This window comes from Oryctolagus cuniculus, chromosome 5 (genome assembly GCF_051225735.1).
Source record: "Oryctolagus cuniculus isolate XC-2025 breed Fujian yellow rabbit chromosome 5, ASM5122573v1, whole genome shotgun sequence".
NCBI classification, from domain to species: Eukaryota; Metazoa; Chordata; class Mammalia; order Lagomorpha; family Leporidae; genus Oryctolagus; species Oryctolagus cuniculus.
Genome location: NC_142871.1, coordinates 36,140,431 through 36,208,053, shown reverse-complemented (window position 1 = coordinate 36,208,053; position 67,623 = coordinate 36,140,431). Strand labels below are relative to the sequence as shown.

At 41.2% G+C, this 67,623-nt stretch overlaps 2 protein-coding genes and 1 pseudogene across 6 annotated transcripts; 1 reads left to right on the top strand and 2 right to left on the bottom strand.

The window, feature by feature from the left end:
• Positions 1–3,218: 3,218 nt before the first annotated feature.
• On the bottom strand, positions 3,219–12,484 carry LOC100344919 (vascular non-inflammatory molecule 3). The gene is given in 8 exon segments (XM_002714826.6): positions 3,219–3,473; positions 4,378–4,551; positions 5,235–5,361; positions 5,363–5,606; positions 7,853–8,144; positions 9,763–9,955; positions 11,972–12,102; positions 12,217–12,484. Coding segments are annotated over 8 exon segments (1,503 nt in total). The 5' UTR covers positions 12,430–12,484; the 3' UTR covers positions 3,219–3,344.
• A 19,217-nt stretch (positions 12,485–31,701) lies between these two features.
• LOC108177382 (protein lin-28 homolog B pseudogene) lies at positions 31,702–34,158 on the top strand (annotated as a pseudogene). Its single transcript, XR_016234435.1, has one exon. The product of XR_016234435.1 is annotated as a protein lin-28 homolog B pseudogene (transcript).
• Positions 34,159–36,309: 2,151 nt separating this feature from the next.
• LOC100345689 (pantetheine hydrolase VNN2) lies at positions 36,310–57,178 on the bottom strand. 4 transcript variants are annotated; one of them, XM_008263532.5, is made up of 9 exons: positions 57,031–57,163; positions 52,401–52,654; positions 51,352–51,583; positions 51,099–51,229; positions 49,041–49,233; positions 46,528–46,816; positions 44,763–45,136; positions 43,714–43,884; positions 36,310–39,167 (listed from the first exon to the last, which is right to left on the bottom strand). In XM_008263532.5, the coding sequence occupies exons 3-9, from the start codon at positions 51,562–51,564 to the stop codon at positions 38,976–38,978; spliced, it is 1,563 nt and encodes a 520-aa protein (XP_008261754.3). In that variant the 5' UTR covers positions 51,565–51,583; positions 52,401–52,654; positions 57,031–57,163; the 3' UTR covers positions 36,310–38,975. The 4 variants fall into 4 exon arrangements, with proteins under 4 accessions (XP_008261754.3, XP_017200868.3, XP_008261757.3 ...); XM_017345379.4 differs by having other exon boundaries at positions 52,401–52,657; positions 57,031–57,133; XM_008263535.5 differs by lacking the exon at positions 52,401–52,654 and adding an exon at positions 56,308–56,398 and having other exon boundaries at positions 57,031–57,127.
• Positions 57,179–67,623: the final 10,445 nt, after the last annotated feature.

The window sequence follows — 67,623 nt, the reverse complement described above, 5'->3', positions numbered from 1 at the left end:
CAAACTCCTGAAAGGGGATTAATTAGGTAGGTTTTAGGATAGAGTAATTTCAGAAGGAAATAAGATGTGATCTGAAGGAGATGACTCATTTATCTTTGATTTTCATCCTAAGTATCTAATTTCCATAAAAGTAGACCATAGGCAGGCCGGCACCGCTGCTCAATAGGCTAATCCTCCGCCTTGCGGCGCCGGCACACCGGGTTCTAGTCCCGGTCGGGGTGCCGGATTCTGTCCCGGTTGCCCCTCTTCCAGGCCAGCTCTCTGCTGTGGCCCGGGAGTGCAGTGGAGGATGGCCCAAGTGCTTGGGCCCTGCACCCCATGGGAGACCAGGAGAAGCACCTGGCTCCTGCAGCACGCCAGCCATGGCGGCCATTGGAGGGTAAACCAATGGTGAAAGGAAGACCTTTATTTCTGTCTCTCTCTCTCTCTCTCTCACTGTCCACTCTGCCTGTCAAAAAAAAAAAAAATAGACCATAGGCAGAAAATATATAATGATTAAAAGATAATGGGACAATTTTAATTAGCTAAAACTTTGTCCATAATTATGTTAAAAGATGCCGGGGCCTGCATCATGGTGCACTAGGTTAATCCTCCACCTGTGGTGCCGGCATCCCATATGGGAGCCGGGTTAGTCCCAGCTGCTCCTTTTCCAATCCAGCTCTCTGCTGTGGCCTGGGAAAGCAGTAGAAGATGGCCCAAGTCATTGGGCTCCTGCACCCATGTGGGAGACCAAAAAAAATCACCTGGCTCCTGGCTTCAGATTGGCGCAGCTCCAACTGTTGCGGCCATTGGGGAGTGAACCAACGGACGAAAGACCTTTCTCTCTGTTTCTCCCTCTCAGTATCTGTAACTCTACCTCTCAAATAAATAAATAAAATATTTTTAAAAATTTAAAAATGCCCTGTTCTTAATTTTTTAGAAGATTTATTTATTTATTTATTCGAAAGGCAGAGTTACAGAGAGAGGGGGAGAAACAGAAAGAAATATCATTCATCTGCTGATTCACTTCCCAGATGGCCTCAAGAGCCGGGACTGGTTCAGGCCAAAGTTAGGATCCAGGAGGTTTATCTGGGTTTCCTACATGGATGGCAGGGGCCCAAGTACTTGGGTTGGCTTCCACTACTTTACTCAGACCATCAGCAAGGAGCTGGATTGGAAGTGGATCAGCAAAGACAAAGACAGGCACCCACCTGGGGTCAACACTGTGACATATTGGGTAAGGCCCCTGCCTGCAGTGCCAGTGTCCCATATGGGTGCCAGTTCGAGTCCCAGCTGCTCCATTTCCTATCCAACTCTCTGCTATAACCAGGGAAAGCAGTGGAAGATGGCCAAATCCTTGGGCCCCTGCACCTATGTGGGAGACCTGGAGGAAGCTCCTGGCTCCTGGCTTTGGATTGGTGCAGCTCCTCCTGCCATTGAGGCCATCTAGGTAGTGAACTAGTGGATGGAAGACTTTCTCTCTCTCTGCCTTTGCCTCTCTGTAATTCTGCATTTCCAATAAATAGATAAATCTTAAAAAAAAAAAAAAAAAAAAGGAACAGGCACCCTGTTAGGAAACTATCTATCTAACTATCTAACTATCTATGGCTCGGTCTATACCCTGATTTACATCCCAAGCTCTAGCCCCTGCCGCCATTGCTGAAAGTCAGGTAGCCACATGGCCCAAACTACCTGTGCCAAGCTCCACCCCCAAGCTGACGGGATTCACTACTCCTGCTTCCCTGCCCGCCCTCAGGCAAAGTTTTAAAAGGGCCTGTTCCTGAACACTTGCTCTCTTGGCTACTCTCTGCTCTCTTGGCTCTCTCTCTTGGCTCCTCTCTTCCTCTTGTCTCTCTTCTCTCTCCTCTTTGTCTCTCTCTCTTACAGTCTCCTTCTCTCTTTTTCCCTCTTCGCCCCTTCCCTCTGGTCTACTGAGTTTTCCCCAATAAACCCTTTTCCTTACTCCAGGGTTCGGTGTGTTTTGTGATAGCTAACACACCCATCATTTGAGATCAAGTATTGCAGGAAATACATTTACCCAGTACATCACAATGCTGGCTCCCTGTTCTTTAACTCTTTGTGTCTTAATTGACTGTAATCAAGTACCCTCTGCATATTCAAAATTTACCCTGTAAATTTACAAGTAATGGATATTAGGATGACCCAGAAAGAGATAAGATACCTATTTACCCAGATTATGGTGGCTAACATTACCTGTGATCTTCTGTCTGCAAGCTGTAGACCTGGAAACACCAATGATGTAGCTTGAAGGCCTGAGAGCTGAAGAGATAATGGTGATAACTCCAGTCTGGGTCTGAAGGCTTTGGAACCAGCAGTGCTGAGGGCAGGAAAAGATCTACATCCTGGCTCAAGCACTTAGGAAATGAGCAAATTCAATCTTACTCTACCTTTTTGTTCTAGTAAGGCCCTCATGGGACTGGTCAATGCCCCCTCACATCAGGGAAAGCCATCTGCTTTACTCAAACTACTAGTTCTATTGCTAAATATCCTCCAGTAACACCCACACAGACATACTCAGAAATGATGTTTAACCAGTTAGGTGGGCATCCTGGGGCTCAGTCAAGCTGACATATAAAATTGAGCATCACATGATGAAAATAAAATTTGCATCCATCATAGCAATTAACACAGATTTTTCTATTCTATTTAAAGATATGTCCACTCTACATGTACACACATATACTTAAGCACACAACTCCCATGAAAGAGTTTGTGCTATACTGAACGTGCAAAATGAAAAACTTGCACACATACACCCTATTTTGGTCTGTTTTCTATTAATAACATAGTATCACATACTGGATAAATTATAAGGAGATTTGTTTTGGCTCATAGTACTGGTCCAAGGCCAATGGCCTGCATCTGGTGATGGTCGTCTTTCTGGCGGAATCCCAAGGTGATGCAGGGTATCAGTGGATGAGACAAGGAACACATGTGGGTGTATTCTGCTCTCTCCCCATCTTCTGTGAAACCCTCCTTCATGGAAGTTCCACCCTCGTGGTCTACGTCATCCGAGTCACCTCCCAAAGGCCTCATCTCTGATTAAATTTCCATCCTGTTATATGTGACATATTCACCTTAATTGCAAGGCTAATTGCCCACCCCAAATTTTTATCCTCTTAATATTTCCCAATGGAGATTAAATTCCAGAGTGGGTTTCAGAGAGGACAAATCATATACAAAGGCACAAACCACGTTCAAACCATTGCACACTCATGGCTTTTTCAATCTTCAGTTTATTTGTTGTTTCAGAAATTAATGACTTTTTTTCTAAATTGGAACTAAGAGATCTTTTTCCTCCCTCTCTTTTCCAGACTAATCCTGAAAGAACCTGATGAAGGGATTCATCGTAACTTCCCAGGTCCCTGACCTAAGCGTGGAGGGTCCTTCTCAAACACTCTTCCATACAGGGCCATGACTAGGACTGGCAAAGGAACTCCACTTCGGCTCCTCAGACGTCCATCTCTTGAAACCTGACCAAAGAAAGCAACAGAGATTAATTCCAACACAGAGCTTGGTACTCAGACCAGAAGCTTTCTCTGGCAACATCCTAAAGCAGCGCAGAGTAGCAAAAAGCACAGAACTTGGTGTCAAAAGACCAAGATTCATGTTTCAGGTTTAATATTAGCCAGAATTTGGGTAACAGTGGAGCCAATAAATCTGTGGCAAATGTGCTCAAATAAAATAATATATTAAAAAGTATTCTTAAAACTCCCAAAACACTATACAAAGATTAATTTTTTACCATCATTTTAACAACTTCTCATAACACACCTATGAATGAAGTTGTAGATGCATTATTTAATTCACCACATTTAACTTGAAACTTCTACACATGGCAGAGAAAGAGAACATTATTACCAGTGATCAATATTTAACTTCAATTTCTCTATGACTTCACTGTTGCATTATATCTCAGTCATATTTATATAAAAAATTAAGTGTAAATTCTCCATCACAACCTAAAAGCAATCTAAAACCACCACTGTGATTTATATCATAGTTTCCATATGTCTTTAAAGTGCCTCTTGTAGGAGTGGGTGTTTAACCTAGCAGTTAAGGCACTTGCATCCCGTATCAGTCACTGGGTTCAATTCCCAGCTCCAAATTCTGTTTCCAGCTTCCTGCTAATGCAGTCCATGGAAGGCAATGGTAATGACTCAAGTAATTGAGTTCCTGCCATCCACAGGGGAGATCTGAATTGTGTTCCCAACATCTAGCTCTAGCCCCAACTCAGGTCCAACACCAGCCGTTGATGACATTTAAGAGTGAATAATCAGATAGTAACTCTCTGTTTCTGCCTGTTTCAATGATTTCTGTTCTGCTGATTACCCTAGCTGCCTGAAGATCACCTAGAAATCACCTGAAATCTCTTACCTCATAATGTTTTTCTGGGGCAAGCTGAGTGCCACTTAGAACAATCTGTGGGAAAACATAACTCGTTCCGAATGTGCCACTAAGAGAGAATTCTTCAAACTTTGTGAAAGATGACCCCACGGGCTCTCCGCAAGTTCTCAGGTCAGTGGTCTGGCATTTCAGCAATGTGCATACCTACACAGGAAAAGAAAAAGGAAGAAGTAAGAACACTTGCAAATATTTTCTCATCTAAATAACGCATTCTCAAAGAATAGAGGAACTTTCAGTTGCCTCTAAAGCAGCATTTTTCAGATTGCAGGTCACAACTTATTAGTGAACCATAACACTAATTTAGAAGGTCAGGCTTAGCTTTTTTTAGAATATGAAGCCAAATGCAGCTGACAAGAATTTTAAAAGTCATAGTGCATTGCTCATAATCATAGCTAATTCTAATAATTCTTCCATAAGCTATTTTTTCAATTAAGTTTCTTTTAACTTAGTCACATGTCCACTGGGCTGCACCAAGTCATGATGTAAAACATTCTTTTTACTCTGGACTCGATTTGGAAAGTTTGGAAATCACAGCTCTGAAGTTACCTGATGGAAAGAGAATACATGAAAGTGGCAGCTGCTTAAACTTGAACCTGGCCGGCTGAGAACTAATCCGTCTGCTATGTTTTTTTAATTTACAGCCATAAAAATTAATTCTGTTCTTGCTAATACTGAACAAATAAAGAGTTCTGGGAGAAAAACAATTCAGTGATAAATATAGCATTACACCAACTAACTGAATCCAGCACAAGCTTTAAAGAAAGGCAATGATGAGCTAGAAGAGAAACTAATAGTAAGGACAATGCAATGTGTTTCAGAGTTTCTACCTGTAAGTAGTATTGGCCTTCTACTGTGTGCAGCCCATCAAAGGCACCTAGTGCATAGGCCTCATCAATTCTCTTCTCAGACATCTTGTAGGTTAAGTGACAACACAGGTCTTCCTGGCAAACTGTGATTTCCTGTGTCTCTCTTAAGTTCAGTGAAGGTGAACTGGTCGAAGTAAATCATTCCCGGAAAATCTGACTGCTCAGATGAAAATGGTTTGATACTTCTGGCATAAGCAGACCAATCAACAGCCGCGGGGTAGTCAGGCTCACGGTGAGGCCGGGACTTCAGTTCTGCCAGCATCAGTTGGCCGCTCTCGGTTTCCATGTCATAGTGATACACCTTGACTCCTTCTGGGGCATAGATCCCACTCCCTACAGGCAACATAAAGAAATGCCAGTATTGGCTTCAAAATTTTTGTGGTGATAAACTGATAGACTATTCCTATGTAGGAGCCAGTGTTGTGGTGTAGGTGGTTAAGCTGCTGTCTGTGATGCCAGCATCCCGTATAAGCACTAGTTCAAGTTCTAGTTGGTGCACTTCTGATCCAGCCCCCAGCTACTGCACCAGGGAAAGCAGTGGAAGATGGCCCAAGTGCTTGAGTCCCTACCACCCACATGGGATACAGGATGAAGTTCCTGGCTTCTGGCTTAGGCTTGGCCCAGCCTCAGTCTTTGTGGCCATTTGGGGAGTAAACCATCAGATGGAAGATCCCCACACACCTCTCTTTCTGTCATTCCCTCTTTCTGTAATTTTGCTTTTCAAATAAAATAAACATATCTTTCAAAAAAGAATATTTTTACTTAGAATTAATTGTAAAGTTATTAAAAACAAGCATTTTCAGGATAGGGAAATAGCTGTTACATCACCTTGAATTCAGTTTGATTCTACATCATCCATTAAGTATGATTGGCACTGAAATTACCACTTGATGTGTGGGGCTTGTCTTCTTTTTATGTAAGCTGTCCTTTTTAAAGCCAATTTTTTTTATTTTTTTTATTTATTTGACAGAGCTACAGACAGTGAGAGAGAGAGACAGACAGAAAGGTCTTCCTTCCATTGGTTCACTCCCCAGATGGCCGCTGCAGCCAGCACTGTGCCAATCCGAAGCCAGGAGCCAGGTGCTTCTTCCTAGTCTCCGGTGCAGGTGAAGAGGCCCAAGCACCTGGGCCATCCTCCACTGCCTTCCTGGGCCACAGCAGAGAGCTGAACTGGAAGAGGAGCAACCGGGACTAGAACCCGGCGCCCATATGGGATGCTGGCACCACAGGCAGAGGATTAACCAAGTGAGCCACAGCGCCAGCCCCTTTAAAGCCAATTTGACATCAAACTAGAAAATCCCTCAAACATGAAGAATGATTTTAGCTCTCTGGTGATCTAACTAATTTGTGTTTGGAATTCTTCATCCAGATCAATGAGTAACAAAGCAGGCAAGAGGGGAGCTTGCATCACCTTGGATATAGATACTATAAACTCTAAAACCCTGATTAAATTTAAAGTGACTTTATCACTTCAACAAGAAGATATATTTCAATATTACCCAGGGATATTTGCTGGGAAATTCCTTAGATGTGGCTTTGTGCTTTTTACATGACTTGACTTCTAACTACAATTTCCCTTCATATAATTTTCAGAGAATCATATTTGCTTCATTTATTCACAAAGATAGTGTTCCTGGGGCCTGGTGTTGCAGCACAGCAGGTTAACCTGCCACCTGCAACACCAGCATTCCATATAAGCCGCCCCAGTTCATGTCCCAGCTGCTCCACTTCTAATCCAGCTCCCTGTTAATGTGCCTGGGAAAGCCCCTGCCACCCATGCAAGAGAGAGTTGGAGTTCCAGGTTCCTGGCTTCAACCTGATCCAGCCCCAGCCATTACAGCCACTTGGGGACTGAACCAGCCAATGGAAGATCTCTCTCTCTCTCTCTCTCTCTCTCTCCTCTCTCTGCCCCCTTTTCCTCTCTCTTCTTTTCCCTCTCTCTCAACCCTCTCTCTCTGACTATAATTCTGCCTTTCAAATAAAACTTCTTTTTTAGAAAAAAAGATAATATTCCATAAGTAGAAACCCATGCTACTATTAATCTTGAAATATTAGAGTTAATAAGAGAATCAATAAAGAAAAGTATGGGGGCTGGAGTTGTAACGTAGTGAGTTAGTCCACCTCCTGAAACACTGGCATCCCATATTGGCACTGGTTTGAGTCCTGGCTGCTCAATCAGCTTCTGATCCAGTTCTCTGCTAATGCTCCTGGTAAAGCAGTAGAGGATGGCCCGAGTGCTTGGGTTCCTGTACCCACATGAGAGACCTGGAAGAAGCTCCTGGCTCCTGGCTTCAGATTGGCCCAGTTTCAGCTATTGCAGCCATTTGGGAAGTGAGTGGCATTTGGAAGATCCTTCTCTCTGTCTTTCCCTCTCTCTGTAACTCTGCCTTTCAAATAAATAAAAATAAAGCTAGAAAAGGCAAGGCAAGGCAAGGCAAGGGAAGGGAAAGGAAAGGAAAGGAAGGCAAGGGAGAAAAGAAAAAAAAAGAAAGAAAAAAAATAAAAGAAAGAAAAGGCTTTCAAATCCATGATGCCCCAGTACAGGCACTGCCACTTTGCACAGAGCCGGCATGAGTTACCTGTCATGTGCATACTGGTGTTGTGGGTATTTGCTGCAAGCAGGTTGACTCTCATGGCTCTGGCCCAGGCCGAATGGAAAGGAACTGCTGAGAGTAGGGGCAGCGTGTTGTACCACGCAGTAGGGTAGAGAATGCTGTCAACTTGAAACTCATCCACCACCACCACAGCTGGGTCATGAGAAAAAATGTCGAAGCAGGTGAAAATCCCAAACTTCCCAAAGGGAGTGTCAAAAGTCACAAGTTCTGAATCCTTGGGGAAATCAAATTGAATTTCAGGTGCAAAGAGATTGTACTGTTAACAAAAGCAAAGAAGGGAAAAATAAGTAAAAAAAAAAAAAAACACTAAATAAGTGTGATCAATATTCATAGAATCTTTCCTCCTATGAGAGTTGATGCGCATTATTTAAAATTGTTATACATGAATTTGGAGGTCATGCTGTTATGTAATTGCCTGTGAGTTTTCTTTTTTTTAATAGAGTAATCATTTATCTATCTTTATTATGCATAAGAAAATAAATAACAGATGGATGTCATCCTCGCAAGTGGAGGAAACAGCAAGCCTGTGAGTTTTCTTAATGTGACATTAATCAAAAAAACTTCATTTTTCTATAATGAATGAAACCATCTTTATAAATAATATCTAAAATGTAACTCTGTCTTAAGAAGTCACAGATTAAAATCTCAAATCTTACAATTTTCAGTTTATCTTCCATTGTACTCTACATTTCAACAGCACTATCTGAGTGAAATCTAACACACATTAAAATAAAATTTATTATGTCTCCCTATAATGCTAGGTTAGTATTAGCAAAGTAAAATAGATTTAAAATTAATTTAGACAATGCAATAGTTAGGTCTTGTTCATTAGTGAGCCACTATAATTTTATTTTTTTCAGCTTGGTTATTATTCCAGAACTTCATTGAACCTAGGCTCATGAGTCCAGCATCTGCTTTGCTCAGGTTTTATCTGGCCTCATATGTGCATGCGGGTGCTCCGGCATCAGCTGCATCCTGCACCCATCTGCCTCCATCCCCTGCAGTTCACGGAGGATCTCTTGTTCCTCCATTTCCTTCCCCTGTGCTAGCCCAGCCTACCTCCTTCAGTCTTTAGCTCGGGAAGGCATATGACCTGTTTGGAATCCAGGAGTGTTAAGAACTTTATAGGCTTTTAAGAAAAAGAAATGTCTTCTTCCTCTGGATTTTGTTTACTAAGATGTGAACACTGTGTTGCTGTAGCCATGTAGCTCTTATAGAAGTCACCTTGAGGAAAAAACTGAATTAACGGGCTAAGCGAGCTGGAGGATGGAGGGTATCTCCTGAGCCTCATGGGGAGAGGCTGCCCCTGAAAAGACACCTAGTTCTGTGATATCTTTATTTCTCAGGAATATATGTAAGGAAATCCTATTTTTTAAACAGCCAAGCTCACTTGGAGTTTTCTTCCACAGTAATCAAAACAGTCCTGATGGAATAAATGATAACTTCACATGAAATATTAACAACTTGAACTCTAAAACTAATTCTGATACTAAACCATGAGTGAAACAGCATTCCTCATTTCTCAGAGACTATGCAAATCATGAGATTATTGCCGCATCTGTTTTAATACTCTGTCACTTGCCATTTTTGACACGTTCAAACTCAGAATTCTTCTACCAGTATATAAAAAAAGGTATATGGAAAAATAAAATTAAGACAGAAGTTTATTTTGCTGCAAAAAAATTTTAAATCATGTTTAGTTTTTCCATAATAAGCATTTTCCATAAACTTTTAAGAGACTCCCTTTCAAATAGAATGCAATAATTAAAAGAGGCATCCATAACAGTTCTCTCCCCAGCATTCAACAAATAAACTTCTACCCATATCACAGGGAAATAAATCAAATTTAGTTAAGACATAAAAGTAAGTCTCACCTTGTGGTAGCGTGCTACCAGCTTGCCCTCAGAATCGAATACCACATCCGTGTTATACTGGTAACGGCCGTCACGGGGGCACTGAGGGTCACTGGCATTGCATGGCTTCTTATCTCCAATATTTGCCACAACATAGATAGAGTTGTCCCTGGCCAGACAGCTGAGTCTTTCTTGCACTGGTGAGTAGCCAAACCTAATTCAATAGGCATTGCCTCAAAATTATTGTATTTAATGATTTCTGAAATGTCAAAGTGAGACCTGATTTGCCCACTGCACAACAGCTCTAGATGGAGAACCAAGAGAATAGATGTAAAACTCCACATGTGGGACAGACATTTGCCCTAGTGGTTAAAATGCTGACTAGGTCACCCCCATCCTACATGGAAGTACCTGGATTTGATTCTTAGCTCTGATTCCTGACTACAGCTTCCTGCTAATACATGCCCTGGCTGGAGCAGTGGTAGCTCAAATAGTTGGGTACCTTCCATCCATGTGGGAGACCTGGATTGAGTCCTTGGCTACCGGTTTTGGCCTGGCCCAGACCCAGTCATTTTGCACCTTTGGGAAATGAGCCAGTGAATGGGATCAATCTCTCTCTCTCCACTCCCCTTCAAGTAAACATTTTAAAAAATGGGGTTTCTTTAGTGTTTCTTATTAGTTCCTCATTTTTTAAAAAAGCCCAAGGAAACATTCAACATGTTAGCATTCTAAATGGTAATATTTAAAAACCTAAGGATGGTCATGTGGTCTTCATTGTCTTTTTTTGAGGATAAATATTACTAACGAAGAAACTGCGGCTTCTTTTTCTGTTACCATTATATTAAATACTAGTTTTCTCCCTTTGATGATGCAGAACTGAAAACTTCCTGTTTGAATGAATGTCTGCAAGTCCCACAATGGTGAAGTTTCACCAGTCACTTATCTTCCCAACTTTAAACAAGCTATCTAAAGTTAAGTATCAGGTTTACAGAACTCTTTCACTCACAAAGCTCAGTTTTATCAGTCCATTCAAATAGAGTATAGTTTAGGAGAAGCCGGTAAAATTACAGCAAATATTTATTCCTTCTTGTTTTGGAAAGAGACTCATAAGCAAGTAGGCACTGAGTCATAGCTTCATGGTTTCTGTTAACACAGATCATGCAATATTCGAAAAATATTTTTCCATGGGTGAAAATCCCCGGGTGAGGTTTGACTCACATAGAAAAACTGGTATGTTGTAGTGCTGAACTTGACTTTCCAGTTGACTTCAAGCAGTCAAAGTTATTAAAGTTCCTTGTGTGTAATAGATGTGATTCTAAACAGGTGCATGTAAGTGTAAAATTAGCAAATGAAATGGCTCTCCAAGGCATCAATTTCACCATTTGAAGGAATTACACATAAACCATTTTAAAAGCAACTGTATCTATTCTATTTTATAGATATTTCTTATTTATTTTACATATTTTCCTTAAGAAAATTATGTCTTAATTATAACCATTAATAATTGCTAAAATCTTTCAAGGCACAAGAACACAAAGAAATTCAGACTCAGCTCTTTCTTTTACAAATAATAATAATATTAATAGCAACAGCTAACATTGGAGACTAGAGCACTAGAGTGCTTCATGTGTGTTACTTCATTTGACACTCCTGTTCACTCTGTAAGGGAAATAGGAGAGTGAATTTTATATCTGCATTTTATGGATAAAGGAACAGGAGTGTCAAGCAGGTTATACACCTCCCATTCCTCTGCTAACAGGTGGTAACAATGTGGTGACAGAGAAGTGCTTTCTTTCTCAAGCCCCATTGATTGCATTTTAAATGATGATGATAGTAAAACTCTTTGAAAACATCGACTCATTCATACTTTTACATTCTTAGTAGTCCTGATTGAATTATCATGTGTTTGGGAGCACCAGGTCCCAGTTATTACAACCTCCTCACTTTGCTGAAACACAAAGGCATTTATTATAAACATTGTATATACGCATACCATTCTTTAAAGAAAACTGTTGCAAATCACCAACCAAGCATTATTATCTCAAGTCATTTACCAAACAGAAGACATCCCAGATCATACACATTATGAGGGATTAGAACATTTAAGTCCAGTGCTATGGATTGGTTATTCGTCAGCAAAATTACTAGTAAACATCATGAATTTGCTATTGATATTTTATATCACCACCATTTTTTGTTCAAAAATCAAAGGATAATGACATGATGTTACCTCTTTGGGTCTCTACATGGAATCCAGTTTACTTTAGGGTCTGGTATATCCTCCAGATAGGGGTATATACTCTCCCTGGTGAAAATCCAACCATAGATTCCATCTTCTGGGGTCACAATAATATGTGCACCCTGCTCAAAACAAATGAGAACAAAAAAGGTTTCTCATAAATTCCAAATACCCACATTCTTATCAAGTTGCAAGTCTACTTTACAACATCCCAGCCAGTATAAAAAGGACAATACCTGCTTGGCTGCCAACTTAACTACTTTCTCCAAGACATCTATGTTCTTGTTCATCAGGAGCAAAGCTTCTTCTTTTGAAACAGGTGTTTCTGTTCTGTTTGGTAGTATAACAGCATGTTCATACACTGCAGCAGTAAAAGTGTCCAGTGCGCCAACACTCAGAACAAAGAAGGTAAAAATTACAACACATTTTGGAAAATGTGAAGTGATCATAACTAAGATTTAGTTAGGTTATTATGTTTTGCATTGCTGGAAAACTTTTTGTGTTAAATCCCTGCCAGTGACTAGCTACTTATATTTTCCCACAAATGTGTTACGCAACTCCACATTGAGAACGGATGTTGTGTAAGAAAACTGACAGCCAGAAGTACTAAACTGGATTTACTCAAGTGTTCAGTGCTGTCGTTGACATTGTCCAGAAGTTAATCCAACTCTAAATGCAGAATTAATGAGACAACCAGATGAGTCCACCCGAGCCCAAAACACACTGGAAATTGAACTGTTTCTTTTAGAAAACATAATTTCCTGATAAAACAATCTTTCCAATAATATAGCCAATATTAGAATATTCTAGAAGGTAGCCATCTCAGCAACAATTTGTTGAGAATTTTATGCATATGGCCATGAACAACACAAAAGTGCTTTAAAAGGCACAATTTTGGGGCCAGCACTGTGGTGTAGCAGATGGGGCCGCTGCCTGCATTGCTGGCATTCCCTATGGACACTGGTTAGAGACCCGGCTGCTCCACTTCTGATTCAGCTCTCTTCTACAGCCTAGGAAACAGTGGAGGATGGGCCAAATGCCTGGGCCCCTTCACCCATGTGGGAGACCTGAGGAAGACACTCTCTCTCTCTCTCTCTCTCTGTGCCTCTCTGTAACTCTGCCTTTCAAATAAATAAATAAATCTTTTAAAAAAGTAAGAGAGAAAAAAGACCCAATTTTAGCTGACTTCACAAAATGGTAAAGGAGAACAGACATATCCAATAGTTGCTAAAGACTGGTCTCATTCTAAAAGACAAATATACACAAAAGTTGGCATGACTTTTGTATTTTTTAGAGAATATTGGCAGAAACTATGGTTGCTGATTTCTTTTGGAAAATCTGCCTAATAGTCTGAAATAATGGAACTATATAGCTTAACACTTTAACTATAACTTAACACATAGACAGATTAGAACATTGTCAATGATGGCGATGGTGACTGCCAACTGAGTTGAATCTCTGAATTTCCCTTGGATCTGCTGGCACTGCCAGATTCACATGAAGAAAACCAAAGAGTGGAGGCTTTGGATCCACACAATACATTAGCAGGGAGCTGAATCAGCAGTGGGGCATCTATGATTTAAACTGGCATTCCAAGATGGGATGCCGGTGTTCTAGGCAGAGGCTGAACTCACTCTGCCAGAATGGCTGCCCTAGTTGTTTTATTTTACCAGTTACATCTAAAGATAGTACATCCCAGGGGTGAGGCCGGTAGTATATATAAAGTATCCTGTTGACTATTGTACCTCATCGCCCAATATGAGTGAATATTATATACGGTTGAACAAATGAATATTTAATGAAAGAGATCATTACCTGCCAGGCCAGGATATTCTGTGTTTGACCATAGCAAATTTTTGAAAACTCTTTTTTGTTTTGAGAGGAAATTTATTTTAGTATCTTCTACAGTTTAAAACAATAACTCCAGTTTTATTTCCATATGTCAAATTATAAAATGTCTTCTAAAAGTTCACAAAAAATGCATATTATGGAAGAAGTATGATGGATTTCCAATGTTTTGCACCTAAATAAATTTATATTTAATTGCATCTTTTAACATTTACTTATTTATTTGAAATGCTGAGTTACAGACAGAGAGAGGTATTCCATCCACAGGTTCACTCCCCAAATGGCCACAACAACCTGAGCTGGGCCAATGAGAAGGCAGGAGCCAGGAGCTTCTTCTGAGTCTCCCACGTGGATACAGGCGCTCAAGCACTTGGGGCATCTTCCACTGCTTTCCCAGGCCGTCAGCAGAAAGCTGGATCAGCAGAGGAGCAGCTGGGACACTAACCACCACTCATATGGGATGCCAGCACCACAGGCAGAGGTTTAACCTCCTATGCCACAAGTGCCGGCCTCAAACGCATTTTTCAACAAACTTTCTGAAGTCCTCTCATAATAGATTTTCCAAGAGTTCCTAAATTCTTTCTTAATTCTTATATTTTTACATATATCATACTTACAAGTTTCTTAAAGCCATATTACAATGCTCTGATGATCTTATGGAATTTTATACAGTTCATATGTTGTCTGACTGATAAATTTCCTGGCCTAGTTTTGGATTGGATCACCTTGATTGAATGTGAATTGGTTTAAAATGTAAAGAATTTCTATTAAGGTTTAAATATCTGATTCTAAAGCCATTTACTGATTCTCTCTCTTTCACGTTTGCTCTTGCTATCACTCTCTCCACCCACAGTGTGTGTTTGTGTGTGTGTATGTGTGTGTGTTTTGATTTTTCTAATCCTCATTTTTCTAGGATAACTTATAGGTTTGGGGTATTGGAGTCTTTTTTTGTTTGATTTCATTCTATAATTCAAATTATCTCAATTTTAATACACTTTTTGGTCATCTAAATATGCCTTTTCCCTTGCTCCTGCTGTTTTTCCTTGTGTTCCTGTGTCCTGAAATGACATCGATCAGATGTAAATTCACTATAAAAATATGAGAAGGAAGTATTGCAAGATAGGTGGATTGCTTTGTTCTAAGATGAAAGATATTTTCATATTTCAAGTTGAAATTCCAGTTCTCAGCTTGGTCTGCCCAACGTTCTGAATAGAATCCAAAGAAAACACATGGGGATTTCCCTTCACTTCCCAGTCCTCTATTCCAGGAAATGTACCACCTTCATATTATGCTAATCAACAAAACTTGAGTTAAACATTCATGACCAAATGTCATATGTGTATAGGGAATAGAGATTACAGATACAAGATTTATTTGAAACAAGATATTTGTATATAATCTGAATGACAGTTTGGAGCTATTGTGGAGTCAGGAAGTTTAGAGTCTGAAGCCTTATATTAATATAATTCTTTCATTTATTTTTCTCTAAAGTTTTAATATGATTAAACGAAATTTTAATATCAGTGTGAAGGGACTTTTGAAATATGGTACATAATGTAACAAAGAAATTGAAATAAATTTCTACCTTTTTTAAAAAAAGATTTATTTATTTATTTGAAAGTTAGAGTTACACAGAGAGAGAAGGAGAGGCAGAGAGGTCTTTCATCCACTGGTTCTCTCTCCCAACTTGACCACAACGGCCAGAGCTGTGCCAATCTGAAGCCAGGACCTTCTTCCAGGTCTTCCACACGGATGCAGGGGCCCAAGGACTTGGGCCACCTTCCACTGCTTTCCCAGGCCATACTAGAGAGCTGGATGGCAAGTGGAGCAGCCAGGACTCGAACTGGTGCCCACATTGGATGCCAGCACTGCAGGCGGTTGCTTTACCTGCTATGCCACAGGCCTGGCCCCAAATTTCTACCTTTTAATTCAACATAAGCTGAGAAATGATGTTAAGGAGAAAAGAAAAAGTGACTCTTCATTTATCTCAGGCACAAGATTTTTATTGTTGATATTAAGACAAAAAAGTTGAAATGTATTTATAAAATTTTTTTTTATTTACTTGAGAGCCACTCCCCAAATGCCCATAACTGCCAAAACTGAACTTCAGGATGGAGCCAGAAGCCAAGAACTCATTTCAGGTCTCCCATGTGAATAGCAGGAACCCAGTTACTTGAACCATCACCACTGCCTTCTTGGAAACTGGAATCAGAATCTTCAGACAAGAATCAAACCCAAGTATTCCAATGTAGCATGTAGGCTGCTTACTCAGCATCTTAACTGCTAGGTTAAACACTCACTTTTTTAAAGCATCTTCAATGTTGCATTTATCATAATTTTCCCAAAAGAAAAGTTACGGTAGTTGTTAGAAGTAACGTGAAATCAGATAATATTGGCCCTGTAGGCATTGTGTGCAGTTGTTTTTCTCTGGGTGAAGTTGGATACTACTGAAAAATTCTGGGCAGTTTGTAAAAAAAAAAAAATTAGCAGCAAACTCTCTCTCTCTCTCTCTCTCCCTCTCTCCCTCTCTCCCTCTCTCTCTCATATATATATATATACACATAAACATATATGCACACATATATAATACTATATATATATAGTAGAAATCATTAAAACAATAAGAAGTAGAAGAATAAAGCACATTTCCATTGTGTCTTTAAACCTTGTGACAATTGTTCATGGCAATTTTAGAAGAGCCAGTTGCAAGGCTTGTACTAATTTGCTCTCTGGTTTTATTGCATCATGCCAAGAAACTCCTCTAAATAAACAAAGGCTGCTCCTGTGGAATATCTGGTGGTGGTATTCCTTACCCAGTCAATAAAGTGTTTCTGAAAGTGTACTCTCATTAAACTCTGCTTTGGATTGGATTAAAACTTAGAATGGAGCTGAGAAAAAGCACATGAGGAGAGACCTCTGTAAAGCAGGGAGTGTTAATGCCAAACCACTGATGTGGGCCCCAGTGGCTGAAAGAGACAAAAGAGAGGGGAAATTCTTCTTTTAAATATGTAAGGGACAAATTTGGAGGGAAATTATGGTAAGAATTGTGGTCTTGGCTAACAACAAGAAAGATAAGATGGAACTAAATGGAAGATGGCTCTGGTTGTCTATCGTGAGCTGATACTCATATAGCAAGCATCCTAGTGAAAGCAATGGTTAAGGAAACTAAATGGTTAATGGGACTTAAAAACACTTAAAATTTCTTTTTTTTTTAATCTTTTATTTAATGAATATAAATTTCCAAAGTACGACTCATGGGTTACAATGGCTTTCCCCCCCATACCGTCCCTCCCACCCACAACCCTCCCCTTTCCCACTCCCTCTCCCCTTCCATTCACATCAAGATTCATTTTCGATTATCTTAATATACAGAAGATCAGCTTAGTATACCTTAAGTAAGGATTTCAACAGTTAAAACACTTAAAATTTCATTGGTCCTCCCCTAAGTGTTTGTCTCCAATGTTTGTTGCAAAATCTCCTCTCCATTTCCTTTACCATGAACTTGACTCTGTGAGCAAGAATTACACTCTCCTTCCACCTCAGGCTACACTCCTCCCACCTCAACACTGAATCCATGCTATAAACCACTTGTGTTCCCTTAACCATTTCTTTCATTAAGATCCTTCCCATGTGTACATCAACTCAAGATAGACAAGAAGGACCTTCTTTCACTTAGTTCTACCTTACCTTTGTGTACCGGATCCCAAGGATATTGCTTTAGAAGGTCTCTTTTATTACTACCATTAATTTCTCTACTAGATATAAAAAGACAATACAGACATCCTGTTATATTTCCTTCTTTAAAAACAGAAAATATTCTCTGTATCTGACATTCCTTCCCACCCCATGTCTCAGCTTTGTTGTACAGCAAAACTCCTTTACAGGATTGTCTGCTTCAGTTTCCTCCCCTCCCCAGTGGATTTCATCCCTTGACTTCATTGCCTCATCAAGGTCACCATCTATCCCCACATTACTAAATCCAATGTTCAGGTCTCAGTCCCATCTTACTTGATGTTATGGTAGCTTTTGACATGGCTGCCATTGTCCCATTCTGGATGTATTTTCTTCTCCAAAATTTCCTGGTTTCCTCTTTCCTCCTACTTTGCTTTTGTATCTGCTTGCTTTTTTGTGTCTGTGCACTTCTGTTTCCTAGTTGCTTCTCATCATCTCTGACTTCTCAGCATTGGTGTGCCCAGAGGCCCAATTCTTGCAAGTTTCTATGTGCACTCACTCCCCAGGTGATTTCAAACATTTTATGACTTTAAATATCATCTATATATTTATGACTCACAGATTTGCAAGTATATCTCTAGTTCATATTTTTCCCTTGAACTCCAGACTCCTGTGTCCAACAACAGTCTATTCAAAATCTCCACTTGGATGTGTAAAGGAATATCAAGTAACATAAAGAAACCAAATTCCCAAACTTCTGATTCTTTTTCACCTGCAGTCTTCCAGATCTCAGCTAATGACTTTTTTATTTTTATTTTTTATTTATTTTTTTGACAGGCAGAGTTAGTGAGAGAGAGAGACATTATGTTTATGCGATCTTTTCTATATCTTCTATCAATCAATCTTTTCTATATCTTCTATTCTGTTGGTTCACCCCTCAAGTGGCCGCTACAGCTGGTGCGTTGTGGCCGACGCGCTGCGCTGCTCCAAAACCAGGAGCCAAATGCTTCCTCCTGCTCTCCCATGCAGGTGCAGGGCCCAAGGACCTGGGCCATCCTCCACTGCACTCCCGGGCCACAGCAGAGAGCTGGACTGGAAGAAGAGCAACCGGGACAGAATCCGGCACCCCGACTGGAACTAGAACCTGGGGTGCCGGCGCCGCAGGTGGAGGATGAGCCTAGTGAGCCGCAGTGCTGGCCAGCTAATGACTTTTTTAATCTTCCAGTTATTGAAGTCAAAACTTTTGGAGCTATCCTTAGTTCCCTCTTTCTTTCTTACACATCTACCAGGTCACCTTTCAATACTGCAATGCTGAGCTCCGGCAAGATGGCGGAATAGGAAGGGAGTACACTGATAGTCTGGGGAGAGATAGTTTAATAAAAGCGGAGATACTGCAGGTTCAAGGAAGAGTAGGGGAGGAAACAGCAGAAGAAACTCTTCCGGAATGCGTGACTCACAGGGGACCTGCGTGGAGAGCGTGGGAGCCCACAGTTCGGGACATCAGCGGCAGACTCAACACACCAGCGCTGGAACGCGAGGTGAGCCGAACCTCAATAGCCCGAGACACCGGCAGGCAAGCGGAGAGAGGAGACTAGAGGGAACGACCCCCCGGGGGGGGGGGGGAAGTTCACAAGGCTAACTGGAAGAGAGAGAGAGAGAGAAAAAAAAAAAAAAAGGTGACTAGTACGGACACGGGTTTCTCTCTCTCCGCTCACCTCTCAAGGGCGAGCAAGACAAAGAGCAGGCGCCATCTTGGACATACGTCATAAGCAGAGCGACCTCAGGTCTGCACCGGCCCTGAGCCTAGCAGAAAAACCTGACTCTGGGCGGGGCGAATTAACAGGAGATTAGGACCTAGTAAATTTGTGGTGCTACTGAACTGAGACTGTGAAAAAAGAGACGGTGGGGGAGAGAACTCACGGAATTCACGTGAGCACTCTCCAGAGACGCTACAATTCCGTAACTTTGGCAACCCAGTGGGAGGCTGAAGGAGAATTTGAGCCCACTCTGAGGGCCGAACAGATTCTCTGTGGGGTCCTTGGGAAAGAGCTTCCGATCTCTGGCTCCTGTGGGTATATCATTTGCCTGCTAACTACCTCCAACTTCGTTCAGCTGTGTGGAATTACTTCCCTTTTGAATCAAAAAAAAAAAAAGAGAGAGAGAGAGAGATTTACCACGCCTAACCTGGGAGTGTCACCTTTGGCACACCAAACAGAGCTCTCAGGCCACACCCATCTCAAGCCCTAAGGCTCCATCAAAAACAGATAGTCCACTTAATCTAGAGTCATAGTATAACAAGAAAAAGCACCACAGTGAAGAAACCAAATATCTCCAATATGCCAAATAACAAACGCAAAAACCAAGGTAATAAAAACAAGGAAGTCACTATGATGCCCTCAAATGAAAAAGACACCCCAATTCAAGATTATGAAGATGATGACATAGAAGAAATGCAAGAAGCAGATCTCAAAAAATTGATAAGAACATTAAGAAGTTCTCAAAAACAAATTCTGGAACTACACAAATCCTTAATGGACAAGATAGAAAATCTCTCTCGTGAAAATGAAATATTAAGGAGGAATCAAAATGAAACGAAACAACTAGTACAACAGGAAACTGTGATAGTGACTGAAGTGAAGAATTCAATAGATCAAATGAAAAACACAATAGAGAGCCTTACAAACAGAATGGGTGAAGCAGAAGAGAGAATATCAGACTTAGAAGACAGAGAACAGGAAAGGATACAGTCAGACCAAAGAAAAGACGAGGAAATTAGAAATCTAAAACATATTGTCGGGAATCTTCAGGATACTATTAAAAAACCCAACATTCGGGTTCTAGGAGTTCCTGAAGGCATGGAGAGGGAGAAAGGATTAGAAGGCCTTTTTAGTGAGATACTAGCAGAAAATTTCCCAGGTTTGGAGAAGGACAGAGACATCCTAGTACAGGAAGCCCACAGAACCCCTAATAAACACGACCAAAAGAGATCCTCACCACGACACGTTGTAATTAAACTCTCCACAGTGAAACATAAAGAAAAGATCCTAAAATGTGCAAGAGAGAAACGTCAGATTACTCTCAGAGGATCTCCAATCAGACTCACAGCTGACTTCTCATCAGAAACTCTAAAAGCTAGGAGGGAATGGCGAGATATAGCCCAGGTACTAAGAGAGAACAACTGCCAGCCCAGAATATTATATCCTGCCAAGCTATCATTTGTGAATGAAGGTGAAATAAAGACTTTTCATTGCAAACAGAAATTGAAAGAATTTGTTGCCACTCGTCCAGCCCTGCAAAAGATGCTTAAAGATGTGTTACACACAGAAACACAGAAACACGGTCATCAATATGAAAGAAGGTAAAGGAAGGAAATCAAGGAAGGAAACCTCACAGCAAAAGATCACAGGGAATTCAAAGCATATATTAGAACTTATCTTTGGCAAATGGCAGGGCAAAGTTACCACTTATCATTAGTCACTTTGAACGTGAATGGCCTGAATTGTCCAGTTAAAAGACACCGATTGGCTGATTGGGTTAAGGAACAAAACCCATCTATTTGCTGCTTACAAGAAACACATCTTTCCAACAAAGATCCATTCAGACTGAAAGTGAAAGGCTGGAAAAAGATATACCATGCCAACAGAAATGAAAAAAGAGCAGGCGTAGCCATCTTAATATCGGACAACATAAACTTTACCACAAAAACTGTTAAGAGAGACAAAGAGGGACACTATATCATGATTAAGGGATCAATTCAACAGGAAGATATAACAATTATCAATGTATATGCACCTAACTACAGGGCACCAGTTTATCTAAAAGATTTATTAACGGACTTAAAGGGAGACTTAGACCCCAATACAGTAGTACTGGGGGACTTCAATACTCCACTCTCAGAAATAGACAGATCACCTGGTCAGAAGATCAACAAGGATACAGCAGATTTAAACGACACTATAGCCCAAATGGATCTAACAGATATATACAGAACTTTCAATCCTACAGCTAAAGATTTTACATTCTTCTCAGCAGTACATGGAAGCTTCTCTAGGATTGACCACATGCTAGGCCATAAAGCAAGTCTCAGCAAATTCAAAAGAATTAGAATCATACCATGCAGCTTCTCAGACCATAAAGGAATGAAGTTGGAGATTGGCAACTCAGGAATCCCTAGAGCATACGCAAACACATGGAGATTGAACAACATGCTCCTGAATGAACAATGGGTCATAGAAGAAATCAAAAGAGAAATCAAAAACTTTCTGGAAGTAAATGAGGATAACAGCACAACATACCAAAACTTATGGGACGCAGCAAAAGCAGTGTTAAGAGGAAAGTTTTTATCAATAGGTGCCTACATCAAGAAATTGGAAAGACACCAAATAGATGAGCTTTCAATTCACCTCAAGGATCTAGAAAACCTACAGCAAACCAGACCCAAATCTAGTAGGAGAAGAGAAATAATTAAAATCAGAGAAGAAATCAACAGGATTGAATCAAGAAAAACATTACAAAAAATCAGCCAAACGAGGAGCTGGTTTTTTGAAAAAATAAACAAAATTGACACCCCATTGGCCCAACTAACAAAAAAAAGAAGAGAAAAGACCCAAATCAATAAAATCAGAGATGAAAAAGGAAACGTAACAACAGACACCACAGAAATAAAAAGAATCATCAGAAATTACTACAAGGACTTGTATGCCAGCAAACAGGGAAACCTATCAGAAATGGATAGATTCCTGGACACATGCAACCTGCCTAAATTGAACCAGGAAGACATCGAAAACCTAAACAGACCCATAACTGAGACAGAAATTGAAACAGTAATAAAGGCCCTCCCAACAAAGAAAAGCCCAGGACCAGATGGATTCACTGCTGAATTCTACCAGACGTTTAAAGAAGAACTAACTCCAATTCTTCTCAAACTATTCAGAACAATCGAAGAAGAGGGAATCCTCCCAAATTCTTTCTATGAAGCCAGCATCACCTTAATTCCTAAGCCAGAAAAAGATGCAGCACTGAAAGAGAATTACAGACCAATATCCCTGATGAACATAGATGCAAAAATCCTCAATAAAATTCTCGCCAATAGAATGCAACAACACATCAGAAAGATCATCCACCCAGACCAAGTGGGATTTATCCCTGGTATGCAGGGATGGTTTAATGTGCGCAAGACAATCAATGTGATACACCACATTAACAGACTGCAGAAGAAAAACCATATGATTCTCTCAATAGATGCCGAGAAAGCATTTGATAAAATACAACACCCGTTCATGATGAAAACTCTAAGCAAACTGGGTTTGGAAGGAACATTCCTCAATACAATCAAAGCAATCTATGAAAAACCCACAGCCAACATCCTATTGAATGGGGAAAAGTTGGAAGCATTTCCACTGAGATCTGGAACCAGACAGGGATGCCCACTCTCACCACTGCTATTCAATATAGTTCTGGAGGTTCTAGCCAGAGCTATTAGGCAAGAAAAAGAAATTAAAGGGATACAAATTGGGAAGGAGGAACTCAAACTATCCCTCTTTGCAGATGACATGATTCTTTATTTAGGGGACCCAAAGAACTCTACTAAGAAACTATTGGAACTCATAGAAGAGTTTGGCAAAGTAGCAGGGTATAAAATCAATGCACAAAAATCAACAGCCTTTGTATACACAGACAATGCCATGGCTGAGGAAGAACTTCTAAGATCAATCCCATTCACAATAGCTACAAAAACAATCAAATACCTTGGAATAAACTTAACCAAAGACGTTAAAGATCTCTACGATGAAAATTACAAAACCTTAAAGAAAGAAATAGAAGAGGATACCAAGAAATGGAAAAATCTTCCATGCTCATGGATTGGAAGAATCAATATCATCAAAATGTCCATTCTCCCAAAAGCAATTTACAGATTCAATGCAATACCAATCAAGATACCGAAGACCTTCTTCTCAGATCTGGAAAAAATGGTGCTGAAATTTATATGGAGGCACAAGAGACCTCGAATAGCTAAAGCAATCTTGTACAACAAAAACAAAGCCGGAGGCATCACAATACCAGATTTCAGGACATACTACAGGGCAGTTGTAATTAAAACAGCATGGTACTGGTACAGAAACAGATGGATAGACCAATGGAACAGAATTGAAACACCAGAAATCAACCCAAACATCTACAGCCAACTTATATTTGATCAAGGATCTAAAACTAATTCCTGGAGCAAGGACAGTCTATTCAATAAATGGTGCTGGGAAAATTGGATTTCCACGTGCAGAATCATGAAGCAAGACCCCTACCTTACACCTTACACAAAAATCCACTCAACATGGATTAAAGACCTAAATCTACGACCTGACACCATTAAGTTACTAGAGAACATTGGAGAAACCCTTCAAGATATTGGCACAGGCAAAGAATTTCTGGAAAAGACCCGGGAGGCACAGGCAGTCAAAGCCAAAATCAACTATTGGGATTGCATCAAATTGAGAAGTTTCTGTACTGCAAAAGAAACAGTCAGGAGAGTGAAGAGACAACCGACAGAATGGGAAAAAATATTTGCAAACTATGCAACAGATAAAGGGTTAATAACCAGAATCTACAAAGAGATCAAGAAACTCCACAAAAACAAAACCAACAACCCACTTAAGAGATGGGCCAAGGACCTCAATAGACATTTTTCAAAAGAGGAAATCCAAATGGCCAACAGGCACATGAAAAAATGTTCAAGGTCATTAGCAATCAGGGAAATGCAAATCAAAACCACAATGAGGTTTCACCTCACCCCGGTTAGAATGGCTCACATGCAGAAATCTACCAACAACAGATGCTGGCGAGGATGTGGGGAAAAAGGGACACTAACCCACTGTTGGTGGGAATGCAAACTGGTCAAGCCACTATGGAAGTCAGTCTGGAGATTCCTCAGAAACCTGAAGATAACCCTACCGTTCGACCCAGCCATCCCACTCCTTGGAATTTACCCAAAGGAATTTAAATTGGCAAACAAAAAAGCGGTCTGCACCCTAATGTTTATTGCAGCTCAATTCACAATAGCTAAGACCTGGAACCAACCTAAATGCCCATCAACGATAGACTGGATAAAGAAATTATGGGATATGTACTCTTTAGAATACTATACCGCAGTAAGAAACAACGAAATCCAGTCATTTGCAACAAAATGGAGGAATCTGGAACACATCATGCTGAGTGAAATAAGCCAGTCCCAAAGGGACAAATACCATATGTTCTCCCTGATCGGTGACGACTGACTGAACACCAAGAGGGAAACCTGTTGGAGTGAGGTGGACACTATGGGAAACGGTGGCTTGATCAGCATAGCCCTGACTGTTAATGAACAACTTAATACATTATCCCTCTTAGTAGTTTTTTTATCTGTTCTACTTAATATGACTGGTTTAGATCTGTAATTGATGCACAGTTATTCTTAAGTGTTGAAAATTAACTGAAATGTGATCCCTGTTGAACATGGTGGTGGGAATGGGAGAGGGAAGAGATGTATAATTTGGGACATGCTCAGGCTGACTTGCCCCAAGTGATGGAGTTGGAAGCATACCAGGGGATTCCAATTCAATCCCATCGAGGTGGCATGTACCAATGCCATCTCACTGTTCCAGGTGATCAGTTTCAGTTCACAGTTGGTCATGGTGGAGGGACTGGGAGTCAAAGGGAGCACATAGACAAGTCTAGTACCTGCTAACGCTAACCGATGGAGTAAATAAAGGGGAGAGTGATCCAACATGGGAAGTGAGATACTCAGCAGACTCATAGAATGGCAGATGTCCTAAATAGCACTGTGGCCTCAGAATCAGCCCTAAAGGCATTCGGAGCTGGCTGAAAAGCTCATGAGAGTACTTCAGGCATGGAAAGCCAAGACACTCTGGCAAAAGATCTCTGCGAGTGAGATCCCAGCGGAAAGAACAGGTCATCAAAGAAGGAGGTACCTTTCTCTGAAGGGAGGAGAGAACCTCCACTTTGACTATGACCTTGTCTAAACAAGAAAAGAGTCGGAGAACTCAGAGGGCTTCCATAGCCTTGGAAACTCATGACTGGAGCATAGGGAGATTACTGATGCCATAGACAGGAGTGTCAATTGGTAAAGTCAACAACAGGAGTCACTGTGCACTTACTCCTCATGTAGGATCTCTATCCTTAATGTGCTGTACATTCAGATTTAATGCTATAACGAGTACTCAAACAATATATTTCACTTTGTGTTTCTATGGGGGTGCAAACTGTTGAAATCCTTACTTAATGCATACTAAACTGATCCTCTGTAAAAAAAAAAAAAAAAAAAAAAAAAAAAAAAAAAAAAAAAAAAAAGAAATTATCAATTCCCAACTTGACTCTCACTGGGATTAAACATGACAATAGGTCTGCTCTGATTTCATCATCATCATTTAAAAAAAATCATCTATTATTTTTCACTTTATGTTTCTGTGTGGGAGCAAACTGTTGAAATCCATACTTGATGTATACTTAGCTGATCTTCTGTATATTAAGATAATCAAAAATGAATCTTGATGTGAATGGAAGGGGAGAGGGAGTGGGAAAGGGGAGGGTTGTGGGTGGGAGGGACGGTATGGGGGGGAAGCCATTGTAATCCATAAGTCGTACTTTGGAAATTTATATGCATTAAATAAAAGTTAAAAAAAAAAAAAATACTGCAATGCTGGCCCAAGATGCCAGCATTTCTGGCCTGGATTATTCCAATATCTCCCTCTGTGGTTTCTTAATCAGTTTATTTTTAAAGAAGATTTATTTTATTTATTTGAAATGCAGAGTTAAAAAGAGAAAGAGAGACAGAGAAAGAGAAATCTTTCATCTACTTATTCACACCCCAAATGACTGTAACAATTGGGGCTGGGACAGGTCAAAGCAAGGAACTTCTTCTGGATCTCCCATGTGAATACAGGGGCCCAAGCACTTGTGTCACCTTCCACTGCTTTCCCAGGAACATTAGCAGGGATCCGGATAAGAAATGGATCAGCCAGGATTCAAACCAGCACCTAAATGGAATGCCGGCTCTGCAAGCTGAGGCTTAATCCACTACTCCATGTGGGCCTCCTTAATCAAATTCTACTTTCTACTTTTGCACAACAGCTCTCAGATGTAAAACCCATTGTGTCACTCCTCTGCCCAAAATTTTTCAGTAGCATCCATCTTCACCCAAAGAAAAGCAACTGCACAGTGCCAACAAGGCCCACGATTATCTGATTTACTATTACATCTAACAACTACCATTACTTTTCCTTTGGGAAAATTATGATGAACACAATATTGAAGATGCTTTACAAAATGAAGTCAAGTGATCATTAAGGAAACAAAATTTGTGCATTATTCCAGCTACTGCCTAGAGCATGAACTTTGGTCACCTCCATACTTCAGTCACATGCATATGGAATGAATTAACTAGATAATTACATGTGCCAACAGGCTCAGTATGCTTATCAGTAGGTTATCAGACCCTTGTTTTATGGATATTTTCATTATGTTTATGCAGTCTTTTCTATATCTTCTATCAATCACTGTAGCCTCTATTTTTTCTCAACATTCAATAGCCCTTAAGAATTCTCATTCCTTTTTTTTTTTTTTGCTGTTTTTTTTTTTTTTAATTTTATTTATTTATTTGACAGGTAGAGTTACAGACAGTGAGAGAGAAAGACAGAGAGAACAGTCTTCCTTCTGTTGGTTCACTCTCCAAATGGCCGCAATGGCCGGAGCTGCGCTGATCTGAAGCCAGGAGCCAGTTGCTTCTTCCTAGTCTCCCATGCGGGTGCCGAGGCCCAAGCACTTGGGCCATCCTTCACTGCTTTCCCAGGCCATAGCAGAAAGCTGGACTGGAAGAGGAGCAGCTGGGATTAGAACTGGCACCCATATGGGATGCCAGTGCCGCAGGCGGAGGATTAACCTCATGCACCATGGCACCATCCCAAGAATTCCCATTCTTACTTCCTCCCTTGGACCACCAATTCATAGCTATCTGAATCCATCTCTCCTATATTGTAACTCCTATGAGTCCAAATAAAGTTCTTTTTGCTTGCAGTTTCTGAGTTTGGATTGATCAATGTCCTTGGCTCCAGATGTGTTGAATGCCTTGCTTTTCCTCAAGCATGTTTCTTGGTGCTCTTCTGTCTCCACTACCCTCTGTGGACTGACGATTGTCTCCTCTCTGCCATTCCTACCTCTAAAACGTCCTCTTCCACTCCATCCTCCAGATCACAAGTTGTACTCAAGTACTCGGGGTCCCTGCCACCCATGTGGGAGTTCAAGACTGAATTCCTGGCTCATTCAGAACTGGTCAGCCCAGCTGTCATGCAGTTTGTGAATGAACCAGATGATAAGAAGTCTCCTTCTGTCTCTATGACTTTCAGACAAATAAAATAAATAAAAAGATGTTTAAAAACATATAAATGTAGAGGGGAGAATGGTGAAGACTTTTGGTGTACTAGTCATGCTTTGTTCTTAAATTGGGTGTTGGTTATGAGTGTGATCAGATGACAAAAAACTCACTTATCTGTACACTTAGTGCATTTTTGGTATGTAAAAATGAAGCTACTAATACCAATACTATGAAGTTTGTAAAATTTTATAATGGCCGGTGCCGCGGCTCACTTGGCTAATCCTCTGCCTGCGGCACCGGCACCCCAAGATCTAGTTCCAGTCGGGGCGCCGGATTCTGTCCCGGTTGCCCCTCTTCCAGACCAGCTCTCTGCTGTGGCCCGGGAGTGCAGTGGAGGATGGCCCAAAGTCCTTGGGCCCTGCACCCACTTGGGAGACCAGGAGAAACACCTGGCTCCTGGCTTTGGGTCAGCGTGGTGCACCGGCTGCAGCGGCCATTGCGGGGTGAACCAATGGAAATGGAAGACCTTTCTCTCTGTCTCTCTCTCTCACTATCCACCCTGCCTGTCAAGAAAATAAATAAATAAATAAAAAATCTATAATAAAGTCTTGTAGAAATAAAATATTTTTGGCTTCTCACTCATTAAAACTTATCATTTACTGAGTATATACAAAGTTGATCTTTTGTATATAAGGATAGTTGAAGATGAATCTTGATGAAGAATGGGATGGGAGAGGGAGTGAGAGATGGTATGGCTGTGGGTGGGTGGGAGGTTTTGGGGGGAAAAGCCACTATAATCCAAAAGTTGTACTTTGGAAATTTATATTTATTAAATAAAAATTGAAAAAAAAAAAACTCAAAAAAACCTTATCATTTCCTCTTTTTAATCAAGTCTTAGGTTTCCCTAGCTCTGTTTCTTCTGATTCAGTTCTAGAAAATGAACATTATTTGGAACACAGAAGTGATGATAGTCAGCTAATTATAGATAACAGCTGGCAAAAACACAGGTAAATAATGTTACATAAAAACACAACAAGCCATCCAAAATATATCTTACATAATGTAGGGTACTGAAAAACTTACAGAAAAATTCTGTTCATTAATTGTTAACTATGTAAAAGCCCTTATAAAATTACCTATGAAAGCCTCATAATTAGCCTCTGGACTTCAAATATATTGTATCTCATATGTCTGTCTCTTTTTGGCCTATTGGTCTTGATGAATAACTGCATAAAAATTTGCATATCTAATTCTAGGAGACATAGAAACTACCGCAAAGAAAAAAAGTATTAGCACACTTTTATGCCCCTCTTTTTAATTTGTTCATGAAAGCTAACAAAAAATAAATGATCCTACTAGAGATCTAATCTTCATATAATACACTTGAGAGACATACGCATATAATTGGCAATGACCTAAAATATTTTCATTATTTATGAATTCATTTATAACAACAAAGGTTAAAATTACAATGTGAAATGTTCTTAGTATAAGAAGTTCTGAGTCTTCTCTAAAATTCAACAGTTCAGTAGTAATAGATGAAGACATACAAGCTAAAAAATAATAACTTCTGATATACAATCTAAAAAGTAAATAAGGTCCAGGCCAGCCCTCTGCTGTGGCCCGGGAGTGCAGTGGAGGATGGCCCAGGTGCTTGGGCCCTGCACCCCATGGGAGACCAGGAAAAGCACCTGGCTCCTGGCTCCTGCCATCGGATCAGCGCGGTGCGCCGGCCGCAGCGCGCCGGCCGCGGCGGCCATTGGAGGGTGAACGAACGGCAAAGGAAGACCTTTCTCTCTGTCTCTCTCTCTCACTGTCCACTCTGCCTGTCAAAAAAAAAAAAAAAAAAAAAAAAAAAAAAAAAAAAAAAAAGTAAATAAGGATCAAGAAACACAAACTTGTAGCTGATAACTGATCCAAATTCTCACCAGTGTTGTTCAATGCATATTTACATTGTAAGATGCTTGATGATAGGTAAATTTGAGTAACATATTTCATCTTTGTTATTTTTCTTCTTTGACTTACGTGTGAGTGGCCTAGAAATTCTCTAAGAAATTGTTGAAATGTCTTCCCTATTCCAAGTACTTCCTATCTCCAGATACATACTCAAGAAATCTTCAGGGCTGGCATCATGATGTACCAGGTTAAGCCACCATCTGTGATGCCAGCATCTCATACGGGTACTAGTTTGTGTTCTGGCTGCTCCACTTCTGATCCAGCTCTCTGCTAATGTGCATGGGAAAACAGCAGAAAATGGCACAAGTCCCTGGGCCCTTGCACCCATGTAGGAGACCTGGAAGATATTCTGGTCCTTGGTTTCAGTCCAGCCTGGGTTATTGCAGCCATTTGGGAAGTGAACCAGCAGATGGAAAATCTCTAGATCCTTCCCTCTGTCTTTCCTTCTTTCTGTGTAACATTGCCTTTCAAATAAATAAATAAATCTTTAAAAAAAAAGAAATCTTTGGGGCCGGTGCCGTGGCTTACTTGGTTAATCCTCCACCTGCAGCACTGGCATCCCACCTGGGCGCCGGGTTCTAGTCTAGATTGCTCCTCTTCCAGTTCAGCTCTCTGCTGTGGCCCGGGAAGGCAATGGAGGATGGCCCAGGTGCTTGGGCCCCTGCACCCACATGGGAGACCAGGAGAAGCACCTGGCTCCTGGCTTCGGATCTGCGCAGCATGCCGGCCGTAGCAGCCATTTGGGGAGTGAACCAACGGAGGGAAGACCTTTCTGTCTGTCTCTCTTTCTTACTGTCTAACTGCCTGTCAAATAAAAAATAAATAAATAAATAATCTTCTTCATATTTGTTACTGTTTCTGTATCAGGAATGCCTTCATTAGAAGTAGCCCTGCATATGTGTCTCTGTGTGTGTAATAGAAACAGAAAGAGAGCGAGAGAATGACTATATTTACCTAATCAAGCATATATTCTCAGAGCTATTCTATGACATTTTCATCTTTGGAATACCTAGTAAAGATGGTCAGAATGGATGAAGTTTAAGAAACAGATTCAAAAAGAAAGAACACCACTGGAAATCACTAGTGTAGAGGAATGAGCTGATGTTTGGGAATAAATCAAAATGTAGAAAAAGCTAAAAAGCAGAAAATGGGCAATTATAATTGCAGAATAGATGAATATTCCACTGAAATTGTGGAATACATCCTATCACAGGGGCAAAGAGAATGTATCTAACACTGACCCAGTACCTGATACTTGAGACATGGTAAGTAGTCCATAACTGCTACCTGAATGGGAGAACAGAGGACGGAGAGTGAGCCCCAACGCAAGGTTGGAACTGAGGGTGCAGTTTTGTGGTACAGGGATTTGTGACTGGGGAAGCTGTATAAGGGCAATTCAGGGGGAGGAAAATGAGCCAGTGAAAAAGCCAAATAGGAGAAAACTAGAGCTTTGCTTCCTAGTTTCAGAAATTCTGATGATTCAAGAACTTTGAGGGGACCGTACGGGTCTCCTAAACCAGCAATTCACCAGGACCCTCCATTGTGTTTATGTGGAAGCAACCAAAGCGGCACTCTGATTTATCACGAGGAAGCGTCCCAAATTTTCTTTCAAGATAACGTGTCTGAGTTTTGTGTGTGTGTGTGTGTGTGTGTGTTCAGTCATAAATTATTTTGATGTCAACACAGATGAAATGGCGATTGGTTATCTCTTCCTCTTGACAGCCCCTTAAGGATCCAAGGTGAAATTAGTAGCAAGAAAGCATGTAATTGACAATGTCATGTGTGCTCTGAGGGCCAGAAACTGGAGAGAGAAGAGGAAAAAAAATCAAAAGAAGGAAAGCACATTAAACCATGCGAGCTAAATTTGTGATCACACAAAACCAAGATGTTAGATGGATGCAGATCACTCCGTTCCAAAGGGAAAGTTTTCATCTCTGTGGGGCAACTGGCAGATTGTAGGGCAAGCAAAGGAGGCTGAGAAGAGCCCGGGGAGCTGCAGGGGCAGGCAGAGGAGGGGTCCCAGATTTTTCATGGAATTGGCCACTGTAAGTGGTTCAATGTGCACATGAGATTTGGACTCATCTCCATGATAAACCGAGAGGGAAGCCCCTTGAATATTCTAGTCGATGTGTTTGTACACCAAAGTAAACTATTCATGGAAGGATTTAGAAGCCTAAAAGGAGAACCAGTGGAATTCACATTTAAAAAAAATCTTCCAAAGGCCTTGAATCAATAAGGGTAACAGGACCTGGTGGGAGCTCCTGTTTAGAAAGTAAAAGAAGACTCAAAGAGAAGACAGGGCAGAAAAGAAAACCAAAGGGAGATAGATGCTACAACTGCCGTGGCCTTGATCATCATGCAAAGAAATGCAGTCTACCTCCTCAGCCAAAGACGTGCCATTGCTGTCAGAGCCTCCTGCACATGGTGGCAAACTGCCCACATTCAGCTGTTGCACAGCCACCTGCCAGTTCTCAGGGAAGACGGGAAGCAGCGTCCCAGCCATGCACTTGGATGTTTCCTAGAAAAAGTGGAAGGAGGGCAGGGCTGCACGTCACCACCGTTAGCTCATGAGGCAAGGCCAGAGGTCCTAGAGTTCCAGGCAGGTCCCCTCTAGAAGCTTCCTCCATGAAGTCGTCACAGAAGAACCAAACAAAAAGGGGCCTTCAGTTCAAAAAAGGAAAAAGACATAACCCTTGCTAGTGTCTCATGTTCTTTACCGGGTTGGGAAGTCTACCTCACGCACACACAGGGGAACCGTATTTCACCAACAGCAGCTGGTCTGGGATGTTAACTATTGTTGAGGAACTCTGAAACTTTTAAAAAAGACAAATCACTCTAAGCAAATTACGCTTGAGCAAGGTGTCCCATTTTACATTATTCAGAGAACGAGATGCTGTGTGTATCAGTATGTGCAGGTGTGAGAGGGAGAGAGCCTGACTGTGTGTGTGTGTGTGCACACATGCATGTATGTATTTCATAGAGGAATGTAGACATCTATATAAAGAGGCTTTGTCTTTACATATGTGTGCATATAGAAACAAGCACACACCCTCCCTCCCATAATTGTACATGTCCAAGTGTTGAAAACCCATGTGAAGAATTTGCAATGGTTTTGGAAATAACCTCCAAAGTTTTTCTTGAAACGCCACCTTTTTTATATTGCATAAAAACAAAACCATGACTGTTAACCATTTGTGTGAACCAAATAATACTTCAGATCTAGGAGCTGCTAATCATATGATACTAAAGGTTTTTAAGACACCCAGTTCCCCTGGAGTTTGGGTTTGCCTCTTTTTCTCAATACCTATAGAGTGTTTGAAGGCAATACCGTAACTCCATATGACTCTGACTGCCATAACTTTTTTTTTTATTCTGGAACATTGAACTCCAGAAAAGACAATGAATGTGTAATTTCTGTGCCCATATTTCCATGTTTTTAATTATTCTATATTTTGATTGTAAATTACATGCCTGTTAAGAAAAAAGAAGGGGAAGGTCATCTATAAACATAGCAACTTGATTATTTTCAGTGGTATCTTGATTCTAGCTCATTGTGACCTTCTCCATGTTAGGAGGTTTTCAATGGGTCGTGGCAACAGCAGCTTCCCTTGACCAAGTCAGTCTTGCAACCCTCGCACAGAGCAAGGAACCCTCCTTACTTACTACTGAAGACCTTAGAGGAAAACTTGGATCCTTTGTGTATATTTTCGATGGCTGTTTTTGTTCCCCCTGGAGAGTTATCTAACTTGTTTTTCAAGCAAACAAAAGATCGCAGGAATGAATAAAATACTGGGGTTGAGAACAGAAAATAAGTAGATGCTCACAATTGCCCAATCTGTATGACCTGTCCGTGAGGTGTAAATGCCCAGTGACGGGCAGGCTATAAGAGTGACAAGCCTGGGGCAGCGGTACTGAAACCTCTCCCTCCAGACAGCTTGAAGTATTTTATATAACACTGACTTATAGAGGTTACCTTCAGGGCTTACCCTGCAGTAACCCGTGGGCTAGATTCAGGATGAATGAACATTCTGTGCTGGGAATCAAGAGTTGCTCAGGGGCCTGCGCCATGGCGCAGTAGGTTGATCCTCTGCCTGAGGCACCGGCATCCCATATGGGCAGAGGTCCGAGTCCCAGCTGCTCCTCTTCCAATCCAGCTCTCTGCTGTGGCCCAGGAGGGCAGTGGAGGATGGCCCAAGTGCTCAGGCCCCTGCACCCGCATGGGAGACAAGAAAGAAGCAACTGGCTCTTGGCTTCTGATCAGCACAGCTCCAGCCGTCATGGCCATTTGGGGAGTGAACCAACGGAAGGAAGACCTTTCTCTCTGTCTCTCTCTCTCACTGTCTGTGGCTTTACCTGTCAAATAAATAAATAAAATCTTAAAAAAAAAAAAAAAGGAGTTGCTCAATCAGTGCTCAGCTTTAGGAATAAACTGACTGGGGACTGGTTATAGTACTGGTCCCTTTAGGTCACAGTCATGAAAAAAATTTATTTTGGAGTCACCTTGGTTCCAGAAGTTATGGGCAAATTTCTGAAACATCTCCAAGAAGATACCAATTAATCTACTTAATATTGGCAATAAATAATTTTATGGGCCTGTTGGTATAAGCTCAGATAATCGAAAAGAGAGAGTAGCATGACTCAAGAGAGACATATTCTGCAAAACAGTTTCTGCTCCCTCTCGCCTTGTCACAGGAGACTGGTATAGCTGCTGCTGTTTCAGCAAGCTGCCAAAAGAAGAAAATGCCTGTGGCTGGGCTGCCAGGCCTTTGTAACTCAGCTTGAATTTTGCAACAGTGCTTGTGAGAGTTTCCACAGCATCTACTGGAGTATCAGTGTGCTGTGATGCAAAGCTTATCTTTGAAGATATTGAATGCGATATAGCTGTAGAGAAGTTACTTCCTTGCCTTATGTGAGGATTTCAAGCTTATTTAAATTATGTAGACAAATCAAAGTGGCATTGCTTAATTTTTTTAGCAGGTATAATAAACAGGTTATTAACAGTAAAAAAAAAAACGCAAAACAGTAAGTCACTTTGAAAATTCAAACCAAAGTTTTTCGACCTTATAGAAATAGGAAATCATGGACTTGAAAATTGGACATTCCCTGTTTACATTTACAGGTTCAGAGCTGAGATCATGATAAAAAACAGACACATAAACACTTGAGAACCGTGGACTTTATAGGTGCGATTTAAAATCTTTTCAGCATCTCACCAGACTGAACTAAGCACATACCAAACATACCTTGTGGTTAGAAGTTGAGGGTTTTTTTTTTAATATGGTAAGATTATCACTATTACGTAACGTACGCAAGACAAAGAACTTTGCTCAGGGAACATACCGTATAGTGTTGTGGTTGTGTTCTTTTCAGACTAGTCTACAGTCCTACTTACTCAAAACAAACCAAATAACCTTGACCTTTATGTAAGTACCTTTACTGATGTTAGTAAGTACCTCTGAGTTTGACACACATCAGAATTTCTGAATATCAGATACCAGTTCTCTTGTTTTATTTCATGTGAAAAAACACGTCCTCTAAAGCAGAAGTCCTCAGCTCCTTGCATATGTGAATATCACTGATGTAAGCACATTGTTCATTTACATGGGTGAAATATTCTGTTTACAGCAAAAGGCTACCTCATAGTTGACACATAATACATCTCTATGCTGCTCCAGCCTTACAGATGGCTGATAACTCTCTGGTACAAAATCTTTTTATCTGTATTATAGATAACAATTCACAACTGTATGTTGCTTGCAAACACTTGTGAATAATGAAGCATCTTGTTTTAGTTAGCAGTCTCCAAGCATTTCCTTAAAAGCTATCATGTATGGGCAGTCTTCCAACTTAAGAAAAACAGAACACAGAAGCGCTCCTGGAATAGCTTCTTTTTCCCAAGAGTGGAGGGACAGGAAGGGGTAGTAGGAAAGAGGAGGGGTTGGTATAAGTACGTTCATGCTGGGCAAAGAACAATAAAAGATGCCCATCTCCTTCATTTACATGTCTGTGCTACCCTTAAACCAAGTGTATTTCAGTATAATAACCCCAGGTACATAAGCAAGCAACATCAACCTACCAAGAGTGAACATGAAGTGCGATGCCATTTCTAGCTACTGGCAGGGAAAGGGTTTATGTGAAGCATCTGTTTGTAGGGGTTACTAATTGTGGGGCAGCATGTCTGTGAATTATGTTGTCTCTTGACCCCATCATCATGTTGACATAAATGTAATTCCTATAAAAAAAAGATGCGCTATTAGGCTTTTAACCCTATGAGTTATTCATTAGCTATGTGGCTGATTATAATGGAAACATTTTTATGCTTGCATATTTAGTCTTTATTAGACTAAACTACAATGGAAAGATTTTTACCTGCTTATAACTTGGAAGTTTGGCATGCAATGTAAGGAAGATCAAGAAATATTATGCTGTTAGCATCAGTCCAACTCCAAATACAGGATATCTTTATTGCCAATAAAAAAAAACTTAGACAAAATTTTTGTAAAGATTTATTTATTTGTTTATTCATTTATTTGAAAGGCTGAGAGAGAGAAAGAGAGAGAGAGAGAGAGAGAGAGAGAGAGAGAATCTTCCATCCACTGGTTCACTCCCCAAATGGCTGCAACAGCCAGGGTTGGGTCAGGGTGAAGCCAGGAGCCAGGAGTTTCATCTGGGTCTTGCATGTGAGTGCTGGGAACCCACCGCTTGGACCATCTCCTGCTGCTTTCCCCAGGGCATTAGCAGGGAGCTGGATCAGAAATGGAGTGGCTGGGATTCAAACTAGTGCCCTTATGGGATGCTGATACTGCAGGCAGAAGCTTAGCCTTCTACACCACAGCACCTCCCCCATTATACAAAATTTCAAAAAGGAGATAAAAGACAGTTATTAAAGAAACTAGACTCTGACACTTGACAGGTTAGAAATTAAACAGCTGGTCCCTTGGGTACATTTCCCTAAGTTATTGCAAATCAAACTATTGGGTTGTTTGGTAAAATAAATTTCCTAGGTGATTCCACTGTGGAATGATGGGTTGAAATGTCAAGGTATAAACCATTCTATGATTGAGCTTAAGTATTCTTCATTTTCCTTGGGTCTTGTGCTTCTCTTTTGTTTTTGAAAGAATTGAGGCCCAGCTGACAGCTCCAAGTCTGAATCAAAGAACAGTCCCTTAGACTCTATATCATACTTGGCCGGCGCCACGGCTCAATAGGCTAATCCTCCGCCTGCGGCGCTGGCACACTGAGTTCTAGTCCCATTTGGGGCGCCGGATTCTGTCCCAGTTGCTCCTCTTCCAGTCCAGCTCTCTGCTGTGGCCCAGGAGTGCAGTGGAGGATGGCCCAGGTGCTTGGGCCCTGCACCCGCATGGGAGATCAGGAGAAGCACCTGGCTCCTGGCTTCGGATCAGCGTGGTGTGCCGCAGCGGCCATTGGAGGGTGAACCAACGGCAAAGGAAGACCTTTCTCTCTGTCTCTCTCTCTCACTATCCACTCTGCCTGTTAAAAAAAATTTTTAAAAATAGACTCTATATCATACTCAATTCAATGGGCTTAAGGAGAGCTGTTGACTTCTGGTCAGCTGTTGATTTCTTTTTAACATCTATACTTCTAGAATGGAAACATCATTGCCCAAGTGTCACAACACACAGCAAAACCATTGTGTAACATCTAACTTCCTCCAGCAAAACCTGATAAACCTGAAATGTTGCATACTTCATGAAGACAAAAGAATACACAACTTTGACAATTATGTGATTTGGACTATAAACATACATGTGTGTTTGCTACAGCTTTAAAATACTATCTTTGATATCCAAGTACTGAATATAAGAAACATCTAAGCTCTTCTCAAAACTAAACACAAAGCTTGGCTTAACCTTCATAACCCTTCTCTTAACGGTAACTACTACATTATGAAGATAGTCTTAATTTCCTAATGAATTTTGGTAGAATAATCAAATTGAATCCATGAGATTTATGATAATATATAAAAAACAAACCATGTCTCAATTACTTTTTCATGTAGAATTGTTGAACTTAAAAATAATTTTGGAGACACAAAATGAGAAAGCTACCTGGAAATCTGAAGTCATTTCTTCAGCTGTAAGAATATCTGTATTAAATTAGAAGTAACAAATTCACCACTATCCTTCAAATAGCATGGGATCCATGTATTTTTTAAAGTACACTGTCCAATGTTCAAATTGTGTTATAATTAACTTTCATGGAATTGGTGTCATGGAACTTGAGCCTGTTGATTGGAAACTTAGCCTTCAAATGGAACAAATTAGGGCTGTGAATGACCTGGTCCAGTCCTTTGATATGAACCTAGAATAGCTGTCGTGTCTTCTAGTACATCTCAAAACAGCTGTCACTATTAAGGTATACTTCAACATGGCCATCTGGGGCCGGCACTGTGGTAAAGCCTCTGCCTGCAGTGCCGGCATCCCATATGGGTGCCAGTTTGAAACCCAGCTGCTCCACTTCTGATCTAGCTCTCTGCTATGGCCTGGAAAAGCAGTGGAAGATGCCCCAAGTCCTTGTGCCCCTGCACCCACGTGGGAGACTGAAAAGAAGCTCCTGGTTCCTGGCTTCAGATCGGCACAGCTCCGGCCAATGCGGCCAACTGACCTGCGGATGGAAGATCTCTCTCTCTCTCTCTGCCTCTCCTTCTCTCTCTGTATAACTCTGACTTTCAAACAAATTACTTTACAAAATACAAATTACTTTAAAAAAAAAAAACAAAACATGAGCATCTGATGAGCAAGCAAATTTACCTCTAATCATTAGAAAATGAGATGAGCTCACATTGTCTTTAAAGTCAGTTTCTCTTCAAGTACACAGCTATGAAAGTCTTCACTCTGTGCCCTCACACCCAAGCCTACAAAGTCTCATAGCATATAGGGCTGGAACCCTATTTCACCCTCATTTATCCAATTCAAACACCTATGCTGTTTCTGTTGTACCACAAAGCACTATTTCAGAGAAGCCAAAAAAGGACACGATTATCAACAAACTTAAAAATAATCTTTAAAGACAAAAATACTTAAGAATTACTTGTCTATTCTACTGAGGTAGCCCTTCAAAGGTTCTTAGCAGACTTGGGAACCTGATAAACACATTTAGCAACATGTATGATGCAAAACTGAGCAAGACAGAGGTACCTTACAGCAATACAATATTTTGAAAATCTGCAGTCATTAGGACAATGAAGATTAGCAGGTAAGGTATTGCTGAATTGTTGGTCCCAGATGATTTGTAAAGTGTGTCCTTTGTGTACCACCTCCCAAACAGTGACACTGTTAGGATAGGCCCAGATAATCCATTCTTATTTACCAAACGCCCATCTTTTAGCACCTAAACAAAAGATGAGAAATGTAGAGTCAGTATTAACTAAAATACACCCGGCACACAGAAAAATAATTTTGAAACCATTCTATATATAATGGTTAATTAAATCATTCCTGCTTGGGGAGCAAGGAACAAGCAGGACTGGCTATTTTAAATGTAATAAGACTAGAATAATTCAAGAGGGTCCAAGATTTGAGTTTTAAATGTCATCAGTAATGAAAAATCAACACATGTAGCAGCAATAATTCATTGAGTACAATTATGAGAGATATACATCACATTTTTCCCTCAAGAAGTTTAAAAGTTATCTGGTGAGACTGAGCAGACTGTAAACATAGAGATAAATCAGGACACTCATACATTATAAGTAAATAGACAAGTGCTTAGGAGGTCTCAGAGGGAAAGAGTGGACTGGTGCTGGAGAGAGACACAATCCACAAAAGAAGGAGCAGTCTGGCAGAAGCCAATGTGTAAAGTGGAAACCAGAGCACCGAAGGTTCATTTTGAGACAGAAGTGTGTGTGACAGGTCTAAGCAATGTGCTTTCTCACTCTGGTTTCTTTAGCATCAAGGGTGTGCTAGAGCCAGTGGGACATGGCTTATAAGAACAGATTGCTAAATTTCCACAAACTCTGAAGCTATATGCTTAACCAGTCATTCTTGAAACTGATAGTTACAGAATGGGAATTGGCAAATGCCATAAATCAAAGATTTTTCTTGATCTCTGCAAGTGATATCCCAGTGGAAAGAATGGGGCCATCAAAGAAGGAGGTACCTTTCTCTGAAGGGAGGAGAGAACTTCCACTTTGACTATGACCCTGTCAGAATAAGATCGAAGTCAGTGAACTCAAAAGGCTTCCATAGCCTTGGCAACTCATGACTAGAGCCTAGGGAGATTACTGACGCCATAAACAAGAGTGTCAAATTGTTAAGTCAACAACAGGAGTCACTGTGTACTTACTTCTCATGTGGGATCTGTCCTTAATGTGTTGTCCAATGTGAAGTAATGCTGTAACTAGTACTGAAACAGTATTTTACACTTTGTGTTTCTGTATGGGTGCAAACTGATGAAATCTTTACTTAATATATACTAAATCTATCTTCTGTATATATATAAGATAATTGAAAATGAATTTTGATGTGAATGGAATGGGAGAGGGAGTGGGAGATGGGAGGGGTACGGGTGGGAGGGAAGGTATGGGGGGGAAGCCATTGTAATCCATAAATTGTACTTTGGAAATTTATATTTACTAAATAAAAGTTTAAAAAAAAAAAAAAACAAAGATTTTTCTTTTCTTCCTCAGTAAGTGGGTTGTTAAAATTTATAGCACACTAGGGGAGTGCAGGACAGAAGTCAGGCCGCCACTTGAGACACCTGTATACCATATCAGAATGTCTAAGGTTTGAATCTTGACTCCACTTCCAATTCCAGTTTCACCCTGGGAGTCAGGAAGTGATAGCTCAAGTACTTGAGTCACTGCCACACATGTGAGAGATCCTGACTGAGCTGGGGCTCCTGGTTTCAGCCTGACCAGCTCCAACTATCATGGACATTTGGAGAATGAATTGGGGAATAAGAAATCTCTCTCTCTCTCTCTCTTTCCCTCTCTCTCTCTCTCTCTCTCTCTCTCTCTCTTTCCCTCTCTCTCTCTCTCAGCCTTTCAAATAAATAAAAAATTTTTAAAAATGTATAGCACACCACTGGCTAGAGCAAAGATTGGCAAAGAAGAGAGTAAGCCACACAGCCAGAGGAAGGTGAAAATCAGGTTGTGAAAATCATGAATGACCAGGTCCACCTGAAGGCACACAGGATTCTCTTTAGGTGATTTAAGAGTACAAAACAGTTGAAGACTAATAGAGGGAAACATGAATAGACCAACAATAAGTAGAATAAGAACTTTAAAAAGTAATCCATCTGGGAAGTATCACTATGCTCCTAAAACTGTATATGTGAAATACCTGAAACCTATATAACTTAAATAAAATTTTTAAAAAAATCAACCCATCAGTTTTGGGCAGAACAGTTTGTATGGGAAAGACTGTGGAACTTGGGAAACAGGTAGTTCATAACTGGAAGAAGACAAATATTCTAGAAGGCAGCTGTTGTAGTTCATTTCTCACAAAGTGCCTTCACGTGCATTATCATATTGGGTCCTCACCAAACCAGTGAAGACGGTATTCTTTCCTACAGGAAGGGAATTCAGAGTTTAAGTGACTTTCCTATGCTTATGCAACTAGTTAGTTGCAGAGTTCAGACTGTGACAGTGCTTCTGATAATACACTAGAATTGCCCAAAATGTTAAAGCAAGATATTTCCACATTTGTGGGCATGGTCAGCAACACTCCATCCTTTAAGCATAAATCTAGGGATGTGTAGGGAAAGAACACAAAATAAGAGTGCTGAAATCTCTGCATTAGTATGTTCCTCTAGTGATGTGGAAATCTTTGCTGGGAGCATGTCTGTCAGTCAATGACACTGGGGAAATACTCAAGAAGACATGTGAGCCTGTAAAAACTTATCACTTAAATTATTATGACCGGTCTTTCTAGAAACAATATGTTAACAGAAGAGTCACATTCTGCAATGCTCCCAGTGAAAACAGTTTTTAGAAATACAGAATTTTCAATGATTTTATTTGTCTCTTTTTTAAGCCTGGGACTGAGATATCTGTGCTGCACATTGGGCTATCTGAGTTTGATTCCCGACTCCAGCTTCTGACTTCAGTTCCTGCCGATGAGGCAGCCATGATGGCTCAAATAATTTGGTAGTCTGGACAGCATTCCTGGTTCCAAATTTGAGCCCTAGTATGGACATTTGGTGATTGGACTAACAAATACGGGAGTGCTCTCTCTTTCTTGTTCTCTCTGCATCTTTCTTTCTCAAATAGATAAATCAAATTATAAAATATTTATTTGATTCTCTGTGAGGGAAGTAACCTCCTGGATGATCTTCAGATCCCTAGCTCTAAAGAGGAGAAGCACACTGCCTCAGGCTGCCCTGGTTCCCTGCAAAGCTTCTTCATGATTGCCCAACCCTTTCTATTTAAACCTGTGCTAATCAGACTTTTAATCTGCAGTCTGTGGGGCGCGCACTGTGGTGTAGTGGGCTAAGCTTTGACCTGCAGTGCCGGCATCCAGTATGGGCACTGGTTCAAGTCCCAGCTGCTCCACTTTCAATCCAGCTCTCTGCTATGGCCTGGCAAAACAGTGGAAAATGGCCCTGTGCTTGGGCCCCAGCACCCACATGGGAGAGCTGGAAGAAGCTCCTGGTTCCTGGCTTTGGATTGGTCCAGCTTTGGCTGTTGTGTTAATTTGGGGGAGGGAACCAGCAGGTGGAGGATCTCTCTCTCTCTCTCTCTCTCCCTGTCTCTGTCTCTATCTCTCTCTGTCTTTAACTCTGCCACTCAAATAAACTAATGAATTTTTAAAATTGAATATGTGTAGGTATGTGTGCATGTGTCATGTACCCACAGGGTCATAATTCTAATTTCATATCAGCTTAGTTACAGCCACTATCATTTGTGAAATAAATATCTGATTTTCTGTCTCTACAAGTGACAACGGCAATTAAAATTTGGTAAGCAAATACTCTTCAAAAAATGGCGCCTCAAGCTCAGAATTTGAGGGTATGTTGTTGTGTTCTTCCAACCAAGTGTCATCACTAGAATTAGCTGGCAGAAATTGCAAAAGATGACCACAAAATACTCTTCCCCCCAGGTTCTTTTGCAATGTGGTTTTACAGTTCCTCCCATAAAGAGGTTTATTTCTCTACAACCTGTGGTTAATGAGACATTTGAAAATCTGGTGCAGGAGGATTTCTGCAAAGAATCTTCCCATGATGACTTTCATTTTTGATGTTCTTGGGGTCATTCAACTGACATGTGAACAAGTCTAGGTTTGCTGAAAGAAGGGAGGCCACAGGGAGAGAAGGCCTCAATTATCTAAGCCATCCAAGACAAGCCTATCACAAATTAGCCAGCCCCAAGCAATTCACTGGTTAGTGTCCGATGCAGTGAGCGCAGCCAACATTAACTGAGCCTGTCTTTGACCAAACAGCCTCGTTACACTGAATTCAAATTGCCAATCCACAAAATCAGTGCTGAAAAAATGGTCAATATTTAAAGACATTATGTTTGAGGTTTTATTTAAACAAATTTTTAGAGGTAGTCAGAGAAAGAGGCAAACAGAGAGCTCCCATCCACTATTTTACTCCCCAAATGTCCACAAAAGCCAAGGCTGAACCAGGCTGAAGCTGAGAGCTGGGAACCCCAATCCAGGTCTCCCATGTGGGTGACAAGAAAACTATTTAAATTTTCACCTGCTGCCTCCCAGAGTCTGGATTAGCAGGAAGCTAGAATCAGGAGCCTGATCCAGGAATAGTTGAACCCAGGTATTCCAGTGTGGAATCAGCATCTAAACCATTAGACCACAGTCTACTCCCACAACCATTAAGTTTTGAGGAAGTATGTTACATGGCAAAATTCAGCTAGTAGAGTTGCCATAGCCTGTTCTATTTAGCTTCCGTGACCAGATAAATACTTTGAAAGCCTTACTTCAAATTTTCCAGGTGATAGATGAATTCCAGTGAGTAGAACTTCAGGAAAAACATACTCTGTTCCAAATGTGCCACTGAGGGAGAACATTTCAAATCGTGTAGAAGCAGTCTCTACTGGCCGTCCACATGTGGTCAGATTAGTAGTTTTACATTTCAACATTGTGCATACCTAAGTGGACCAGATACAGATAAAAGGCAATGAGTTATATCTAGGTTACTTGTACTACAACTGTTGACTTGGTTTTTAACCACAGCAAGGTATAATTTTCTTTCTCCATGAAGGGATTTGAATTATGTTTTTACAATATTCTACTTTACTGGAAAAGGGAAGTGATGTAAGAACTTCCTGGATAGGAAGTAGATTGAAGAAAAAAGTCACTTTAGAATTAGACTTAAACCTATGATGGCATTGAGCTTACTGAAGTGCAGATCTTTGGGCAACAGTAGCAGTGAAGTTGAGCAAATGACTAAAATGTTAACCATTCCTACACCTTACTTTCTTTTCTATATCCTATTGGTTAGAAGATAGTAGGGCATGAAATACAAAAAGAAAACACAAATTCGTAGCTAACAACCTAGAATATAGTCACATCATAAAAATATTTAATTTGTAAAGAATTAAAAGTTTAAGACATTTACTTAGAAGAAAAAAACTAGCATAAATGTGGCATTTCTACTTAAGTTGATTTTACAAGTGAGAATAAAACCATTTGTGCTCAGATACATTGGAAACCCAAGACTTGAAGCCTACCAAAATATCCAAATAAGTTTGTCAGTCAAATAGAAAGCCATCACGGTCAGATTAATAATTTATTTTAAATGTACACAAGCAATCAGATTACACAAATACTTATTTCAGATTACAAATATTTCATTAATCCTAGTATGTATGAGAGAGAGAGAGAGAGAGAGAGAGAGAGTGACTGATTGTTAATGCCAATACCTGGAGACATGCCAAAAGAGCACTTGATTTCCTGGAACAAGCACGAGAATTTAACCTAGAATTTACTGACACCCAAACACTCCTTTCTCTTGAGCTGAGTTTACCTGCCAGTATTCTCTCCTCCTTCGGCCATGAAATCCTGTAAAGGCTCCTAGGACATAAATTTCATCTGCTTCTTTTTCTAGCACTCTGTAGCTTAAATGACAGCAGAGCTCTTTTTGACAAATTGTAATATTTCCTGCATTTTCAAAAAGTTCTGTAAAATTGAACTCGTCCCGAGAAATAAATCCTCTGAAAGTGTCTTTCTGTACTGAGAATGGTCTGATGGCCATGGCATAGGCACTCCAATTCACAGCTGTTGGGTAGGAAGAAGAGGTTTGGGGATGTGAATCCACCTCTGAAAGGAGGAGCTTTCCCAAGTCTGTTTCCATGTCATAGTGGTACACTTTGGGAGAATGTGGTACATAGATGCCACTCCCTGCAAATGGAAGACAGATCTTGTTAAAAACAACAACACAGAAAAACCAAAACTACCAAGTATCCCACCAGATACACTGACTGGGTATGTGATCAGGTCACCATATCAGTTATTAGGAGAATACACACAGGCTTCCAGTTACATTGAACATTTAACTACTTCTCTTTTTCCTATTTCCTAGTAGAAAAAATTATTTAGAAATGTTCAATGTTCTCAACTCAAAGTTTGAAATAATAGCATTTTGCATTAGCCTTGTGGAAAAGTAAATTAAATATTAAAATCTTTATATTCAGAAATTTCTGAAAGGTAGGAAAAGGTAATAGAAAATTCTTTCCTTTTCCCCACCATTGCAATTTTTGTATAAAATTCTTCAACACTCCTCTCTCCAATAGATGGATCTAATTGTTTCTCTTGAGTGTGGGCTGGACTTGTTGAGCCACTTCAAGTGACCAGAATGTGTTAGAAGTGATGGTAATGATGAGTCAGTCATAAACAGCAATATAACTCTCTTTCTCTCTCTCTCCCTCTCTACCCCTCTCCCTCTCTCTCTCCCTCTCCCCCCTCCCTCTCTCCTTCTCTCCCCCTCTACCTCTCTCTCTCCCTCTCTCCTCCCTCCCTCTCTCCCTCTCTCTCTCTCTCCCTCTTTCTCTCTCTCCCACTCTCCCTCCCTCTTATCATTTACTCTGGATGACATCAGCTGTCATGTCAGCAGACTACATCCTGCAGCCCTATAGAGAAGCAAATGGCAAGAAACAGAAATGGGGCCTCCCACCAACAGCCACTGAGGAACTGAGAGCTCCTGCCAAAAGTCACGTGAGTGAGCCCTTCTGGAAGCAAACCCAGCAGCCCAAGGCAAGCCATCAGATGACTATAAGCCCAGCTAACAGCTCCACTATACTTGATGAGACAGCCAGAGCCAGAACCACCCATCAAAGTCACTCCCAAATTTCTGACCAACAGAGGCTGTGAGATGACAACTGTTTATTGTTGTAAGCCACATTTACTTTTAACTTCTAGGGTTATTTGTTATACATCAGTGCATAAGCTATACATTTCCTGGTCTTGGTCAGTTTAGAGCCTGTGTCTGTTCAGTTACCTGCTTGGCCACTTGCTATCTGGGTAGCCTACAGTAAGTTACTTGCATTCTCAATCTCTTAATGTTCCTACTCTGTATGTTGGGATGTTAAATTAAATGAAATAATACACATAAAGTTTCTAACACAACCATAGCTGTTATAATCAAGCATTAGCTTTTCATTTCTTGCACGTAAAAGGATTAAAACATGAGGAGTCTTGACAAAAAGCAATAGATTTAGGTGGGTCATATCTGAGGCATTAGTTTCACTATATTTAAAAGTAGAAACTACAAGATTCACCTGGCCATGCATTACCTGTCATATTTAAGCTGACATGATGTGTATTGGCCACAAGAAGATTAACTCTCATTCCCATGGCCCAAGCTGAATGGAATTCAATAGCTGTCAAGAGGGGCAGAACATTCATCCAAGCTGTAGGGAGCAATATGGTGTCCACATGGAAATCTTTCACCAAGGTAACAGCAGGATCATGGAAGAGTATATCAAAACATGTGAAAATGCCAAACTTTCCAAATGTGGTGTTGAAAGTTACCAGCTCTGGTTTCTCAGGAACATCAAACTGAGGTTCAGAGTATAGGTGGTACTATAATAAATGCATAGAACAAAACTAGTGGAGTCTTGTTGATTTAAGCGATAACTCATAAAAACCCTCCAAATGTAATAGCAGATTTAGTAGGATCAACAGCAGGAAGTCTTCAAGGAAATTAACAATCTGGCAATAGCAAATACATTTCTGAGGAAGATGTGGAAGAATCAGCATTATATATATCTATAGCATCTGTCTCTCACACCTTCCAAAACACCTCTTCATAAATCTCAAAGACTATGAGATTCCTGAAAGCCTAAGACATGCACTGTTCTTCCTGTTTCCCTGGTTTCTAGAAACATAATAAATGCACAACAAAAACCTGTGATTCAGATGAGGGTGCCATCTTCTCCTTGGTAGTCCCATCCAAAATAATCTCAAATGCTCTTACCCAGCTTTCAAAACTATCATGGAAAAAAATATTCTGTTTAACTACTCCTGATTTCTTCCAAGTAACCTACTCTAATATTAAAAATGAGGGTAAGTAATTAATCAAATATTCTGCAATGTAGAGAATGCTAAGTGTTGACCAAGAGACTATTAAAACCTCTATTTTTATCTAAAAAATAAATAAAACAGAACTAGTGTTTAAGACAGATTGACGAAGGTACTCTTATTAGATCCACCTGTCAGAAACCATGTACAATTCCTGAGGTGTTCTGAGGGGAGAATGAGAGCCTCCCAGGTTAAACGAATGAACACAAGCTCCTCAAAGCAAGTACTTGACTTTCATTGCACTGTGCCTTCTGCAGTTCACCTAGGCTTGATTAAGTGGCTTGACAAACTATGCAATCACTGGTAACTAAATCAACCTTTATAGAATGATCTAACAGTTGAAAATGATTCTTGCAGAGAAACTCATACTAATAATGTAAATGCAGTCTCTCAAACAAAAGAAAAAGGGAAGGGCTAACATTTCTATTCATAGTATGAAATAAATTTTTAGGACAAAATGAAAGTCCCATTATGTGTGCAAAGAAATTGCCCAAACCTGCAAAATTATGATGGAAACATTTTAAAGTGTTGTATTTTATTGTTAAATACATAAATTAATACTCTAAGGACTCACATTAAAATCAAAACTGTTTATATGAAATATGTGAAATGTGTTGTCATATAATTTTTTTAAAAATATTTTAATAATTATTTCCAGTGGGAGGCCATGATCAAAATCATTTGAAAACCATTGGTTTGGGGCCGGTGCTGTAGCTCAGCGGGTTAATGCCCTGGCCTGGGGTGTTGGCATCCCATATGGGTGCCAGTTCTAGTCCCACCTGCTGCACTTCTGAGCCAGCTCTCTGTTACGGCCTGGGAAAGCAGTGGAGGATGGCCCAGGCCCTTGGGCCCCTGCACCTGCGTGGAAGACCCGGAGGAGGCTCCTGACTCCTGGCTTTGGATCGGCGCAGCTCCACCGTGGCGGCCAATTGGGGAGCAAACCATCAGATGGAAGACCTCTCTCTCTCTCTCTCTGCCTCTCCTCTCTCTGTGTAACTCTTTCAAATGAATAAATAAATCTTAAAAAAAAAAAAAGAAAACCATTGGTTTAATGTTACTTCTCTTAATTAACATTTATATTTTAACTGAGATCTCCAGAAGATAGTTTCTCTACTCAAAAAATTCTGTGGCTACAATTAAAGATGCTTGGGAAACTGTGAGGGAAGAGAAGGGACGGTGGACGGTCACACTGCGTGCGCACCACACATCCATCCTCTCTCCCCACCCAGGCTCAGTACAAAATTATGACTAAAAGGTTATTTTATTTTTTCGATTCAGAATTTAAAATAAAAATATTCTGGTTTGATCTTACAGCCACAAAACAATAATTAAACTAACTGGTGTAGAAAATAGAGTATTTTGTGATTTATAGAAAATTAACAATCATACAATTTCAAAACAACTTTATACGATTTCAATGTTAAATGAATTAATTTTACAGTCACATTAGTATCTTTTACATCAATATTAAAGTTTATTATTTTCATATACAGAAAAATATGCTTTCACTTTGCTAACAGGTCTATTCCAACATTTTTTCCAATTTATATTTTTAATAAGATGACTTTTTTGTTGCTCACTTTCATAAAAAGTCTGTGGCAAGATTGCACGTATGTACCGTTGGTAATGTCATAGTGTGCTATATGGGGAATAAAGGCTGAACCACTAAACACAGCATTCATCACCTTAAAGCAGACTCCATTGGACAGGCCCACCTCTCTCTTACCTTATGATAACGTGCCACCAGTTTTCCCTCTGAATCGTACACCACATTGGTATTGTATTGATAATAGCCATTATGAGGACATGTGGAGTCATGGGAATTACAAGGCTTCTTGTCTCCAATATTTGCCAAGACATAGATAGAATTGTTTTTGGCCAGGCAGCTGAGTCTTGCTTGTACTGGTGTGTGACCAAATCTAAAAAAATTTTCATGAAGGCATTTCAATTTTTAGAAGTATTTCAGTTACTTCATGAGGAAACTATAACAGTAAGAACCTAAGTGTAACTGAAGTCAACATAAAAACTATTTATAAATGTATATTTTAAAAAGCCTGACGTTATGCTTAAATTGATGAATACCTTTATGGGATATCCATGGCTTAGTGATTCATTACCCTGTATCACCCACCACTGGTTTGCTCTCTCATGGATCATTCCACCAGAATGGAATATGCTTATTCTCGCCTTTCAAAAGCAAAATAAAAACGTTTACTCCAAATATTTCTAAACACCCTAAAAGAATGGGGCCAGTGCTGTGACATAGTGGGCTAAGCTTCTGCCTGCAGCACTGGCATCCCATATGGGCACCGGTTCTAGTCCTGGCTGCTCCTCTTCTGATCCAGTTCCCTGCTAATGGCCTGGAAAAGCAGGATGGCCCAAGTGCTTGGGCCTCTGTCTCCACATGGGAGGCCCAGAAGAAGTGCCTGGCTTCTGGCTTTGGACTGGACTGGCTCCAAACCTTGCAACCATTTGGGGAGTGAACCAGAAGATGGAAGATCTCTCTCTCTCTCTCTCTCTCTGTAACTCTTTCAAATAAAAAAAATAATTTTTAAAAAATCTATGCAGCTATTGGCCTCTCCTTTTCCCTAAAAGAAAGTTTCTTGAAGATACCATAAAGAGTGTGATCTTAGAAAAGGAAGGATAGGAAGATGGAAAATTCCACCATCATGTACCTGGACAGTCCACTCTTGGGGTGGTCAACCTTTCTAGGGCTGTGCAAAGCCATTTCCTGACACCCTTACATAAACTTCAGAGTCATCAGGAGGCCTGAAACAATGTGGGATCCACACTCTCCCATCAAGAACTTAACCGAAAAATGCTTAAGCTTAATTCGAGGTAAAAGAATGCGGGAAAGGTAAGAGAACAAAAAACCGTGAGAGGAGATAAGAACCAAGAAAGAATGAATGGAAGTGAGCCCCTATTACTGTTAATAGAGAAGTGTGCAATCTGTGCATAAATCAATCAACTTCAAGGCAAAATAGACAACTTTTTCCCAGGAAAATTAGCTTTATGAGCCTGGGAAATGCAGTTTCAAAGCATAAGGTCTTATATTTCACTAGAAAATATAAGGTGAGGTCTTTCTGACTAGCCCCATGAGAGAGAGACAACAAAACAGAAACACAATTCCTTCACCAGAGAAATTGGGGTGTTCTCCTAATGCAATCCACTGTCCATTTCAGACGCTGTTGTTTGTATTCATGAGATCCTCTTCTGTTCATTTTCCTTATAAATACCTTGTTTATAATATTTTCTCCAAACATAATAAAGACATTCAATCATAAACAGGGGAAGGCATTTGGCACAGTAACTAAGACACTGCTAGACACCCACATCTCTTATCGGAACGCCTGGACTCAAATCCTTGCCCCACTTCCTATCCAGCTTCCTGTTACTGCACACACTTTGAGAAGCACCAGATGACTGCTGAAATGCTTGGTTCCCTGTAGCCCACATGGGATACTCAGATTGAGTTCCAGGCTTCAGGCTTCAGCCTGGCCAGCCCCAGTTGCTGGGGTCATCTGGGGAGTGAACCAGCAGATGGGAGATCTCTGTCTTTTCTCCTTGTGGCTCTGGTTTTCAAATAAATAAAAATAAATAAAACTTAAAAATAAAATATTATCAAATGGTATCTAAATACAATTGTTTAAAATCTAACATCATGATAAATACAACCATAATATACACCACATGTATGAAATTCAGCATCAATCATTTTGCTTTGGTGAACAAGCACATTTTAGAAAATCACAGCACTTGTGCACAACTAGGAAAGTTGAAGTACCTGTGGGGGTCTTGACATGGGATCCAGTTCACCTGAGGATCTGGGATATCCTCCAGATAAGGGAAAATTGTTTCTCTGGTAAATTTCCACCCATAAAGTGCATCTTCTGGAGTCACAATGATTCGAGCATTCTGTTCACAATGGATCAAGCCAAAATTATTTTCTATGCACAGTAGAAATGATTTAACACTCCAATCTTGCACCAGTTCTCATGACCTCCCACAAATTCTGATTAGTGGAAATTAAAGACTACCTTCCCTGCTGCCTGCTTAATCGCACTCTCCAGAATATCTATATTCTTGTTCATGAGAAGCAAGGCATCGTCTTGAGAAACAGGCGTTTCTGTTTTCTTTGGCAAAACGACGGCATGTTCATACACTGCAGCTACGAAAGTGTCCAGAGCACCGACACGCAAGCTGATCAGGGCAAAAACTGCCACGCGGGTTGGAAAAGAGGAAGTGATCATGGCCAAGGTTTACTGATTCCTGAAAGCAAAAGTAGCGTTCATGTGATTTTACAGAGGGGCAAAACATTTGTGCTAACATATGACTGCCAGCTACTGGGGTTTTGTTTTTATCATGTTCTGAACACATTATGCCTGACCATTTCTGGGGAAAAAAGTACTGCTGTTCAATGCATTATCAGAAAGTATCACTATGATTGGGATAGATGTACCACCGATAAGGTTTAACTTCAAATACCCATAAGATTCACATGTAAGGGTGGATGTTTGGTGCAGCAGTTACGATCCCACTTAAGATGCCTGCATTCCTTATTGGACTGCTGGGGGTTTGAGTTGCAGTTCCACTCTCCACTCCAGCTTCCTGCTAACACACACCCTGGGAGGCAGCCAGTAGAGGCTCAGGTACTTGGGTTCCAGCCAGCCATGTGAGAGATCTGCACTGAATTCTCAGCTCCTGGCTTTGGTCCAGCCCATTTTGTGCTATTGTAGACATTTAGGAGTGAGCCAGCAGACGGGAGACCTTTTTCTGTCTGTCTTTCTCTGTCTTGCTAAAGTAAAATAAATTTTTTTAAAAATTCAAATACAGTACAATTTTACCTCGTATTAGAAAGAAAATGGTAACTGTCCAGTAAAACATCAAATCAAAACAAACATTTCACTTATTAAATTAAAAAATTTGGCAACAATATTTTTGCTCTCTTGAATGACTTTACATCATTTATTTATCGAAGACAAGTTTCAAAAAAATTTTACTGCCAGAACACACCGCAGAACAAATTGAGAATTTACCCAAAACAAAGACAAAAACAAATTTACCCAAATTGTTAACTCTGACTTACCCACTGCTCTTAAAGAGTAAGAATGTAAGCCACACAAAAGCGGATGGTTGTGTCTGGTGCGTTCACTATTGAAACTTTAGTGCATAAAGCACTGATCCCGCAGCTGCTGTTCCCTAGGCCAGGGGAGAAAGACTTCCGCTTTGGGGTCCCAGGCCTCTGTGCACTGAGCTTCCTTCCTTTCTCTCTCTTCCTTTTACAGAGGTAGATGCTCAGAAAACAGAAGTGTCTGGGCCTGCTGACAAGGGAGTCCATCTCTGCTACAACAAAATATATAACTTTGCTTTTAGAGGACACAGCTGCACGTTTAAAACACACACGTGCGCACACACACACACACACACACACAAATACAGTGTGTGACCGCTGACACTTAGGACGTCCATATTCTTTCTTCTTTTCAGTAAAAGTCATTCACAGACTTTTAGAGAACATAGAAGAGTAGAAACAAACAAATAAAATTCATTTTATTTATGTGTGTGTTCCCTCACACCAAGGTTAAAATTCTTGTTAAGGGTGAGATGTAACGGCTATAACTAAAATCTTCGTTGTACTGCATAGAAGTTGCCCTTAAAGGATGAACTTTATTTTACTTGTAGAGAGCAGAAAAATTAAAAAAAAAATCCTAGAAAAATGGTCAAGTTCATTAGTGGAAACTATGAAGCTGTTTTATGAATTTTTAGTAGATTGTCAGTGTATAATTATACTATATATATATATATACATACATAGTAAGTAAGCATAGGTATTAGTAGTAGGAAGAGATCACAAATGTCTTCAGAGTTGAGTTATAATTATACTGTATATATACTAGGTAGACAGATAGATAGACAATGAGTAAATAAGCTTAAGTTATTAGTACAGGTAGAGACCACAAAGGTCTTCAGAGTTTAGAGATCACGTCACCCAGATGCCTACGCAGTAGAGAACAGGAATCTGAAGCAGAAGGACTTGCAGCAGGGTATCCCACTTCTCACTCGTCATTTCACTTTTCCTCTTATCCCTAAAAAATGATGCATATGACTGTGCTCTGTTGTTTTTGTTTGTTTTTGGTGGTTGTTTTTTTTTTTTTTTTTTTTTTTGTGGTTTGTTTGAAAGTCAAAGTTACAGAGGAAGGCGGGAGAGACAGAAGTCTTCCATCCATCCGCTGGTTCACTCCCCAGATGGCCATCTGGGCCAGGCCAAAGCCAGGAGCTTCTAACAGATCTCCCAGATAGGTGGTAAGAGCCCAAGCACTTGCGCCATCTTCTGCTGCTTTTCCCAGACCATTAGGAGGGAGCTGGATCAGAAGTAGAGCAGCCAGGGCCTGAACCAGCAGTCATATGGGATGCTGGCGTTGCAGGTGGAAGCTTTACCTGATATGCCAAAGGCTGGCCCCCTGTGCTCTGTTTTAACATCTGCATCCAAGTGTCTGAACACTTGTGTCTTTCAAGGAAACCAATTCTAAATGACTGCCTTAAGAAGATCACACGTATATTTACTAAGTAGACCAAGTAGCTAAATAAAGCCAAATAAAGAAGTGATGAGGTTGATGCCCTGTGAAAATAATCCACCTTCAGGCAATTTAATATCACATTGGCGGCCGGCGCCGCTGCTCACTAGGCTAATCCTCCGCCTTGTGTCCCCGGCACACTGGGTTCTAGTTCTGGTCGGGGCACCGGATTCTATCCCGGTTGCCCCTCTTCCAGGCCAGCTCTCTGCTGTGGCCAGGGAGTGCAGTGGAGGATGGCCCAAGTGCTTGGGCCCTGCACCCCATGGGAGACCAGGAGAAGCACCTGGCTCCGGCCATTGGATCAGCGCTGTGCACCGGCCACGGCGGCCATTGGAGGGTGAACCAACGGCAAAGGAAGACCTTTCTCTCTATCTCTCTCTCTTACACTGTCCACTCTGCCTGTCAAAAAATTAAAAAAAAAATCACATTGGCAATACCTTATTATCTGGCCGGTGCTGCGGCTCACTTGGCTAATCCTCCACCTGCAGCACCAGCACCCTGGGTTCTAGTCCCGGTTGGGGCACCAGATTCTGTCCCGGTTGCTCCTCTTCCAGTCCAGCTCTCTGCTGTGGCCCAGGAGGGCAGTGGAGGATGGCCCAAGTGCTTGGGCCCTGCACCCAAATGGGAGACCAGGAGGAAGCACCTGGCTCCTGACTTCGGTTCGACGCAGCACCGGCTGTAGCAGCCATTTGGGGGTGAACCAATGGAAAAAGGAAGACCTTTCTCTCCGTCTCTCTCTCTCTCTCACTGTCTAACTCTGCCTGTCAAAAATAATAAAAATAAAAATAAATAAATAAATAAGATACCTCATTATCGCTTTGTTTGAAAGTAGTCAGGTAGGGGCTGGCACTGTGGCACAGCAGATTAAAGCCCTGGCCTAAAGCGCCGGCATCCCTTATGGACGCCGGTTCTAGTCCCAGCTGCTCCTCTTCTGATCCAGCTCTCTGCTGTGGCCTAGGAAAGCAGTGGAAGATGGCCCAAGTCGTTGGACCCCTGCACCCACGTGGGAGACCCGAAGGAGGCTCTTGGCTCCTGGCTTCAGATTGGCGCAGCTCTGACTGTTGCGACCATCTGAGGAGTGAACCAGTGGATGGAAGACCTCTCTCTCTGTCTCTACCTCTCTCTGTATCTCTGCCTTTCAAATAAATAAAATAAATCTTTAAAAAAAAAAAGAAAGAAAGAAAGTAGTTAGGTAATCAGGAAAAGGGAAGCTCAAAGTCATGACTTTTTGGAAGTAAATGAGGCATTCACATTTTATTGTCCTCAAATGTCTTGGATGTTTTTCTCTGTGGCTGTAAAAGATGGAGATGGTGTCTCTTATTTTTTTTTTTTCCTCTGATATAAAATCAAGATGACCAAGTTCCCTTTTTGCTCTTTGGAGGATTTCAAAACTGGCTCATAAACACTGAGATTCTGAATCAGCAGTCAGTAAATGCAGCAGCAATTTAAATATATGAAAATGTTTGCGATGTAAATAAAAAACATCTGTCACAGAGGCACTTGATGTTGCCTTAAATCTTCAGAAGTAAAAGATCAAATTTCAGGACACAGAACCTCAAGAGTTTGCATTTTTCATACTTATAAGGGTGATTGATTGAGAAAGTCTTAAATTGTTTAGTTTAACTCAGTTAAAGACTAAAGGAAGGCTACTTGGTCTCGAGGAACTTTGATCAAATATAATTCACTTCTAACAAGCCCACTTGCTGACTTATATTTTGTGATCAATGAACTTAGCTAAGAGGGCAGAAAGCTAAAATCGATTTAAAATCTTATGGTCAAAGAATCGCTATAAACACAGTCATAGCTAAAATATTCATTTGTGCTTGTGAATGAGATCATTTCTTAGAGGAGTATTCCATTGCACAAGGTTGCACACGTATCACTTTAAAGCCTTCCTCTTTCGACTTTCTCAAGAGTAAGAAGAGTGTAGTTCCAGCTCTGCACTCCGTTTCTGCGAACCTCTATTTCTCATCCAAAACGTCGGTCATCTACCTGCTCTGTCAGCTTTAGAAGGTTGCTCTGAGAGGCAAGGTACAAGGGAGCCCTCTGTGAGATTATGAAGAGAGTGACAAGAACAAACAAAACTGCATGGCAATTTCGTCACGGCTTAATTAATATCACTTCATTGTTAGGCCCACAAAACCACTGCAGTTCAACTAAACACTGAATCTAGTCCACTTGTGGACTGTGTTGCAGATGGAGCAGGGGAGGGATGGGGTGACAGGGAATCTGGGCCAAGCCAGGTATGGCAGGTGAACCCCAGCAGGATGGTGGGGGTGAACCAGGAACACCGAGGGGCTCGCACAAGCTTTCTCTCTCTGAGCCACTGGAGTCCGGCCTGAGTCCTTAGCCACACTGAATCAGCCTCTGTGGCAGAAAGGTTGTGCTTGGGGAGAACCTGCCTGAACTTCAACAAACCTTCAGTGCCCGATTCCATCCAGGCGAGGCAATCCTCTCACTCTAGACTTAGATGGCTGTTGGACTCTTGGGCAGTTCACACAACTGAATCCTGGAGAAATCCAAGAAGGTAAAGATATGTCACAGCCTCGGATTCTCTACTGAATGGAAATGATGGTGCCACATGAAACGGCCAATAGTCTACTGCTTCTGACCCCCGGCAAGAGCGACTTCGTGTGGTTCCAATTGCCCTTCTGCTTTCCTGAGAGTTGAGGACTGTAAATTGCAGAAGTCTCTCTGAAGGGGCAGAAGGCTCCCTTACTTCCTGATGGCCCTAATTTCCTCAACAGAAAAATAGTAACAAGCCCTCCTATTGATAATGTCACCCACGCTGCCAATCATTTACTCTGCCAAAAGTTTATTGCATTCACAATTAGTTTATTTTTTAATAATTCACAAATAAAAATAGTTTATTTTTAAAATCACTTAATTGGATTCAAAGCCTTTGGTAAAGTCAAGAGACTGTCACAACTGAAATCCAAAGGAGCTGCCTCAGAGTCACTGAGGGGTGGTTGTTACAGACATGAATTTGAAAGGGCATAGACAAAAATAAAACTGAAATCTCAGATTAAAAATAGAAAAGCTTCAAGCTGTAGCGCATTCATTGTTTTGTCCAGCAATAGGAGGACATTCCCATAAAGTCACAATAAACAAACATGCTTATAGCCTGAGATAACTACTCACAGATCTCAAGGTGAAGCTCCCTGCTGCTCTGGGTCCCATCTGTTTTCTCTTTTGTACGGCCTGGCCTCCGCTCCTCCAGGCACCCCTGACAACTTTCTGTTTGTGTTGCAATTTCCAGGAGGGCCCTCCTCTCTAGGATGGCACAGAGCCATGTCAGAGGCGCCTGGAGACTCTGGAGAGGGAGTCTCTGTTTGCTTAGTCTGGCAAGTCTGATTTCTGGGCCTCTATTTCCAGTAACTGTAGGAGGCAGGCAACACAGGTCAGGTAGAATGGTGTGATTTCTACTAAATGAAATTTAGCAGGAGAAATACAAAAGCAATAGAACCTAGGCATTCTCTAGCCTGCAACTTCTCTAGAAGTTGACTCTTCTATCTATGTCATATTCTTTCTCTTTAGCACATTACTATTTTACTGTAACACAGATCCCATTCCAGATGTTTTATCCAGGTGGAGGGAACCAAATTTACATACAGTCTGACATCTAGTTATTGTTAACTGACATGGTATGGGGCTTTTTTCACTATAGTTATGAACGAGAGCCATAGGTTAGTAGTGGTTAACATCTAGCAATGGCTAACATAGTCTCCGAAGCCAGAATGTCTGGGTTTAAACATTTCCTAGCTATGAGCAAGTTAGGAGTTCTCACTGACTTGGTTTCACTCATGTGTAAAATGAGATTTGTGCTGCATAATGTTTGCTGTTAATCTTGTTATTGCTTCATTCCCATAAGAAGGAGGCTTGGGGCTGGCACTGTGGCACAGCTGGTTGAAGCCCTAGCCTGCAGTGCCGGCATCCCATATGGCATCAGTTCAAGCCCCAGCTGCTCCAATTCCTATACAGATCCCTGCTACTGCACCTGGGAAAGCACTGGAGGATGGCTTAAGTCTTTAAGCCCTTGCATGCACATGGGAGACCCAGAAGAGGCTCCTGGCTCCTGGCTTTGTGTGGGCCCAGCTCTGGCCATTGAAGCCATCTGGGGAGTGGAAGACCTCTCTCTCTCTCAATATGCCTCTCTCTGTCTGCTATTCTGCCTCTCAAATAAATAAATAAAATCTTAAAAAAAAAAAAAGAAGGAGGAAGAGGAGGCCTTCTATCAGGGGCAATGCTGAGTGCAGCTTTGACTAAGCTCTTCAGTCTTCCTGGTCAGACGCTCTCCTGTTCTTGATAGGTTTATAAGAATGTCAGTGACTCCGTGTTCTGTTTTTACACTGTTCTCTCTCTCCATGAAGTCACGTGTCCTCTCTTCCAGATCAACCTGACCTGAATGGCTTCTCTTTAAATGACCTTAAGTTCCCTTTCTTCTGACTAATCTTGATGACTTTTCTTCTAACTGTACCACAATTCTCACTTTGATGGAAAGCTTTCTTGCTACCTATTTCTTGCATCATTCTAGCTTTTTTAACTCACACTCCCCTCCACACACACACACACAACACACAAAGACAAAAAACCTTTGAGAAACTGGATTACTCCTGCGTTGCTGTTGGGAACATAAATGATGCAGCTGCTCTAGAAAACACCCTGGTAAGTTTCTCAAGAAAACAATCAAGCCCCACCCTTTCTCCTGACTTTGAGAGGTGGGGCAGTATGCCAGCTCCTCCTTCATTCTCCTCCTCCATGCACTGGAGGAGGCCAACAGGATGGAGTTTGTGGGGGAATTTAGAAGGCCCAGTGCTGGAAGAAATTCTATGTTGAGTTATTTTATATAGGTTGTGCCATTAGCCAAACTGACTCCTATAGACAGAGAAGAAAAGCTGAAGTCTTGCATGTGCTGACTATAAACATCCAGGATCTAAGTCTGATTGGATTCACCACAGTTCTGACTGATATAATTTGTTCAAACACAAGATCCACTATTGTGCAATGCCCATCTGTGAATTCCCCCTCTTCTTAATCGACTAACCAAAGATTTGAGGGCTGTGCTAAGAGAAATTTCCATAGCTATGGGAATGAAGAAGCTATAGGCAGTTCATTCCAATTAACAATACTGACTTAACACTAGGATATTTTCTTCTTTCAGAAGATGCACCAAAACTGTTGAAATCTTTACTTAGTATAGAGTTGATCTTCTGTGTATAAAGATAATTAAAAATGAATCTTAATGAAGAATGAGATGGGAGAGGGAGTAGGAAGTGAGACGGTGGGCATGGGAGGGCCGGTATAGGCTATAATCCAAAAGTTGTACTTATAAAATTTATATTTATTAAATAAAATCTTTCTATTTAAAAAAAGAAAGAAAAAGAAAATAATGAAAAAAAATGCACCAACTAGCATACGACGCATTGTTGAAGTTTCCTTACTCTGTTAGATGACTCTCCTCTTTTTAAAAATTTTTTAAAGATTTATTTATTTATTTGAAATTCAGAGTTACACTGAGAGAAAGAGAGGCAAAGAGAAGGAGAGAGGTCTTCCGTCTGCAGGTTCACTCCAGTTGGCCGCAATGGCCGGAGATGCACCAATCCAAAGCCATGAGTCAGGAGCTTCTTCGACGTCTTCCCATGCGGGTGCAGGGGCCCAAGGACTTGGGCCATTTTCTACTGCTCTCCCAGGCCATTACCAGAGAGCTGGATTGGAAGTGGAGCAACTGGGACTTGATCCGGCGCCCAAATAGGATGCTGTCACTACAGGCAGCGTCTTTACCCATTCCACCACAGTGCTGGCCCCAATAATTCTCACCTTTCTAATGCACATCCTTTGCCTTCCTTACTAATTCGTGTTCCAGGTCCAGAGGCTGGACAACAACTAGAAGCCTCACCAACAACCAAGCCACTCAAATCTTTATCAGAGAAGGAAATGAAAGAGGCCAAAGTAAACCAGTAACAGTGACAAGAGAACAAAAAACAACAGAGGAAACAAACACAACCAAAAGTTCTGAAAACATAGAAGGAAAAGATGTTAATGTTATGTACAAATAGAAGATTTATCAACACTGTTTTTAATTCTCTTAAGACAATGGGGGTGGATGTTTGGCGCTTGGGACACTCACATCCTGGATCAGAGTGCCTGGTTTCAAGTCTCAGCTCTACTCCCCTAAGGCACGTCTTAGTGACAGTAGGTGATGGTTCATGTACTTTGGTCCCTGTCATCTAAGTGGGGGACCCGGGTTGAGTTCCTAGCATCTAGGCATTTTGGGAGGGTGAATAAGTAAGATGGGAGTCTCTCTGTATCTCACAAATAAAATAAATAATTTTCATAAAACCCTGCCTGTATTTGTTCAACAACTGATTTCACAGTTGTCAATGTTTTGATATCTAATACTGTGACATAACTGATTTAGTATTCCAGTTTCCTCTTGAATGACACAAACTTAACAAATGCTACAACATGCTACCTTGTGTATTTCTCAGGCAGTTGCTGACCCATGTCAACATGCAGAACACTTTGGGTTGTTTGTTCTAGTAGGGATGATGAAATTCAGTAAATTCTAAGTCAAAAGTTGTCACTGAATACCAGGCTTTGCTAGAATGTACCCTGTAACACTCAACTATGAACAGGCTGGGATAAAAAAGAAGTAAACAGTGGATTTTCTGAAAGAAACTAGAGCAAATAGTTCTAAGTTTTTTGTTTTGTTTTTTTGTTTGTTTGTTTTTGACAGGCAGAGTGGACAGTGAGAAAGAGACAGAGAGAAAGGTCTTCCTTTGCCGTTGGTTCACCCTCCAGTGGCCGCCGCGGCCTGCGCGCTGCGGCTGGCGCACCGCGCTGTTCCAAAGCCAGGAGCCAGGTACTTCTGGTCTCCCATGGGGTGCAGGACCCAAGGACTTGGGCCATCCTCTACTGCACTCCCGGGCCACAGCAGAGAGCTGGCCTGGAAGAGGGGCAACCGGGACAGAATCCGGCGCCCTGACCGGGACTAGAACCCGGTGTGCTGGCGCCACAAGGTGGAGGATTAGCCTAGTGAGCCGCGGCGCCGGCTTCTAAGTTGTTCTTAATGAAGACTGAAAACTCAAGCTTTAGTATATTTTGTTAATGTTTTATACAATTTTTTGTCAAATATATTGCTTCTCAGCTTTACTCTCCTGTGGATTTCAGAAAACGATACACAACAGTGAAACAAAGGAAAGATGACTATCATGGTGTTTGCATCTTTCCATTTAGATACGATTGTATATAAATAGAGATTATCTGCCTCTTTGCTTCTCATTTATTAAATCTAACAAAAAAAAAAAAATGGCTGGGAAGCAGGCATTAAGCCTAGTGGCTAAGATGTACACATTCTGGGCCGGAGCTGTGGTGCAGTGGGTTAACGTCTTGGCCTGAAGCGCCGGCATCCCATATGGCTCCGGTTCGAGACCCGGCTGCTCCATTTCTGATCCAGCTCTCTGCTATGGTCTGGGAAAGCAGTAGAAGATGGTCCAAGTCCTTGGGCCCCTGCACCTGCCTGGGAGACCAGGAAGAGGCTCCTGGCTCCTGGCTTTGGATAGGCGCAGCACTGGCCATTGCAGCCAACTGGGGAGTGAACCAGTGGATGGAAGACCTCTCTCTCTCTGCCTCTCCTCTCTCTATGTAACTCTGACTTTCAAATAAATAATAAAATAAATCTTTTTTTAAAAAAGAAGGAAATAGTTTAAAAAATGTACACATTCTGTATTAGAGAGTGCCTGGGTTCAGTTCTTGGCTCCTTCTTCTTTTTTTTTTTTAAACTTTCATTTAACAAATATAAATTTCCAAAGTACAGTTTATGGATTACGGTGGCTTCCCCCTCCATAACTTCCTTCCCACCCACAACCCTCCCATCTCCCCCTCCCTCTCCCATTCCATTCACATCAAGATTCATTTTCAATTATCTTTATATACAGAAGATCAATTTAGTATATATTAAGTAAAGATTCCAACAGTTGGTGGGAATGCAAACTGGTAAAGCCACCATGGAAGTCAGTCTGGAGATTCCTCAGAAACTTGAATATAACCCTACCATACAACCCAGCCATCCCACTCCTTGAAATTTACCCAAAGGAAATTAAATTGACAAATAAAAAAACTGTCTGCACATTAATGTTTATTGCAGCTCAATTCACAATAGCTAATACCTGGAATCAACCCAAATGCCCATCAACAGTAGACTGGATAAAGAAATTATGGGACATGTACTTTATATTTTTTTTAACTTTTATTTAATGAATATAAATTTCCAAAGTACGGCTTATGGATTACAATGGCTTCCCCCCCATAACGTCCCTCCCACCCACAACCCTCCCCTTTCCCACTCCCTCTCCCCTTCCAATCACATCAAGATTCATTTTCGATTCTCTTTATATACAGAAGACCAGATTAGCATACATTAACTAAAGATTTCAACAGTTTGCTCCCACACAGAAACATAAAGTAAAAAATAATAGATGATTTTTTAAATGATGATGAAATCAGATCAGACCTATTGTCATGTTTAATCCCAGTGATAGTCAAGTTGGGAATTGATAATTTCTTCTTCTTCTTTTTTTTTTTTTTTACAGAACATCAGTTTAGTATACATTAAGTAAAGATTTCAACAGTTTGCACCCCCATAGAAACACAAAGTGAAATATAATGTTTGAGTACTCGTTATAGCATTAAGTCTCAATGTACAGCACATTAAGGACAGAGATCCTACATGAGGAGTAAGTGCACAGTGACTCCTGTTGTTGACTTTACCAATTGACACTCCTGTTTATGGCATCAGTAATCTCCCTATGCTCCAGTCATGAGTTTCCAAGGCTATGGAAGCCCCTTGAGTTCTCCGACTCTTATCTTGTTTAGACAAGGTCATAGTCAAAGTGGAGGTTCTCTCCTCCCTTCAGAGAAAGGTACCTCCTTCTTTGATGGCCTGTTCTTTCCCCTGGGATCTCACTCACAGAGATCTTTCATTTAGGGTGGGTGTTTTTTTTTTTTTTTTTTTTTTTTTTTTTTTTTTTTTTTTGCCAGAGTGTCTTGACTTTCCATGCCTGTAATACTCTCATGGGCTTTTCAGCCAGATTAGAATGCCTTTAGGGCTGATTCTGAGGCCAGAGTGCTGTTTAGGACATCCGCCATTCTATGAGTCTGCTGAGTATCTCGCTTCCCATGTTGGATCACTCTCCCCTTTATTTATTCTATCGGTTAGTATTAGCAGGTACTAGACTTGTTTATGTGCTCCCTTTGACTCTTAGTCCTTTCATTATGATCAATTGTGAACTGAAATTGATCACTTGGACTAGTGAGATGGCATTGGTACATGCCATCTTGATGGGACTGAATTAGAGACCCCTGGCATGTTTCTAACTCTACCATTTGGGGCAAGTCAGCTTGAGCAGGGATATGTACTTTATAGAATACCATACAGCAGTCAAAAACAATGAAATCCGGTCATTTGCAACAAGATGGAAGGCTCCTTCTTCTGACTCTAGCTTCCTGCTAATGCAGACTTTAGGAGACCGCAGTGATGGCCCAAGGAATTGGGTCCTCATCATGCACGTGGGAAACCTGAACTGAGTTCCCAGCTTTCAGATTTGACGCAGCCCAACAGCCTCAGCTGTTTTAGGCATCTGAAGAGACTCTCCCTGCCTCTCTGGGTCTCAAATAAATAAAATTCTTTTATATAATTGTTGGCTATATCAAAAATCACTATCTATTTCTTTTGCCAGCTAAGTTTGAAAGGGTATTTATTTGTACATATCTAATAAACAAGTAAATAGAAAAATATTTAATTTTCTTTGGCCAAAATCAAGTTTCCTATCCACAATGAGTAAGTTATTTACAGGAAAAGAAAACTAATGATGCCATTACATCTCAGTAGCTGTTTTCCTGGCAATTTATCCTAAGGAAATGAAGGTTTATGTTCCCACAAAAATATGTCCTTGAATATTCATAGCACTTTTATTTGTAATAATCCAGAGCTGGAAACAATCCATATGTCAGTCAACAACAACAAAGATGTAGCATATCTACATCATGGGATACTATGCAGCAGCATAAAGAAACGAACTACAGATTCACACAACAATCTGGAGGATCTCAAGCGCATTATGCTGAGTGAAAAAAAAATCCCCAAGTGACACATACATATGATTCCATTTAAGCAATGTTTCTTGAAATGACTAGTAATGGAGAACAGACTACAGGTTGCCAGAAGCAAAGGGGAGACAGGCAGGTGTGACTACAAAAAGGATGTGTTGGGAAAGTCCCAGATCATGGTTATGATATTGTACTAGGTAGTGTTACAAGATGTTAGCATCCAGAAAAACCAAGGAAAGTGTACCCATCATCTCTGGGCCTCATTTCTCACAAATGCATGTGAGCTGCCTGAACTTCTTGCTTCAGGGTCAGCTTTTCCTAGCTTTCCTCAGCTGTTCCTAGCTCTCTTGTATCTTCATTCACCATCAGTGAAGATACATTATCTTGGTTCTACAGATATTCTAAATATTACCTATAATCATTGAGCCCCAAACCACTAGTTTCTAAGTGGCTTCTCTAGTTTCTTGCTGTCCTCCCACAAGTGGCTTGATTAACTGATTTGGACCTTGCTGGTGATAAAGCTTTGTCAGAGTTGAGTCCATCAGAACAGTGTACAGTGCGTACAGCACATAGATGCCTGCAGTAAAATCCTTTAAGTTACACTGTATTTAACATTTTAATGCTTCTTAATTTTAACTTCATATACTGAGTAGATTTGGAAAGATAAGACTCTGCCAGCTCCATGAGTTATTATTTAGACATGGAGGGTATGTTATATATGGATTAGCTTCCACTTGCTGAGGGTGATTATGCTTTGGAGAATACCAGTTCAGCCAGTTTGAGTTGGAAAAATATGCAAAACCAAATTCATATGTAGTGTTTTACCTAAAGATATTCTTCAAACCATGCCCACATTCCATTATTTTCCTCATCTTTACTTAAAAAAAAACAAACAAACAAAAAAAAAAAAAAACAAAGATAAATGTTAGATATCCAAAGAAATTTCTAATGGAAAGCCTATCTTTACAATTCTATCAAAATGTGCTTTAAGACATGCATTGACTATGTAGATGCAGATATAATATGAAAAATAAACCTTTACAGATCCACTTATACAAAAACAACTGCATTATGCTCCCTCAAGGAATGTATGGTTGGTTAAGACCTTGATAGTGGAGTAAAGGAAAGAAAGCTAGAATTTAGAGCTTTGAATACTTCCATTTGATCCTAAGAACACATGGAATTGTGATGAAATGTAACAATACAATTGGGGCCGGCGCCGCGGCTCACTAGGCTAATCCTCCGCCTCGCGGCGCCGGCACACCAGGTTCTAGTCCCGGTCAGGGTGCCAGATTCCGTCCCGGTTGCCCCTCTTCCAGGCCAGCTCTCTGCTGTGGCCAGGGAGTGCAGTGGAGGATGGCCCAAGTGCTTGGGCCCTGCACCCTATGGGAGACCAGGAGAAGCACCTGGCTCCTGGTTTTGGAACAGCGCGGTGCACCGGCCGCAGCGCACCAGCCGCGCCGGCCATTGGAGGGTGAACCAACAGCAAAGGAAGACCTTTCTCTCTGTCTCTCTCACTGTCCACTCTGCTTGTCAAAAAAAAAAAAAATACAATTGGATTAGTTTAATAATTCTTATTGCTTATCTAACCCTTGTGTGTTGTTCTAAAAACTAAACTTTAAATCTGTATGGTATTACCTGCTGGGTCTCTGTTCTTTAGTTTAAAAAGAAGAAGAAAAAGAAAATCCCACAGTCTGTACTCAAGAAGTACCTAGGGCCGGCGCCGCGGCTCACTAGGCTAATCCCCCGCCTAGCGGCACCGGCGCACCGGGTTCTAATCCTGGTCCGGGCGCCGGATTCTGTCCTGGTTGCCCCTCTTCCAGGCCAGCTCTCTGCTGTGGCCAGGGAGTACAGTGGAGGATGGCCCAAGTACTTGGGCCCTGCACCCCATGGGAGACCAGGAGAAGTACCTGGCTCCTGCCATCGGATCAGCGCACGGTGCGTCGGCCGCAGCGCACTGGCCACGGCGGCCATTGGAGGGTGAACCAACGGCAAAGGAAGACCTTTCTCTCTGTCTCTTTCTCACTGTCCACTCTGCCTGTCAAAAAAAAAAAAAAGTGCCTAAAACTGATTTGTGTTGATTTTTAAGTCCATCTAATAAATTATATCTGTTTTCTATGGTAAAAAAAATGCATGCGAGCTAACAGTTATGCAAAATGTTAAAATCTATGTTTAATTATTCATGTTTGTATTTATTCCTTTTTTCTTTAGATTTCTGTCATATTATACATGTAAAAGATGTGATACTGGCCAGCACCGCAGCTCAGTAGGCTAATCCTCCACCTTGCGGCGCCGGCACACAGGGTTCTAGTCCCGGTCGGGGCGCCGGATTCTGTCCTGGTTGCCCCTCTTCCAGGCCAGCTCTCTGCTGTGGCCAGGGAGTGCAGTGGAGGATGGCCCAAGTGCTTGGGGCCTGCACCCCATGGGAGACCAGGAGAAGTACCTGGCTCCTGCCATCGGATCAGCGCACGGTGCGCCGGCCGCAGCAGCAGCCATTGGAGGGTGAACCAACGGCAAAGGAAGACCTTTCTCTCTGTCTCTCTCTCTCACTGGTCCACTCTGCCTATCAAAAAAAAAAAAAAAAAGATGTGATGCTAACATAAAAATATGTTTTACCTATGTATTAACACTATATTCCATGTTTAGCTACATAAAGTAGTCACATCTTTTAAAGGGGTTCTTTAAAGCTAGGGACCTTTGTTACATTTGGAAAAATATAAATGTAAAAAATATAAACACACAGTGATTTCCCTTGATAGTTTGACCTACTTTTTGGTTCCAGTCTTCAAAATGTTCTTTCCTGTATCCTTTGTCATATTTTTAAACTTTTTTTCTGTCATTTTTCTTAACACTGCAAAATCCTAAGATGGGGAAGGGGTAAGGTTGGCATCAGACAAGTGCAAACACACTGGTGGGCGAGGTACGTATTGCGGGCAGCGTGCTGGGGATGAGAACAAAGTTGTCTCCACAGAAAGCCTGGAATCTTCGCTTGGACACAGAACCGCAGCCGCGAGCGCGCTGGTAACCGGCAGGGCGGGACCAGCACTACTCCCCGACGCCCAGGTCGCCGCTCTCCAGCCCGCCGCTGCCGCCTCTGTGCTTTAACAGCGGCCCCGCGCGGCCGTGGCGGGAACTGCAGGTGCTCAGGGTCCTCCAAGGCCGGCTGGCCAAGGACCCGGGAGTCCCGGCGCTAATGGGCTACCAGAGACGAAAGGCGTTCAAGGAAGGAGTCCAGGGAGACTTCACAAGACGATCAAGGCCTGATCCGGTTCTGCACCCCACGCTGGGGCAGCCGGCCGGGGTCCCAGTCTGTCCAGGTTCTGCTGCAGGAAGGGAAGCAAGGCCACGTGTGCACCCCACGCACTGCACCGCACCACCCCCTGCATCCCTTAGGGCGAAGGGCTTTGGAGAGGAGAGAACGAAGTGCTCCTGAGACTGTCCGCACGGCCCTGGCCATTCGTGCTGGACCGCCTTCCAGGGCGGTGCCGCCAGTCGTGGCTGTTGTCATCCTTGTAAATGGCTTCCTTTCTGCGGCTGAAACGGCGTCCCTTGGAGGATCTACTAGGTCCCTTTGGGAGCCGTTCGCCCCTGCTCTTCCCGTTCCCGCGAGGCGGCAGCATCAGCCTA

Excerpts from the sequence above, each read along its gene's own strand:
- LOC100345689 (XM_002714828.6), bottom strand. The coding sequence starts at position 51,564 with ATGATCACTTCCTCTTTTCCAACCCGCGTGGCAGTTTTTGCCCTGATC. Across the intron at positions 43,885-44,762 it reads GGAGGAGAGAATACTGGCAG|GTATGCACAATGTTGAAATG; the intron begins GTAAACTCAGCT and ends TGGTCCACTTAG. Across the intron at positions 39,168-43,713 it reads TATCACCTGGAAAATTTGAA|GTGCTAAAAGATGGGCGTTT; the intron begins GTAAGGCTTTCA and ends TCTTTTGTTTAG.